At 35.0% G+C, this 72089-nt stretch overlaps 1 protein-coding gene and 1 pseudogene across 2 annotated transcripts; both read left to right on the top strand.

Moving 5' to 3' along the window:
- Nucleotides 1-22688: 22688 nt before the first annotated feature.
- Nucleotides 22689-23402, top strand: LOC100423863 (homeobox protein VENTX pseudogene; annotated as a pseudogene).
- A 24173-nt stretch (nucleotides 23403-47575) lies between these two features.
- SLITRK1 (SLIT and NTRK like family member 1) lies at nucleotides 47576-52391 on the top strand. 2 transcript variants are annotated; one of them, XM_015121196.3, is made up of 2 exons: nucleotides 47576-48075; nucleotides 48534-51846. In XM_015121196.3, exon 2 carries the CDS (start codon nucleotides 48587-48589, stop codon nucleotides 50675-50677), a length of 2091 nt encoding a protein of 696 aa, XP_014976682.1. In that variant the 5' UTR covers nucleotides 47576-48075; nucleotides 48534-48586; the 3' UTR covers nucleotides 50678-51846.
- The last annotated feature ends 19698 nt before the right edge of the window (nucleotides 52392-72089 follow it).

The following is a 72089-nucleotide window of genomic DNA, read 5'->3' as shown; positions in this document are numbered from 1 at the left end:
GATGATGGCTCCCTAAGGAATGCCAGTGTCTGCGAGTCCCTGACAGTGTTTTTGAAGGGGAAATGCCTCTTTTAGTGTGGTAGAAATATTATCAACACCTGAGCCAGCTCTGAACCACCTCTAAATATGTTCTTCTCTGACTTTCATTCCATCTGGTTGAGGAACAGTTGTCAGTTCTGTGAGATAAGTGTCGTTGCACATATTATTCATGGTGTGTTGTCAGTGACTCTGAGAGGTCCCATCACGTATTCATATTTTCCTCTTCACAGATGCATATTGTAAGTCATTTAATCATATGCTTAGTATGAACAGGTAAATGGTTGGTTTAAGTAGTAATAGTTTGTTTAGGTAGCAAACCAAAAATGCTTAGGGTTCACTTAGGTTACTTTTTCACCTTTGCCTAACCTAAAATTTAAAGGTTTCTTTTTTTTTTTTTTTAATTTCTAATGTACATTATATAATCATATATGAATTGATTATTTTACTTATTTGAATATATGTATTGAAATAATTTCTTGGTATATGTTTTTGAATTATGAGAAAATGTATATAATATTAGCTTTCTGTTAATTTATAACCCAACATGCCCTATGCTCTGTTTACCTTAACTATCTAGAAACCAGAAAAAGCCAAAGCACAATATAACACAACCCAACCAACACAAAAAATGCCCTACTATTTAATACTGGATTGCTGTCAATCTAGTGATTGACCTGAAAACTATAATAATAAATTAACTTGTGAATTAAATTCAAACTTCAAGTTCTTTAAATCAGCGTTGTCCCAGTCCTCACACATCCCTAATACGTTTTGAGTCCTATTTAACTCATATATATGGCCTGCCTGTCATATTGGCTTATGCTCTTAGGCATTACCTAATTAAGCAATAACCCTGTAATGGAGGTAATATCAGTGATCCCAATTTAACAAACAAAAATGAAAAACTTTCAGAAGTTCAGAAAATTGTTCAAGATCATACATTTTGTAAGTGAAGATTCAGGATTAGAATTTAGAAGTCATATTTCTAACTTCTTCTCAATATTGCCCCAGTTTTGATAATAGAATTTTAGATGCCTGTTTGAATAAATTTTTGCTGGCTTTAAAATACAAACAGGAAAATGTATTTTGTCACTGGAATTATAGTTTCCACTAAAAGCACAAGAAAAGTGTTTGGAATAAAAACAAAATGAGAAAAGTTTGATGTTTTAAAATTTCACTTCCCGGCCGGGCGCGGTGGCTTAAGCCTGTAATCCCAGCACTTTGGGAGGCCGAGACGGGCGGATCACAAGGTCAGGAGATCGAGACCACAGTGAAACCCCGTCTCTACTAAAAATACAAAAAATTAGCCGGGCGCGGTGGCGGGCGCCTGTAGTCCTAGCTACTCAGGAGGCTGAGGCAGGAGAATGGCGTGAACCCAGGAGGCGGAGCTTGCAGTGAGCCGAGATCGCGCCACTGCACTCCAGCCTGGGCAACAGCGTGAGACTCCGTCTCAAAAAAAAAAAAAAAAAAAAAAAATTTCACTTCCCTAGAATATTTTATTCATGAAAACTATGTTTTGTGCTCCAAGACAAGCCAAATAAATGCATTTTTAAATTTAGATTTCTTTATTCAGCATACCCCTTTGATATGCAATAATTTCCTTTATAATGCAATGAATGTTAATAATTACATACATAACAATCTGACCAGATGTTTACATTAGCTGCAAGGTAATAGAAAATAACAAAAATGTGGTAATAACACACTCATATGAAAATAACTTAAACTATGCTAGCTATTTTATGAATGAAAAAGATTTATTTATGAAGTTAAGAAAAGGGAGATTATCTTTCCCTACTAGTTTCTTAGAGGATGTAAATTTTGTAATCTAAATGACTTATAGAAATCCTGAAAAGAGCAAAGAATAAGTACTAAATGAATACTTAGCATGTGTACCTATGTGTGTCTATGTATGTATGTGAATCTCCACAACACATTATTTTCCTTCAAAGCTATTGCTGGCATATGATTAAAAAAATTAAAAGAACCAACAACAAATAACAAAAATTAAAAAGCTATCTTAGAAAAGTCAAAAGGGCATAACAAGGGAATATACAAGTTTAAGAGCTCTACTTTTAGAAATACCTACCTGGTTAAGCAGAGCACTTACATTAAAACTTCATTTTATAAGGAAATAGTACAATTTCCATTTTTGTACAGTCAATATTTAATGATGTGAACCATGTGCCAGGTTCTATGCTTGATCTTGAAGAGAAAATGCTGAATAAAATATGACACCCTCCCTCAGAGAGCCCACAATAAAATGAGAGGCAGGTGTGAACAAATTATTGTAAATAAAATATGGTGAGTAGAGGTATAAACCAAGTACTATGAAAACACTGAGTGAGGATATTCACAGAAAGATTCAATGAGGAATAAGCATTTGAGCTGACTTTTGAATGTGAGTAGGGGCTTATCATGTGGGTCAGGGAAGAGGGCAACTTCCAGGGAGAGAAAGCAGCATTGACTGAGGGAAACAGGAGGAAAAGAGTAAAAAATGACGAGCGGATTTCGTTAAGAAGAGCACATTGTGCTTAGAGGAGAAGAGGGTGGACACAGACAGATAAAACTAGACCAGGGGCAGAATAGGACTGGGAAGACCTTGAATATGAGCTTTACCTTTAGGCAATAAAAGGCCAATGAAGATTTTAAAACTGGAAGCAATATTACTATATTCGCTTAATTAGGAAGTATCTCTGGAAGCTGAAGTAAAATTTCTGCTTTTCTGCCTTCAAGGAAAAATTGCTTCTTAGCTCATACTTTGTATTTTTCACAGACACAGCTGGCTCAATTTCACCAATTCCAGATGTGGAAGTAGGAGGATAGAATAGAGTTTGCAATGGGTAATGGGTGGAGACAATAATGCAGATAGAGAACTCCTCAGTCCCCACCCTCTGAAGACCTCTGTTCACTTCCACATCCTTCACAATCATGGAGGCTTGTAGGCACCTCCATCTCAGTTTTTCTCTCCATCCTTAAGTAACTTCAGCATTCTGGCGTAATGTCAATATCCTCATGAATGACTATGTAGAAACATAGCCTAACAACTCTTGATGCATTAATAAAACTGTTAGCAGTGGCGAAACAGTACAGGTCTGTAGCAGATCGATTCTTGCCTCCTCCTCAAAGGAGAAAATCCATTTGAGGGCTATAAGAGTGAGAGACTGAGGCAAGTTTTTGAGAAGGAGTGAGAGTTTATTAAAAAGTTTTAGAGCAGGAATGAAAGGAAGTAAAGTACACTTGGGCCAGGCACGGTGGCTCACACCTGTAATCCCAACATTTTGGGAGGCCGAGGAGGGCGGATCACCTAAGTTCAGGAGTTTGAGACCAACCTGACCAACATAGAGAAATCCTCTCTCTACTAAAAATGCAAAAAATTAGTCGGGCGTGGTGCTGCATGCAATTGCAGCAGTCCTCTCACGAATATGGAATTTCTTTTTCATACTTAAGGAATAATCTCGCCATCTCCACTGATAATCATCACTTTGATATTTGCAAGGACATTACCCTCAACAGGATTAGTCTCATTGTAGTATAGTTATTTAAGCGATAATTATAATGCAATAAGAAATGTACATGATAGGATAATATGATATTGATGATAGACGTACATTTTCCTTTAACATTAGGGAAGTCTTTTTTAAGAAAACAACTGAAGTTTTAGGGATGAACATATATTTGCCAGATTCACAATTAGATAGCGACTATACAACACTGTCTTTGAAACACAAAAGTAGCCACAAAAATATGTAATGTTTGAGTATAGCTGTTTCTACTAAAACTTCACTTATAGATATTAAAATTTGATTTTCAAATGAGTTTTATGCCATGAAGTATTTTTCCTTTTTTTCCCCCAAAACATTTGATTTCACCCATATAAAAGAGGCGAAAGCCTGGATTCAGGACACACTCTGCCAATGTCTGAAATAAAGGGTAGTTTAGCTACATACCAGATAGAGAAAATATAGAATGGAAATAATTCCATCTTCAAAACTTATTTTGGATTTTCTTTTTCTTTTTTTTTTTTTTTTTTTTTTGGAGATGGAGTCTCTGGCTTGTTGCTCACGCTGGAGTGCAGGGGCACAATCTCAGCTCACTGCAACCTCCACCTCCTTGGCTTAAGTGATTCTCCTGCCTCAGTCTCCCAAGTAGCTGGGATTACAGGTGCCCACCACCATGCTCGACTAACTTTTGTATTTTAGTAGAGACAGGGTTTCACCATGTTGGCCAGGCTAGTCTTGAACTCCTGACCTCAAGTGAGCCACCCTTCTCGGCCTCCTAAAGTGCTGAAACTACAGGCGTGAGCCACTGCACCCAGCCTATTTTGCATTTTCATTGGTTAAAATTTTTTAAAAGACTAAATTTTTTCTTAGATTTTAGCTATCATCTTTTGTAGGAAAACAATAAATAGAAATGTTTAGGAAACAAAGACTTCTGAAAGATGAATAGAAATTGTTAGAAAACAAAGACTCTTGAAACCCTCGCCTGTTATGCTAACTGCATTTCTTTGTTAACATGATTATCTCCTCCCACTGCCTCTACCCACCTTGAAAATCATAATTCATATGCCATTTCCACATCCATGTCTTCTCTTATTGTCATACCTATAAAGAACATTGCAATCTTTAAAAGCTTATTGAAGTTCAAATACTATGGACATATTCAGTATTTTAATATTTTCTAATTCTTTCATTTTATATTAATTTAGTTCATGGGTTAAATTAGTTCCCCCAATAACTTTCACAATGTATTTGAAGTTACAGTGTGCTTTAAAACAATACCTTTTAAAAATTTAATCAATATAAGGAACAAAATTTGGAATCTCTGATCTTAGAACTTTTTAGAACTGGTCTAGTCTCCTTAGGTCACATAAAACTTTGCTATCCCAATATTTTTTTCATGACAAAACTGAAACTCAAAATAGTTTTTAAAGCTGTTTATATTATTATTTTTCAATCTAGAATGTAGCATAATTTAAGGTCAAACCAGTAAATGATAGATCTTTGTTTCACTAGCTTTCAGCTCTGACAAGGTGTGAGATTCTAAGTTTTTTTATTCTTAATGACTGTAATTAACATATTAAGATTCCTTGAAAATAAGATCTGAAGCCTTTTTTATTCTTTTGTAGGAAAGCTTTAGACAGGAAGTCTTTGAAAGAGAACTTTTATCTTTGACTCTTCTCAGCAAATGAGTCCTGCCTTTCTTTCCGATTGTTTCTCCTCATTAGCACGAAACAAAATAAAACAGTTACCAGTGTTTCCGGAATGTGGGAGATTCTTGAGTGAATAAGTAGACATACTTTTTTATTTTAAAACAATGATTTTAAAATCTCATCTATGCTATTCTTAATTGAATTTAAATTTAATTCTTATGTGAATTTTTAGATTTGCTTATATATTACTACTGATTTTATACTTTGCATAGCCGTGGCTTAAAATTGGTACAGGTGTTGTATGTCCAAGGAGTATAAATGGAAGCCTTGTCTAGGATTTTCTATGGATATTTAGGGTTGATTTCACTTTTGAAATATTCTTTTATTATATAACAGGCTTTTAATCCTATAAGCTGTTCTACACAGTTCTTGGAAAAGACAAATACAAATTCTTTTGAGTGTAGTTTGTCACAGCAGAGTGAACCCTATCTTTGATGACCCCAGTTCTTCCGCAGCTTTCTGCAGAAGCTGAGAACTGATCACCTTTCTACTGTGACTTATTTGGAGGCCTGGACTCAGTGAAACCTTTCAAAATGATAGAATTTGGACATCTCACTATGACTAAAATGTCTGATGATCTTTCCCACATAATAGCACAGTAAATCAAAAAAGCCACAACAATTTTTAAAAAGTCTACAGAAGTATTCTAGGAATCTATTGTAACATATATATTAAAATGTATAATCATTTATCTCTTAAACTAGATTATAAAATATCATAGTTTGGATATATACAAAAATGCTAAAATGTAGATCAAATATTCAAGTTCTAGGTAGAAATTCTCTTTGATTTCTCTTTAGTTTATCTCATCAAAATTTTATCTACTATGCCACCGAAAATATCATTATTCTTAATTTGTCTAACTGCTTTCAAGATTTTCCCTTGTCTTTGGTTTTCTGCAGTATGAATATGATAGGCCTGGGTGTATTTTTGTTTGTCTGTTTTAGTATTTAATGTTTATATGACTCAGTCCTCTTTGATCTTTCTGGATATGTACTTTGCCATCTGTTACTATTTTTGGAAAATTCTCAGCCATTGTCACTTCAAATATTTATTCTCTTTCGTTGTCTTTGTGTTTTCTTTCTAGTATGTCAGTTACGGGTATGTTACGCCTTTTGAAATTGTACCACAGTTCTTAGATGTTCTTTTCTCTATTTTTTTATTTGTACATCAATTTGTACATTTCTATTGACATATACATATTTTCAAGTTCACTGATTTTTTTGTCAGCTATGTCTAGCCTACTGATAATCAAAATAATCAAAAGGATTTTTTTTGTTACTTTTTTTATTTCTACCATTTCCTTTTATTTTCAATCTCTACCTTTATTTTTGCATAGTTTTATTTCTATACTCTATAGAGAAAAAATGCATTTGAAATGAATCACTAGCCACATGTTCTGTGTAGCTAGTACATCGAAGTGACTTTCATCAGAAATAAATACATTTTTATCATTAATCACATTAGTTGTGTTAAACCAGATATAGAGATGCCTTAAAAACTCCATTTGAAATTTGGCTGGGCACAAAATATCACCTAGAAATATAAAGGATTTGAGTAGCATCCAGTGTGTCTGTGAGTACTGCAGTTATTCAGGGGAAATTAAAAAGAAACTGAAAAAGTTTCATATTGTTTTATTTTCAAAGGCAAAATCTGCCAGTATAATAGCTGCAACATTATCTTTAGTCATCACTATATTCTGTGTTTGTTGGCAGCATGTACAAAGAAGTAGTGTCTGCAATCTATGAAATAGAAGCATAATATGAACAATGTTTTTTTGTCAGAGGCATGTGAACCACAGCAACTTCATCTTGAATAGTAGTTGGGTAAAATGAGGCTAAAACCTACTGGGCAACATTTCCAGATGGTTAAGGCATTCTAAGTCACAAGATGAGATACAAGGTCAGCACAAGATACAGGTCATAAAACAAGTTGCAGTAAAGACTGATAAAACAGGTTGCAGTAAAGAAGTCAGCTAAATCCCACCAAGACGAAAATGGCGATGAGAATAACCTCTGGCCATCCTCACTGCTACACTCTCACCAGTGCCATGACACTTTAGAAATGCCATGGCAATGTCAGGAAGTTACCCTAGATGGTCTAAAATGGGGACGCATGAATAAAACACCCCTTGTTTAGCATATTATCAAGAAATAATCATAAAAATAGGCAACCAGCAGTCCTCGGAGCTGCTCTGTCTATAAAGTAGCCATTCCTTTATTCCTTTACTTTCTTAATCAACTTGCTTTCACTTTACTCTATGGACTTGTTCTGAATCCTTTCTTGTGCGAGATCCAAGAACCTCTCCTGGGGTCTGGATCCGTACCCTTTCCTGTAACACTTTGAGAAAAATCTAAAGGGCTAAAACACTACTATTTCTCATTTTTGCAAGTTTGGTCAGATAAACCATACAGAAGGTTTCTTTGAATATTATTAAGACTTAACTTTGGCTCATTTAGAAGACCACAGTTTTCAAACAACCTTTGCAAAAATTGTATCAATGAAAAAATTATGACACTGAAAGAGATCTGACCTAACTCACCTCACCTTGCCTTTCCCTTAATTATTCCTGGGCTTTTGGGCAGAGCTAACTTGAGAGACATTTAGGCTATAGTTTAAATGATGATAGGCCTCTCTCCAAACTCAACAGCTTGTGTAAAACTAATGGGAGACCATCAGGCTAGGGGATGGGGGCTGGGAAGAGGACACTGAGTCCTGCCAAGGCTTAGACATAATCAATTATCAGGCATTATTCCAGAGGTTGTAAGATAGGCAACTTCCCCAGTTATTCCTGCTGATAGTATCACTATTGGTGACTGGCATTTGGAGACATATTTTCAGGGTTGTTTTGCTTTTTTTTTTTTGGATGTCTGACATCCATGGCTCCACCTGGACCCACCTGGACCTGCCAACTCCACTTCTATGGCCCCATCCAGAAGCAATTCAGCATGCAGAACAGTTTCTACCCCCTATGATTTCATCTCTGCCCTAGCCAATCAGCAGCAAATCTAGTCACCCCCACACCTTCCCCAAACTGGCTTTTCAAAACCCCTACATAAACCATGAGCTTTGGACAAGATGATTTGAGTACGAACTCCATCTCCTCGGTGTGACTGGCCTTGTGTCTATTAAATTCTTTCTCTACTACAATGCTGTGGTCTTTTTTTTTTAATGCAGTAGGCAGAAAGAACTTGGGTTGTTATGGTTTTCTTTGTTATGGTTTTCTTTGGGAATCAATAGTTTGGCAGATTTTATGAGTAGTTTTTGCTAGTAGAACTTTACGGTTCACTGTATTTTTCGTATTTCAACCTATATAATTTACTCCCTGAAAAGTGCATTGTTTTTAACACAAATTAAACTAGAAAATGGATGAACAAAAATCAAGGACACTGTTCAATATAATATAGAAACTGTAGGCCAATAGTTCAAATGTATGTGGCCATTATGATATATAGGTATTTAAGATTCTTAAGGAAATTTTTAAATAAATGTTCCTTAAAGGTTGAATATATTCTCATGTTGTAAATGTTTTCTTTAAATATACATGTTATGCAACCCAAATGCATAGAGAATATTTTTAAAGAGGTCTTTTACTGTAAAGGCTCACGGTGCAATGTCCAGGTTGATAAATAACAAAGGGTGGCTTAACTAGGTAGAATTTATACAGCAAAAAAGGAAAAGAAAAAGGGTTAAATATTAGAGAAATAGTCTAGATGAAAACTGGAAAATGTAAAAAACCTATGTGGTTTATGCTCTATAAAATACGTAATACATGAACAGGAAACAATTTATAACTTAATAATTAAGTTTATAGTCTTACCAGTGGCGAATCTGTATGGATCTGTAACAACCTCAGTTCTTGCCTCCTCAGAAGAAAGAGTTTAACGAGGGGCATAAGGCAGAAGCAGAGACTGAGGCCAGTATTAAAGCAGGAGTGAAAGTTTATTAAAAAGTTTTTGAGCAGGAATGAAGGAAGTACAGTACACTTGGAAGAGGACCAAGTGGGTGACTTGAGAGATCAAGTGCGCAATTGACGCTTTGAATTGGGGTTTTTACTTGTTGGCATGCTTCTGGGGTCTTGCAGTCCTTCTCCCCCTAATTCTTCCCTTGGGACAGGCTGTCTGCACATTCAGTGCCCTGCCAGCACTTGGAAGGGGCCACATGTGCAGTGTGTTTACTGGAGCTGTATGCATGCTCATTTGAGATTTTCTTCCCTTACCAGTCAAATGTCCCTACAAGGTCATATACCAGTTAAAGTCCACCATTTGCCTCTTAATGCACATGCTTGAGCCCACTCGCCCAATTCCTGAGATCCTGTCAGGAAGCTGCTGATCATCAGTTTCAGGTGTTTCTGGTTATTGGGAGACTGTCTTTCCCCGATGCTGACTGTAACCCATCATTATTTTAGAAAGACAGTTAACAACCATCTGACCACCACCCGATGGTCGCCTAACATTCCTGGTGTGTCTGTGGGTGGAGGCAGGCTGCCTTGCCCTGCTCATGTCTGACTAGCTACCTACTGCAACAATATGTGTGATTATCTAACAGAGTCTTTCTAAGAGAAATGCATCTTAAGTCAGATTTTGAAAGGAGCCGATCATAATACCAAAAACACAGTCCTAACCACCATAATCCTGAATGTTGAAATCCTAAAAGACTGAAATCCCTGTAGAAAAAGTAACTAAGAGTATTTAAAAATATATACTTTTTTAAAAGGAGATTTGATAAACATGTAAAACCATGACAAAACGCTTTATAGTCCACTTTACACAATAAAATAGACAATGATAACATAGTTGCACAGGTATAACAATTACAAGCAGATGAACCATATTCATAAAAAGGTCAAAAATAGACACTCATAAACATATATAACTACAGTCAACGTTGATAATTGTGTGTACTCAGCTTTAGACCTGCAGTCATCAACACCATGATGAACAATCTAAGTCTTTTGATGAGATTGATCAAAAACCATGATGGATTACCACCACATATATAGTAGCCCAAATAGCCAAGATCTTGAAAAAGTTTATCTTTCACAAATGCAGATGTACAAAAAGGCCATCTCTTTATTTACTGAGAAAGTTTCAGTGCTTAAGCACACGGCCAATGATTACCCAGAGTCAACCTTGTAATAATGCACTTTTGTGGAGTTTAATTTGCAAAACGAATTGCATAAAATGAACTCGAACGCTCTCAAATTCTCTATAAAAAATTATTCCAGTATTGGAAATAATGTGAAGATGAAATATGTAACATAGCAAATTATAACAATAATGCCAACAATTTAAAATAGTAAAAAAAAGCAAACACAAAACTAAAAAAAAAAAAAAACCTAAGAAAACTAAAAAGAAAATTTGACATATAAAAAGTATATTACAGGGATAGATTATAGGCAATCCATAAAAGTTTACTGATAATCATGATTATTAACTATATTTTGAAATCTTGTAGCACAAGAAATAACTATTTTAGTTTTTTCTTTTTCTTTTAGGACATGGCTGACCTTGGAGAATACAGTCACATTTATTTTCTACATGGCCCTGATCTTTTTGGAATTATTCTATAGGTTGATAGAGACCAACATAAGCATTCCCTGTTAAATGTTCCCATTGTCTATGCCATGCTCATATGTTGTTTTGGGTATGTGGAAATCCGTTCTGCATGCATTTATATACAAACTACAAACTTGGCAGAAACAGTATTGGTGATCAAACAGCAACACCATTTCATAAGCGTCTTCTTATCCTACTATGCCTATAATCCTATAATTATTTTTGAATCAGTCAGTGACTTCGCTGGTTTCTTCATGTAAAGGTAGCTTTAGTTCTTTAAAAACTTTTGAAATTTTATTAGCTAGAAGGAATATCAATGCAGGTAAATAACACATTTTTAAAATAAAGTTTTGTCATTGCAGTATCACATGTCCAATCCACTCATTTGAATGTTCTGCCAAATGTATTGGGCTGAATGGAAAAGCAAACTATGAGTAATACCTTTAAATTCACTTTTAGAAGTCTTGATTTCATCTAATTCCAAATATGTCATTATGGTTTGGGGATTCATTTAGAGGTAAAGGATTTCAGACTTTAGAGATTTTGATCTTTTGGGATTCCAACATTTGGGATGATGGCATTTGGAATTGTGTCTTTTGAAATTATGATCCAAGCTCATTTGGAAGATATAGTAATGACACTGAATTGGTAGATCTAGATATAGAAAGACTGGAAACAAATTTGAGTAAAGGAGGAATTACTTGAGAATAGCCACAGAAAATTAGGATCGACCAATTACATGTTGAAAAAGACTACTGAGCAACTCAAGTAGGATACAATATTATTAATAAAGAGAATTAATTTAGTGAGATTGGATTTATATGATAGAAAGGATGAATATTTAGATATTAGATGAGGTACTAAAAACAAAATTTTAACTATTAGGGAATAAAATACCATTACAAGTGAGTTAAGAAAAAACTGGTGCCATCTTTAATTTTTATGTATAATCAAAATAAATAGTTTACAAAAGGAATATTGAATATTTAATTCTAGTTAATTGTCTAATACCTTAGAATAAATATAATATGATTTTCAAATTCTAATTAATCTGTAACTCTTCAATACCACTGGAAAAAAAATATAGAGCTCAAAACATTCTCAAAGAAACACAGAAATTCAATATTGCAGTGCAATGGGAAAAGAATGAAAGAATGTATTATCAATCAGTAAGACTCTGTGGATGGGCTACATTTTTTAAGTATGAATTTTGTTTTCTCATTCCTTTGACAAAAACAATTTCAGATGATTTATAAATTTACATATGGAAAGTAAAATAATAAAGTTTATAAGGTAACATGTAAGAATATCTTCATAATTTGGCAGAAGGCAGAGATTTCTTAAAAGATATTCAAAATGAGTACTGAAAGGAGAGATAATAAGTTTTACTAATGGTAAGAACATCTTTTTATCAAAAGTTATCAGTAAGAATGTGAAAAGGCAACCCACGTTGTGGGAGAAGACACTGGCAGCACATACAGCTGACAAATATTTCTGATTATATAAAGAGCTCTTCTAAATAAATAATAAATAGCTCAACCAGGAAAATAGAAAAAAAAAAAAAAAAGGAAAAGACTTTAAAAAGCACTTTACAACAGAAGTTATCCAAGTGACCAATAAATATTAGAAGGTGTGTACAACTTCATTAATTATCAGGGAAAAGCAAATTAAAAACCTAAAATTAACATCCTGACATACTCAGTAGAATACATAAGCTAAGAAAGACAAAAATGTCAAGTATTGGTAGGTATGTGGAGCAAATCAAATTCTCTTATTCTGTTTGTGAGAGATTAAATTGGTGTAGGCATTTTGGCACACTGTTTGACAGAATCTATTAACACCAAGTTACTACTTCCTTGACCCAGTAATTCTGTTCATGAGCTGATAACATATGGAAATGCATCTCTATGTTCATCAAATACAAGTATAAGATATTTACAAAACTATAAACATTAGCCAAATATTGTGAACAACACAAGTATTTCTCAATATCGGAGTGGGTAATTATGCTGTAGCTTATCCATTCAATGAATGAATAAACTATAAAGCAGAGACAATGAACATGCTACAATTACAAGCCACAATAGAGAGGAGTTTCTAAAATAAAATGCTGAGTGAACTAAGGTAGTCACAAAAGAGCGTTATTGTAATAGTTCTATTATCTAAAGTAAAAGAAAATCACACATATTAATACATATGGTGGTGGAAGTTAAACCCGTGGTTATCTTTGGTTGAGTATATAGTCTTGGGAGGGGCAGGGCATTTTGGTTGCTGCCAATGTTACATTTCTTTATCTAGGCCCTGCATTCATGATTGTATTCACAAGCCCAAATTCATCAAACTCTGTAGTTTCATTTTGTTCACTTTTCATTACTGATATTAACTTAAATACAAATTTTTATTAAAACAAAAATTTTTATTGGGCAATGCCACAAACATAAGTCCCCAGGATTGCCAATATAAACTCTTGTTTAAAAAGTTCTAGAATCTATAATTTCTTTTCCAAAATTGAAGTCAAAGACAAATTATAACTGGTATTTTATTTATAATAAAAGAGTTTGATGACATTTCTGTCCAAGAGAATAGTATAAAAAAGAGGTACAGGGGATGTAAAGTTTAGGGAATATTTTCAGGGTAGTGAGTTGACTGGTGTGATTAACTCATTAATTTCAGAAAGAATTGATGCAAGTGATGATGTGGTAAAAATGGAAAGAGTATTTGCATCCAAATGTTGAAAAGGGAGAGGTAATTTAGATTCAAGTAATTGAGGTATTTGCATGCTATTCTAAAGAATTTGAACAGTATTTTGTAGATAGTGAGACTCCTCAGATGGTTTTTGTAAAGAAAAATGATGGAATTTTCTGTTGTTATGAAGATAACTTGGATGGCAGTGTGAAGAATGGATTAAAATGATTAGAGTCCAAACACCTGGAGTTGGATAGTTGGATAGATATTGCAACAAATAAAGCAGACTATGAAAACCCGAACCAGGATATTAACAAGAGGAAACTTTAGAAGGGAATGGCAGATAATTTTCAAGATGTAGTGGGAAGAGAATTGATAGAATTTAGCAGGTGATTAGATATGGAAAATGAGAAATAAATGCGTGGAGTAAAATGAACTTTAATATGTCTAACTTCTGAGATAAGCAAGTAAAGAGTTTCATTAACAGAAAAATAAAAAGAAAAGAAGCACCTTATAGAGAAATGAAGGAATTCGTTTTAGAATATTGGAGTTTTGTATAATGGAGTTGGTATAAAGCCAGCACGAACTGGCAATCAACAGCTGGAGTTTAGAAGGCAGGTTAAAATGGTAATGTATATTTCGTACTTTGCATACAAAGGTCCCCTTAGAAATCTTTGGAATGATTTCCTGGAATCTTCCTGTCAGATTTAATATTTATTATCATAACACCTCATTGTGTTGATGTGTAACCTTATGTGTGTATTTCTAAATTCTCTCTGCTGAAGTAACATTTCATATTTTTTGTATATTGCCTCATAGGACCCAGCATAAGGCTTGCCATAAAGTAATCATTTACTACTGATTTTGTTGTAATTTGAGCTCTTGGGTATCTTGATAAATAGCCTCATATGCTTTAATATGCATTGTGAATTTTATAATTTGTTAATACTAAGACTATAAAATACATCACTCAACTTTGTGAAATATAGGTTACCAGAACAACTCACACTATTTATTTCATTATTATATCAAATGTGTTTCAACATTGGTTTTGAAAAAACATTCATTAGATCCTGTAGCAAAATAAAATTTGGCTACCATCAATAGTAGCAATACTTAGAAAATATATGCCTTCATTATTCCCCATGTAGATTATTGTATTGCTTTCCAACTAGATATCCCTTTCTTTAATCTAATTCTTTTTTTTCTTTTTCTTTCTTTTTTTTTTTTCTGCTTTTTGTTTTGTTTGTTTGTTTTTTTTGTTCTGAGACAGGGTCTCACTCTGTCGCCCAGGCTGGAGTGCAGTGGTGAGCTCTTGGCTCACTGCAGCCTTCACCTCCCAAGCTCAAGAGGTTCTCCCACCTCAGCCTCCAGAGTAGGTGGGACTACAGGGGTATACCACCACACCCAGCTCATTCTTTGTAGTTTTAGTGGAGACAGGGTTTTGCCATGCTGGCCAGGCTGGTCTCAAAACTCCTGGGCTCAAGTGATTTGCCCACCTTGGCCTCCCAAAGTGCTAGGATTACGGACATGAGGCAACATGCCCGGCCTCTTCAGTCCAAATTTTCTTTTTCACCCTATAGTCAATAATCAGTCATCCTTTAGTCTATGATTTGTACTCCTGCTTCAGGATAGCTTTTAAAATTTTCTAGACATTTCCCTTGCAGTTATTCCATATCAGTGCAGCTTCTGTGAAGTCCTACTATCAGAATTTACTGAACCAAATGTACAATAAAAAATAAGACTTGAATGCAGGGAAAGTGGCTGTGTTTCAGGAGCTTATTGTTAGGGATATTAGTTTTTTGTGGGAGGGGTGAATTCTCCTCCTATGATTGTCATATTATGTGCTAATTCATGTAAGTGATTTCTCCCAGAATAGAAACCTACCCTTTAAAATTTAAAACATAATGTGACTTGTTTTTATCATTTTCATGGCAATATTTCCAAAATGGATAGCACATTCTCTTTCCTATCAAATAATAAGTACTGAACACAATTTAACCTTCAATAATGACTCAGGACCATTATCACCAGCATCACTTGGCTCTAACTTCAAAATTGTTGTATCCAGCTTTTTATATCACCCTTACTGCTACCCCTCAGGTCCACACAAACATCATATATCATCTGGCTTACTGTAATGCCTGCTAACTTGTCTCTCAGCCTCTCATGCTCACTGCAGCCTGTTCGCAGACAAGCCAGAATGTTTATTTTAAAGTTTAAGTCAGATCATGTCATTTCTCAGCTCAAAACACTCCAATAGCTCCCTGTTGACTCTTACAATAGCCTACAAAGTCTTATATGACTTGGTTCCCCATTACTGCTCTCATCTCATTTCCTACTACTCTCTTTGAAGACATGAGTCATGTTCCCTTTGCACTAGCTGTATTATCTACTTCTTCAGTTTCTTCTGCCCTTGACAAGGCTTCAATACATCTTGGCTTTGAAACACTCACAACCATATACATACAAATACACATGCACAGAGAGACTTCTAATTTGTGAATTTTAATAGCAACTAAAAACATCTTGTCCAAATGATGTCTAAAATTAGCAGGCACAAGCTCTGAAAGGCAGCCTGAAGGATTTTTCTTTAAGGAAATTGTATACTTTTAGAAAATGATTAAATGGCTCAATTCTATTGCGTTCATGTATTTAAATGTTCTAAATATTTGACATTATGGAAATAGTCATCTCAACAAAAGTGGGGTATTATTTTCTATGTCATATAAGTGGCACTGATGAAACTGTCAATATAATGGGTAGGAAAGAAAAAACCTTTATCTGTTGGTGATTTAATTTTCAATTATATTGTTTCTATTTTTATTTTAAAAAGAAATAAATGTGTTGAACCCCCGAAGAATGAATTTAAATTGCAATCCAAAGCATTTAGCACATACTCAATGATTTAAAAAAAATAAAACTGAGAAAACAATCAGTTACAAAGAAAACACAATGGGAAATGTTTATCTTTTGTCGATTTATCTGCATCAATCCTATTTAGAAAGATGAAAACTGAATTTTTAAGACACACAAAGCACATAAAAAAAGAATTATGAAAAAAATTGTTCTTCTCATGATAAAAATTTTCACTTCATTCTCATATTACAGTGTTAAATGCCAAAATTAAATTAGTTATCTCCTCTTCATTAAAACTCAAATGAAGTGTTAACAATGCCAAGAGTACCATGTAAATTTGTTGCATGGTTCAGTGTAAGCAACATATTATTATTTACTTAAAATATAACAATAACAATGATCCATTATATTTATAAGCTCCAACATTCAGGAAAAAAAATCTTAAACATAAGTAATATATGTATTTAGAAATTCCTTCAATAGCTATAGAAATAAAGACATAATAACTGAACATATTTTTGACTGAACAGAGTCTGACAACACTATGTGTTCCTTGCTTGAGTGGTTGACTTAAGTGGCTTCATTTACTGCAATCCCTTTAGATTGTTTTATAATAGGAAAACCCAGATGATAGCTGGTGAATTAAGCCAAACAAGCATTGTATCACATTGGATGCTAAGATGAAGATAAGCCTTAGAGTGAAAGATTATTTGGATAGTGAATGACCCAGTGACAAAGTACACCATGACTAAAAATCAGGTCTCTGCAGTAGCCACATGATATGAGTCCATTGAGCTATTTTACAGGAACCTTATTAATATATTACTCACTCTTGATAGTAATTTATAGTGAGATAAAATGAAATTCATCTTCAGCTCATCTGAAGAAATTCAGGAATAAAAGGACAAGAAAACCTCATCCTGTCAGAGTGTATCTATCTATACTAGGGCAGAATTCATCCCTGGAGATAGGCTCCACTATTTAGAGATCATGACCTGAGACAGTTCCAAACAGTATACAAATAAAATACTGTGGTTTGCTATTGTTTTCATACTAAAATATTAGTATAAATAAACAAACAGAAGCAAATGTTTCAGAGAAGATGATGGGGTTTCCAGAACAGAAATGACTACGCAACCTCCAATTGTTCCCCTTCACTCTTCCTATCAGTGTAACACTGAATCTAGAAACCCTATGGAATCTTCATGAATTAAGAACATGGTCAAAATCCCTTGTCTCTCCTGGATAGACCTTACAGGATGAAGGGAAATGTTTTGGTAGCCTGATAAGGCCAGGTGACAGAAAGATAATTAAGTATCTATGCTCAGTGCTAGTTAGATAGGGATTTCTTCCATTATGAATATTAAAAACAAGCAAACCAAAAAAGCCAAATTGTGATTCATTTCTATATCATCATCATCATCATCCTTCTCCTCTTCATAGTTAATATTTACTTTATGTGTGTGTCAGGTTCTGTTTCACATGCTTGACAACTTAACATGTATTAATGAATCTTAATAACAACATTATGAAATAAACACTGTTGTTATCCTCATTTATAATAAAGAACCCGAGGCACTGATTTCTCTTTGTGAACAATTACGAATGACTCCAGAACAATTATTTAATCAATCTACAAACATGTAGCTAACTCATTTTATGGTATATACAAATACTATGCCAACATTTTATAATAAGAATTTTTATTTTTCATTTTCATAGATTCAGGGGGTACATGTGCTGTTTGTTACATGGATATGTTGTGTAGTGGTGAAATCTGGGCTTTTAGTGCACCTAAATAGTGAATATTGTAACCAAAGTAATTTTTCAGCTCTCACTGCCCTTGCACACTCCCTGCTTTTGTAGTCTCTATTGTCTATTATTTCCCTCTGTATGTCCACGTGTACCCAATGTTAGGTTGCCACTTACAAGTGAGAACATGAAGTATTTGAATTTCTGTTTGAGTTATTTAACTTAGGATAATGGCATCCACCTCCATCCATGTTGCTGCAAAAGGCATGATTTCATTCTTCTTATGGCTGTGTAGTATTCCATGGTGTGTATAAGCCACATTTTCTTTATCCTATCATCTGTTAATGGATATTTAGGCTGAATTTCATGACTTTGCTATTGTGAATAATTCTGCAATAAACACATGTGCGTAGGTGTCTCTCTCTGGTTAAAGAGACATAATGTTGCCCTGTCTCTCAGACTAGATATATAGTGGTGTAATCATAGCTTACTATGGCCTCAAAACTCTGTGGCTCAAGTGATCTTCCCACCCTGGCCTCCCTGAGGGCTGGGCTTACAGGTCAGAGCAACTGTGCCCGGCCCTGCAGGTGTCTTTTTGCTAAAACAATTTCCTTTTTTGGGTAGATACCAGTAGTGGGATTGCTGGGTTGACTTATATACACACACACCCATATATATGTACACATATTACAAGATATTCCTTATTCTTTATTATATATAATAATCTTCTATTTAGTGATTAGACTTTATAACTTTATATAACCACAAACTCATATATTAAAAAGAGGGGTCATCACAATTGTACTTACCAACATTAAAAATACATATAGCATTATTTGACTGTCACTAACTCATTGTTAAGTATACAGTTACTGCCTAGGTTGTGCTAGGCGTTTCATGTAGGTACTGAGAATATTGCTCTCAATGAAAATGTGTGATCCATACCCTCATAAAACTGTAAAACATTATAGAAGAAATAAGTATTTACAATAGTCACAAAAATGACTATGCTATAGTTACAAAATATGAAAGTGCTTTGAAAGAAAACTAAGGCAAAATAAAAAAAAATTATAATGACCAGACATAATTAATATCTGGGGGAAAGAGAGGTGGTTAGAGAAGTTCTCCTGGAGTAAGTAATACTTCAATTAGATTTTTTTTTCCCCTGGCAAAAGGAACAGCATATGTAAATCTCTAAATCTAAGTGGACGTTAGTTACCTAAAGTAACTGAGATCAATGTAGCTGCTTCAGAATGATGACAAGCCTGATTAGATTACAGAGATAAATGGAGTGAGACTATCAGGCATTTTGAGTAGGAAATCATGAGAAGGTTTTGTTTTAGCCAGGATGCAATGGGAATTTGTCAAAGTGGTTATGAGTAGGGGATTAATGTGTTTTCATAGAGATTAAAAAGATCACTGCAAATCCTGGGTAAAAATTTCTGATCATTCAAAAAGTCCAAGAAGTGAAAAAAGCAAATACTCTTCAATGCCCACTGCAGCTTATCAATACATGCTGCATATCTATCTTCCTTCCCTCCAAAAACTTCCTTAAATTAGTGAAATTAAAATATCTCCAAAACCTCCAGCCTTTTATAACATGTGAAATGCCTTTACACAATGTCAGTGTCCCCAAGGTTGAGAAGCACTGCCTTAGAAAAAAGGTATTGATGAAGAGAACTTTAAAATAACTGTAATTGAATTAAATATTGCATTCACAATACAAGAAAGAATATAAAAAAAACAAGAAATAAGAAGCTCTTAAAATTAAAGATATTTCTAAAATTACACTTTAAAAATTGACAGCTTAGAAAAGTTAAGAAAATAAATTAAAAAAGGACAAAATGAGGAAAACAACATGAGATCCAATACACAATAAATAAAATCTTAATAAAGAGAGCAAAGAAAATAAAAGCTAATAAAAGAAAACTTCTCAGAAAGATGTGTCTAAGCTGCTTAGCCTTGGCCAATGCCCAAAAGAATAAGTGACAAAAATTCTGAAAGATAAAGAGTGGATCCTAAATTTTTCCCTAGAGAAAGAGTTCACAAACAATTAGTTGGATTTGAGTCACAATTATCATGAGCAAGGATGTAGATTGAGATCACATGTGTAAGGAAAATGATCTCAGAAGGAAGGACAGAGGTAAAAAAATGGAAGCAGAAAATTACATACATATAGGTAAATCAAAGAAACAAGACGAGGTCAAATAGAAAGCTTACTACGCTTATTAAAATCTTGTTAATTTTATCTTATTAAACTGAACTATAAAAGCATGTAAGATGTGGAGAATGATTGAAACTTAAGTGTTCTAAAGTTTTGCACTGTGAAAGATAAATATAATTATATACTTTAAATTTAGATTTTAACCTTATTGACTTAGGTATGTATAATAAAGTTTCAAGCACCACCACTAAAAGTATATAATTAGAGTGTGACTACCTAATTATTAAAATTGTGATGGAAATTTGGAATGAAAAATTTTTACTGCGTGAAAAAGAGGCAAATCAAAATAAGAAAAGATTAAAAAGTATATAAAAAGTTGGACAAATTGAATATGCAAAATATTTAGGTAGAAGTAAATTTAAATGTCAAGAATTATAATAAATGAAAACAAATTTTCTAGTTAATTAGAAAAATTGGCTACTTACTCTATTTCCAAGCCATAACTAATATGTAAGAACCCAGAGGAACCCAAATCTTTGGGTTTCTCATCTGTAGATTCAACCAACCACAAATAAAAAATATCAGAGAAAAAATAAATAAATAAATAAAGAACAATAAAAAATAATGCAAACAAAAGATGGTATAACAGCTATTTATATAACATTTACATTGTATTAGCTATTATAAATAATCTAGAGATAACTTTAAGTACATGGGAGAAAGTCCATAGATTTATATAAGGGACTTCAGTATCCTCTGATTTTGGTATACACAGAGACCCTATAATCAATCCCCCACAGATACACAGGGACAACTGTAAAGTTAATATGTTACAAGGGATTATGTATTAGATAATAAGGTAAGTTTAACACTTAAAGTATGATTGTGAAACTGGTCATATGTTTGAATCACAATGCAATTTAAGTTAGATGTCAGTATCAGATACAAAGTTACTCTCCTACCTGTGACATTTTTAAATTCACTTCCATGTATCTCCAAATGAACTTCTCCCATAACATAAAAACGGAAGTCAATGAAAATACCACATATTGAAACAAAGCAAAAGGATATGTAACTGCCTGAAGGGTTTTTTCCTGCTTGCCCTACAAACAAAATTACTTCACTGAGAAAACAAAGAGTTTAATTCACATGAAGACACCAAGGGGGCAGATGGACTTACTACTCAAAGTTGTTCAAGGACAGTTTGGTGGGCTGAGTACTAGGGAATAGGGAATGTTGATTGGTTGGGGATGAAATCAGACGGGTATGGAAAGCAGTAAAGCTGTGCTGAGTCAGCCTCTGGGTGGGGGCCACAGGACCAGTTAAGGTATGAGTTTCAGGGCTGGGTGGAGTCAACTGGTCATGAGAAATGCAAAAGTCTGAAGAGACTCTCAAAGGGCCAATCTTTGGTTCTACAATAGTGATGTTATCTATATGAGTGATTAAGGAAGTTACAAATCTTGTGACCATAACAATGGCAGGTTATTAGTGTACACTGCCTACATCTTAGCAGAATTCAGACCCCTCTCATAAACATAACCTTGTAGACTTTCATTAATTTTACAAAGGCAGTTTAGTTTTGGGAGGAGCTATTATCATCTTTGCTTTAAACTTAAACTATAAGTTCTTCTCCAAGTTAGCTTGGCGTATGCCCAGGAGTGACCAAGGACATCTTGGAGGTCAGAAGCAAGATGAAATCAACTGTGTCAAACTTCTCTTACTGTCAATAATTTTGCAAAGGTGGTGTCAGGTATATTTTTAAAATTATGGATATAATATTTACATTAGTAAAGGATAAAAGGATAAAAATCGTGAGCAAAATGTTCAGCTTGTCTGAAAAAGGAACACAAAATAAATGCAAGAAGAAATAACTAACATGAGAATATAAATTACTAAATTAGCGAATCAAGATTCAATAGAGAAGATGAACAAAGCCAAAGCTGTCAGTGGAAAAAAAAAATGAAAAGAATTAATAAAAGAGGCAGATTTTTCTCGAGTATTATAAAAAAGTACAGATGTACATACGCAATAAAATGGAGAATAAAATGAACACTAATATACCATTGAAACCGTCATTGCAAAATTATGACCGAGACAGTGAAAGAGATCTAACCTAACCAACTACATCTTGCTTCTAACCTCCAACCCGTTCTTGTTCATTCCTGGGCATAGGCTGAACTTTGAGAGGAACTTAGCCTTTCCCAAAACAAACCTCCTTCTTGCCTAAGAAGCAGACTCTCTTTGTAGGACTAAGAAATTAGCCACAAGATTAGAAACTACGGTTTAGGAGTCATGCAGCTGGAGGCTACAAGATTCTGACTCACCCTAAACTGCTTCTAAGATTAGTGCTTGAGAGGAGAGAGGAGCCACCCCGGCTGCAGTAAGGGACTGGGGTGGGGGCCCAGGACAGAGAGGCTGCATGACCCTGTTCTGTGAAGGGCTGAGTAAGGAGCCAAACTCCTGGCGGCCCCGTGTTCGCACAACTTTCAGCACAGAGCAGGTCCGCGCCTTGGAAGGCGACTTCTGGCACCACCAGTACCTGGGCCCTCTGGAGCGGAAGGGGCTGGCCAGGGAGATGCAGCTCTCAGAGGTCCAGATAAAAACCTGGTTTCAAAACTGCTGGATGAAACACGAACGGCAAATGCAGGACTCACAGCTCAACAGCCCCTTCTCGGGGTCGCTCCACGCGCCCCGGCTTTCCACTCACCGTCTTCCGGTCTTGCCAAGGGCCTGCAGCTGCTGTGCCCTTGGGCTACCCTGCCAGGGCCCCAGGCTCTGATGATGCCCCGTGGCTCCTGGGAGTCTCTGCCAAGTGGAATAAGAGCCCCTGGCCTCTGCGTGGCCTTCCTGCTGCGGGCAGCCTCTGGTGTAACACCCCCCAAACCCAGGAAGTGGCGTGGATACGCTGGGACCAGCCCTGTCCGCAGGGCCCTGGGGCCTGTGTGCTCTGCCAGAGACAGCGGCTGCATTTTCAGCAAGCGCGTCTGACTCCATGTCTCCCACACACGCGGCCTGTGCAGATGGCACCTGGCACCTACCCGGAGGACTCAGCTGTTCTGCTTACGTCCTGGCGGCACCTTTCACCCTGACCCACGCAAAGGTTCTGGAGATTTCTGGAGAATGTATTTGTTAAAGCCACCTCTTCAGTGAAAGTTACCAAAAGGGTTGGATTAGGAAGTAAATGAAAGGTCGGTGAACAGAGTCAAAGGCAGAAGTGGGCTTGTTATGGGTAGGGCTTTCAGCATATGATAAAAGGATAATTTGTTTTTAAAAATGTGTTGGAAAAACTGTTTTGCAGTTGGAAAAAGTAAAGGTTGTAAGCTTTGTGTGTAAAAAAGAAAACCATGAAGGATTGGAAGGGAATGCAGGTGTCGCGTTTATAAGCTTGTGGTTCGAGTTCCTCCTAACAAGGACTCCAAAGCTGGAAAGCAGGAGGGAACAAAGGTGAAAATTAAGGCGGGGCGCTGGGGCCCTGCAGAGCGGTCTAGGCCTTGCATGAGCCGGGAATGTGCCCGCAGCCTGCTGGGGGCTGCTCTTCTCGGGCCAGGGAAAGCAGGGCAGCCGGGACCTGTGACTGTGCCTGGACTGAAGCCTTCCCGCACGTCCCCACCCTCCAGCATGTGCTCACCTGTCCTCCTCCTCGCAGCAGCCTCGGGACAAAACAGAGTGACTCAAAGACAGCACTTCCTGCAGAAACTCCGGAAGTGCCCAGAATGGCAGTCACGGAAGCCCCTCCCGGGGAGGACTCTCCCTCATCGATGGACGGAACATTGTTGGTGCAGTCCTGACTGCACGCACCGAACCTTAGACAAGGGCGCATCCGTCCACGTCGCCCCAGAGTGTCCAGGAGGTAGGCAGCGCAGGGCGCCCAGATAGACGGGTTCAGCCTGCAGGACTGCGAGGCGACCTGTGAAACCGACCTAGGCATCCCAACAGGAACAAAAGCGTGGTCGTGTGGCCGTGTCCACAGCAAGTTCCACTTTCCCCTTGCTCATTTCTGCATTGTTGGAAGTGTTTTCAACCAGCACGTGCTTTTATAATACAACCTCAGGTAAGAGTGGAAGAGCTGCTGTGTGTCCTAGCGAGTGACGGTGTGAAGGAAGCCTGGGCAAGGCCCTGGGAGGACAGTGGTTGGACAGGGGCTCCTGGGTGTGGCCTGGACAGCACTAATTTGTGGATGTGGATGGGGGCACATTGTCCGTGATAAAAGTACAAGTGCGCCGCAAAAAAACTAACTAACTAACTAAATAAATAAATAAATAAATCAGTGCTTGAGATACTTTGCAGACCCTGCACTTGATGGTTTAGCTAGCATCACCCAAATCCATAAACTGGCTCATCTAATCTTGTGGCCCCCATCCAGGAACTGACTCAGCACAACAAGACAGCTTTGACTCCCTGTGATTTTGTCTCTGACCTGACCAGTCAGCACTCCTGGCTCACTGGCCTCCCCCTACCCATTAAGTTGTCTTTAAAAACTCTGCTCCGCGAATGCTCTGGGAGGCTGATATGAGTAATAATAAAACTCCAGTCTCCCACACAACCAGCCAGCTCTGTGTGTATCACTCTTTCTCTATTGCAATTCCCCTGTCTTGATAAATCAGCTCTGTCTAGGTGGCGGGCAGGGTAAACCCATTGGGCAGTTACACTATTACACAGAGTTTATGAAATGTAATATTCTTCAATCAGTTTTAATAGTTTACATATTTGCAGTTAATGTTTTAATTTTCTATAACTTTTCAAATTTCTGACTTAAAGCTGTTCATAATGCCTTTTCAATCTTGATCTTAAATTTATTACTGCCCAACAGAACATTTTTGAACAGATAGTAATTTCTATTGATTTCTAAAATAAGCTACAATTTGATTACAGTTACAAATAGAGCTTAGTGGTTTCAACTGCTAAGAAATATAAGCTAACTTTTATATATCTATGTTACCATATAAACTACATGCTATATGACAATATGACAGTATGGTTATATACCTTTATACTTATATATAAATATATACCTATAGAATATACATTGTATACAATACACATATATGTTGTTTATGTGTATGTGTATTCACAATGCAAGATAAGAAAAAGATTAGTGATATTAAAATGACATTTCAAATGATACAATCATGATGGAGTTGAAAAATATAAATTAAACCTTGTCATACTTACCAGTGACAGTGTTACATTTGATGCACCCCATAAACAGATTCTTTTTGTAAATTCAATATTAATTTTTACTTAAACTTTCAGTGTTTGTAGAATTCCATTTTGTCCCTATTTTTCTTTTATTGATGACCTAATTTCAGAATCTGCATTTGTGCTAATTAGTTTCACGAATTCACTATTCACTTACAACATGTGGCTATAATGTATATGTGTGTATGTGTGTATATCTTTATATATGTGAATATATATTCATTTATTTGTAACAAACTTTTTAGTAAGGGACTAATGATTTTATTATTCACCTTTTAATATCTAAGCAATGTGCAATTATATACCATCTGAAGTTCTACGAAGGGAAATCAGGGAATATCTCTGATTTCACTGATCTGTACTTATCAAACTATACCTGCAAGGGATTGGATAATAGCTAACATCCATTTCTTGTCAACATAAATACCTGAAGGTTTTTTTTTCCTTAAACAATTCTACAAGTAATAACAACTCAAAAATACAAATCTTTTTGTAACAATTTGACTATTCTAAATATTACATGGCTCAGAGAGAGTGTAATTTTAACACAAAAATAAGTGCAATGCAAGTAGGTAATTATTAAGGATCATTATTTTGAAAGACAACAAAACAAAGCAAGATGGAAATGGGCATTTTTGAGGAAGACCATGTAGGTAATGTACTGGTTGTCCCTAACTTAGGACGGTTTGACTTAAAATTTTTCAGACTTTTTGATGGATCGAAAGTCATGTGCATTCATACAGGTACTTTGAGTACCCATACAAACATTCTGTTTTTTACATTCAGTGGAGTATTTAATAAATTGCATGAGATATTCAACATTTTATTATGAAATAGGCTTTTTTTAGATGATTTTGCTCAAATGTAGGCTAATGTAAGTGTTCTGAGAATATTTAAAGTTGGTTAGGCTAAGCTATGATGTTTGGTAGGTTAGGTGTATTAAATGCATTTGACTTAAGGATATTTTCAACCTAAGATACACTTATTGGGACTTGACCCCATTGTAAGTCAAGAAGAATCTGTATTTCTCATTACATTTTTAAAAGACTGCACGGGGTGAAGTAACCGATAGATTCCTGTGACTATTTTAATTATTCTCTCTAGCTTTGATGATAAACCTACTTTCATAGCCAAATTAATATTTTTTCCACCAACAAATGAGTATTTTTCCACCTAACAAGAGGATTTTTTTTCCTGTATTTTTCCCTGTATATGTTTTATTTTATATAAACTACCAATGTATTTTTATCATGTTGCTGCTGAAATACATGTAAGTCCTATATTCTATAATTAAATTTTACATGATATGTTACTGTATTAGGCTGCACAAAATAGGGTTTTTTAAAAATCCCTATAATCAGAAAAATACTATAAAACATAGATTTCCTTTCTGAGCATGCTTTATTACTAGTAATTTCTGCTAATTTTTCACTTGGCTTTGTTTGACATTGCTGGTGCTTTAGTTTTAAAGTTAAAAACCAGATGTAGTGGCCACACACCTGTAATCCCAGCTGCTTGGGAGGCTGAGGTGCAAGGATTGCTTTGAGTCCAGGAGAAAAAGACCAGACTGGGCAACATACTGATATACCCCTCTCAAAAAAGGAAGAAAATTTAAAAAGTTAGATACATGAATTATTGAGTGAGTATTAGATGTGTAACAAGGCTTCTAGTATAAATTTATATTCACATGTATTAAAGGATATACATATTTCTAGATAAATATTCAAATTTTTTCACAATGAAATTGAGAGTTGCATATGCTGTGGTGCCCTGGTGAGGGCAGCAAAATATTCAGCCTGATTTCATTTGAATTAAAAAAAAAATTTAATTGACAGTAATTGTATATATAGAATACAATGTGGTGTCTTGATATGTGTATACATTGTGGAATAATTAAATCAAGCTACATATCCATCACTTCATATACTTACCATTTTTTATGGTGAGAATATTTCAAATGTACTAAAGCAGTTTTGAAATATGCAATACATTATTTTTAACAATAGTCACCATACTGTTACAGATCTCAAACACTTATTTCTGCTATCTATGTGAATCTATGTACCATTTACCATCAGCTCTGTATTTCATCCCTGCTACCCTACCCTAGCTTTTGGTAAGCATCATTCTAATTTCTGCGTCTATGAGATCAACATTTTTAAGATTCTATATACAAGCGAAATAATGGAATATTTGCCTTTCTGTACCTGGCTTCTTTCACCTGGAATAATGTCCTACAGACTCATCCATGTTGTCACAAATGACAGAATTCTCCTTTTGTAAGGCTGAGTAGTATTCCATTGTGTATGTACCTCAGATATTCTTTGTTCATTCATCCCTTGATAGACACTCTAGTCAATTCAAAATTTTGCCATTGTAAATAATGCTTCAGTGAATAAGAGAGTACAGATGTCTCTTCAACATACTGATTTCTATTTATTTGGATATACACCTAGAACTGTGATTGCTGGATCATATGGCAGTTTTACTTTTAGTTTTTGAGGAACCTAATTACATTTTGATTTTAAAAGGCAGATACTCTTCTGTACAAACTACAGGCTATTGGAAAATCTGAACTGTAGCTCTTTAGTCCAAAAGAAAGCATTCCCAGAAAAACAACTGTATTTCATATCAGAACAATTACTGTATCATTATTGTTTTCTAAATCAGAGTAGCTGTATTCTCGAATTCAGTCATTCATTCTTCACCAGCATTAATATATCACAGTTACAGACCTACCAGAAACCTTAGGAATCACCTAATATAAACTCAAAAGATGTGAATATATCTGTAGTTGGTATCTAGAAAAAATGTACACTGTTAGTAGTTCTGGAAAAAAATGCAGTAGTTCATATGTTGCGTGCATGCTTTCTAATCTTTTTCCTTTTTATTTTATTATTATTTTTTTTTTGTGAGACAGAGTCTTGCTCTGTCACCAAGGCTGCATGAAGAAACTTAAGTTCAAACTCACATTATTGGAGTTTCCACTGTGACAAAATTGAAGTGGCTTTAGAAATCTGAAATGAAAACTTAACATTTCAGTCTTTTTAGTGATGTGCTCTATGTTTCTAGTTACATCAATAGTATAATAATTTGTGGAAAGCACCCCCCACCCAGTGAAAATATTTCAAGGAGCTCAGGGCATGTCTCTTGCTATCTTCCTATTTGCTGTTTTAAGAAGTGATTTTCATATATGTTTAACTGATACCATAATTTTGAACATCAATAAGTCAGCTGTCCATAGTTGTGGCTCCCATATCAGTTAAACCAACTTTGAATGGAGAAATATTTTGAAAAGTAAAAATAAACAATAATACAACAATAAGTACTAACAAAAATTTAAAAATACTTTTAGTATAGCAACTATTTCCACTGCATTAGTTATTACAAGAAATTTAGAAGTGATTTAAAGAACATGGGAGGATGTGCATAGGTTATATGCAAAAACTATGGCATTTTATATGAGGTACTTGAGCATAGGTGGATTTTGGTATCTTCGGGGGACCACTCTTCCACAGATAAGGAGGGACAGCTGCATATACTTCTAGTTGATAAAGCTCAGAAATTACAAATTCATCCTATTCTCTGAGCCACTAAACAAAAAAGGAATTAGTGGTGTCGTATCTTATTTGACACATAGAATTACAAATTTGATATTGGTGATATATTTTATTTTGGAGACTCAAAGAATAAATATATACTGTGAACCTACTAAAAGTGAGTGCAAAACATAATTCAATTTTAAAGTACATACAGCCTAAGCAAGAAAATCAGTTAATGGTATGTTATAAATTAAGAAAACTATATGTTGAAATGTTTGGTATTTGGGAATTTATAATTTGTAGACAAATGAGAAGCAAAGACATACAGCAAAAAAGAAGTTCAAATAAGTTAATTTCATGTTGTAATTATCATCCATTTATTCATTTGAAAATTTATTTATTTTATTTTTTACTTTTATTTTTTTTTCGAGATGGAGTCTCGCTCTGTCACCCAGGCTGGAGTGCAGTGGCACAGTATCTGCTCACTACAACCTCCGCAGTGATTCAAGTGATTCTCCCAGGTTCAAACGATTCTCCTGCCTCAGTCTTTGGAGTAACTCAGACTACAGGCACCTGCCACGACGCCCAGCTAATTTTTGTATTTGTAGTAGAGACGGGGTTTTGCCAAATTTGCCAGGTTGGTCTCGATCTCCTGGCCTCAGGTGATCCGCCCGCCTCTGCCTCCCGAAGTGCTGGGATTACAGGCGTCCGGCCTTATTTGAAAATTTATTTTGGTTATCTACTTTGTTTAAGTTATGTATTCTCATTCCCTGTAGGCAATGTCTGGGGAAGATATATAGTGGTTAGAAGGTAAATTGATGTGAGTAAAATCAGAATTAAAGAACTTACGTAGATGTACTTTCCAGGGCTTTACTCTTCTCCTTAAAGTTATTAGACAGCCTTTGTCTCTGACTTTCCTCCTGTTTTGCTCCATTTCTAATGCTTTTCTCTCGTTTTTAAGTTTTCAGCTGTGATACTACTCAAATGGTATCAGTTTTATTTACCCAAAGAGCTAGTATTTAGTGTGAGTAGCACATATATAAGGTGATGTATCACATACTAATTTGAAAGTATAACTTCCAATCTATAGTCAGTAAATGAATCTTGTTATTGTGCTTCATACAATGTACCAACTACATTATTATTTTTAACACTGGTGTGTGTATGTATGTGTGTATGTGTGTGTGTGTGTATATATATATATTCATACATACACATAAATTCAAAGTTTACAATGTGTAATGTGAGATGGTACCTACATATAATAGAAGCTTGACTATGATGAGACTGGTAGGGAAATGTGCCATATGAATTCTACTAAGTTTACACTTAGGTTTATTAGAGAACAAGCATTAAAAAGGGGCCATCCTTTTGCAGAATTTTCTATGGGTCTAATGTTTGGTTTTTACACTCCTCTAACATGTTTCCATCATAATCTTAACAACTATCAGACCTTTTGATAAAAATACTGTTTGGAGAATCAGATGAAGATTCTAGGTATACATTTGGGTTTTGCTCAGCCGACTTCCTATAGTTTTTCCTTTTAAATTATTTTACAAACAGCCAAAAGCAAGTAAAATAATGGTGCACTTAGATAGCTAAGATACAGTGATTTATAGTTGATAAAGCTTCATTATGTACATCAATTCTCTAATCCTCATAACATACACAGGAGTTAGGTAGGGCATGATTAAAGTGAGTTGTGCATCTTTTATTTTTCGAGCTACAAAGAGTGATTGTATTTATTTTTAAGCATTAATTAGTATCCTTTGGAATCTAAGTTCCTCCACCTATTTCAATTATGTTTGGCATATTTTCTACCTCAAGTTTTTACTAAGTTTAGAGAATTGTTAACCTTAATTTTTGTAATTTTTAAATCTTGTAGCTCAATAGTTGGCTAACATTGAAAACCTCTCTTTCCTTCTTTTCTTCATATTTTTCTCTGTTTTTCTTTTTGTTTTAAAATTTATTTTAATTGAGACATAAAATTATATATATTTATTGTGTCTAATATGTTATTTTGAAATATGTAGACATTGTAAAATGATTAAATGTAGCTAATTGACAAATGCATTACTTCACCTACTCATTATTTTTGGACAGTGGATGAGAAAACTTAAAATTTACTCCCTTAACAATATTTAAGAATACAATACATTGTTATGAACTATAGTCACCATTCTGTGCAATATATCTTTTGTACTTATCTTTCCTATCTATCTGAAGTTTTGTATCCTTTGACTAACATCTCAAACTTCCTTCCACCAATTAATAATAAATAAATAAGGAAGCCTGGCCAACATGGTGAAATCTCATCTCAAATGAAAAATACAAAAATTAGCCTGGAGTGGTGATGCACGCCTGTAATCCCAGCTACTCAGGAGGCTGAGGCAGGGGAATCACTTGAACCCTGGAGGCGGAGGTTGCGGTGAGCTGAGACTGCGCCACTGCACTCCAATCTGGGTGACAGACTGAGACTCTGTCTCTAAATAAATAAATAATATATTTTAAAAGAAATAACAAGAGCCCAATCTAAGCACTGTTTTGCATAGAATATAAATATTTCCTCTAGAGTATTATCTTTGAAGACCTGGACGTGTATTTCACCTTGTTCTACATGTGAAATAGTTCAAATTTACCATCATTCATTGTACAATTATGAGCATTTTTAAGCTTCTTAACCTTTTATTTAAAAGATAGAGTAATAGATATATAATACTATTTGAAGAAAGTTCCTAAAGCATATGGGGTCCATTTATATTTCTGGACGATGAACATTGTGAACATGGATTACATCAGATAATTAAAGAGTTCTATGCAGATTATTGGATCTTGGCAACCTATACATTCTTTGAGCACAGTGGTGCTAATTGACTGAAAAAATACTACGAAAACAGTCTTACAAACTCATGTGGGCCAGGCGCGATGGCTCATGCCTGTAATCCCAGCACTTTGAGAGGCTGAGGCAGACAGATCATGAGGTCAGGAGTTCAAGACCAGCCTGGCCAATATAGTGAAACCCCATCTCTACTAAAAGTACAAAAAAATTAGCCAGGCATGGTGGTGGGCACCCATAATCCCAGCTCCTTGGGAGGCTGAGGCAAGGAGAATCACTTGAACCTGGGAGGCAGAGGTTGCAATGAGCCAAAATCACACCACTGCACTTCAGCCTGGGCGTGACAGTCTAAGACTCTGTCTCATAAAAACAAAACAAAACAAAAAAAACTCATGTGTTTGCTCTATGGAGATAATATAGCTTCCATAATATTGACATATCTCAGTGTCTTTTATATGAAAGCCTACATTGAAGACATCTTTCTAAATTCAGTGCCTTTAAAAACATTTTGTTTTCCTAAGAAAACTACAGGTTTCCTCCTAATATTATGAAGCAACTCCCAATGTAGCATTTTATTTTCAGAATTTGGCCACTTTCCAAAGGATATTTAAAAATGTCCTGCACCCCATGTACATTTTATAAATGGAGATACACTATTTTGAAAGGTAAAATGTGTTTGGTTAAAAAGGAGGGGGCATGAGCTGGGGTGATTAATAACTTACAAGCACTTTTTTAAAATTATGCCATCCTTACTGGCAGAGTGTGAAAAAAGAAAATACCATAATTCTATGAATTTGGCATCTTGTGAGTAGAAATATGGAATACAACTTACATATAAGCATGCCCTTTTAAAGTAGCAAAAGTGCAAAAGTGGTATTTCCCATTTTTACTTCAGACACCATAATACTCAGGTGTAAACCTGTAGCCACATTAAAATGGCTCTAAGGACCTTATGGTCTGCAGGTTGGGTGCTGATAGCCTTTTCCAATTTGTAGTTTCCCTAAGAATGTGGTTAGACTATACTTATATTTTGTTACCTTATTGTATGCACTTCCTATAAACTACCTCAAATCCTTTGTGGAACTAGACATGCTCTTAATTAATTGCCTAATTCTGTGCAGCTGCACTGTGCCATGCCCTCTGCCAGATGCTGGAAATACAAAGATAAACATGACATAATCCCTTTTTTCAAGTTGAAAATCCAGCCAATGTAACTCCCATTTTTGTGACACTTTGGAATAGCAAACTCTTCCACATTATCATATTTGGTATACACACATGGGAAATTTACAAAGTGCTTTAGGAGTATGTTTACTCTTTCTGGGCACTGAACTGAAACAATTATTTTTTTCAAAAATAGATCCACTGGGAAGATCTAGCTAATGTGTGAATACTCAAATCTGAATAGATTCTGTGACAATAACTATAATTTTGGTGATGTTGCTGTTTTTTTGCTTCTAAAGTGTCATTGGCTTTTCATTTTCATGAAGCAAAATGCATGCATCGTGATGAAAATCTGAGACTCTGATATGTGTGTGTGTGTGTGTGTGTATATATATATAAATGCCGATTAGGCACTAGTTCTTCATAGCTTTGAGAAGGAAGTGGCATGACCTCATGTGGAATAAAATGCCAAGAACCTAGAGGCAATGATCGGAGTATAACTTGATAGCATATTAAGAAAAATCTCAATGAATTTATATTGTTGAATCTTTAAGAACTTAAATATTGTAAATATCAAAAGCAAAATTTAATGTCCACTTACAAAATAATAGTGAGATATGTGTGCATATATATAAATAATTGTTTAATTTTTTATACAAAATAGAAGTAGAATATGACTATGTATCTGAGTGCTCTCTGTGGTTTATTTGGTTTTAATTTGAAATTTTATTTTAAAACAAAGCTATTCACTCTACCACTCTTTTGGCTTCACTCCCTTTTACCTCGTTGGTGAAGGAGGGATTCCTGTTCTTGGCTTCCAGGGATGGCCAAACACATGAGACCTAACTGGAAAAATAACATTGACAGTAGTTTGTTAGCCACATACACACACATCCTGGAGGAGGACACCGCTTGCTATGCAGAAACACAGGGAGGTTGCACTCGAGAACAGAATGAACAAGCAAGCAGAAGCTGGGGGAAGTGCATTTGTAGTAGTAATAGAGGATGTGCTGACCCCAGGTTTCCTCATAAGAATGTTAGTTGCTTGTTTGAATAATTTCAGACTGGCAGGGAAAGGAAACATATTAGGTTTTGGATGACATGGAGTGCAACTAGTCTGGCTGATAGGGGATCTAGTGGTGAGCCTTTCCCACTGGGTGGTGAGCCTTTCCCACTGGGTAAGGGACATACCTAGAAACAGCCAGAGATCTCACAGTTAGACCTTTGAGACTCTGTGAAGTCAAGAATGTCAAGTCAGCACAAAAACTTTGAAGCCTTATATTACATTTATAACACCAGGTCTATTTTTGAAAGCCTTCTATTATGAAGAATTGCTCAAGAGATATCCCAAATAGTTATAAAGCAGATTCTGAAAAGGAGCAGTCCCTTTCTTTCCACAGAAACCATGGACATTAATATAGGTATAGAAATTTAAAAAAAAATAGTGTAGAAATAATGGAAAGGTGATTAGGGTGCCAGTCTAAATGTGTTTCTGTCATACCCATAATCATAATAAATTAGTTATGGGTATTCATTATGGGTTGCTGCTAATCTTAAAAAACATGTCAAAAATATAGACAAACAACCATGATTTATTAAAATTCCTAGTGTTAATTTTAAAATACAAATGAGTTGAAAATGCATTGCCAACAGAAAAAAGGTAGCATAATAATTTGCCATTCTTTAAGTATGCTAACATATCTAATATTCTCTGATTTTTAAATTTAAGGTAAATTAGAAAGTAAAAAATGCTTTGGCCTTTTAAACATTCTTTTGCAGTGAAGCTTAATGAGTATCTAGGTAATCTAAATCAAATATATAATATAAGAAATGCAACATGTTAGTTAAGGCTTATGAGGGTAGTTACGAATAAAATCAAGGTGTTATTTCATAGTCATATAATATGTATGAAAGTTAACTGAAATTACTTTAATATTTTATAGTTTCCTTCTCATTTAAGTATGATTTTTATAAATTTATAAAATATTTCTATATTAAATAAATCAAGTCTTCTGATTTAAATAACAGATATGATATTGGATTTTTTACATCTGAAATGTTTTTTGTTTTTTTTTCCTATAGATTCAGATTTCAAAGTGGTAAAATCAGGTACCACTTTTTGTACTCACTCTTTTTTATTTGACATTGAATCCCCACTTTGTTTTTCTTGATTAAATGATGTTATACAATAAACCTAGAGTGTGTATAATAGCACTATTTGTGAACAGGCCCAAAATGATCTATATATGTTTTTATTATTCATAACAGTGCTATTCTACAGAGTTATTTTAGCTTCCTTAAATTATCAAGTGAAACTCATTATTTAATATAGTATATTTATCCTAGGGAAACATTTTAAAGTATTTCTCAAAAAGTAATACCATTGAAAATTAATATTTGCCACCACCAACTCACATTTTAACAGTCAATTTTTGTCAAATATTGGATAGATATCCACATAAAATTATCTCCAATAAATGGGCAAGTGATAACAATTATAGATACTTTAAAGTCATTTGTTTCTTCAAAATGTTATTAACACACTGTTACATAAAAGCCTGTTGCTGGACAAGTCTTCCATTTTGGGCTGTCAGGCTCATTTACAAGCTTCTGCTGTTGTTTTGCCAATAATGCAATAATGCTGTCTTGCCCTAAGAAGACTTTCACCTAGCAGCATATTAACACAGGATTTAAGAAGAAGGGACCAGAGGAGATTGCAGTGCAGCAAACTGTTTGCCAGAGGTATGTGTGCTGATGTTAGTTGTAATAGGCCAAAGTGGAATTAAAGAAAAAACAAAATTAAAGAAAAAGTCTCCTTTTAACAAAGATTAGGGGAGCTGTTTCAACATCTTTTGACTGACATTTTTGCAGATGTTTAAGTCCTATGAGCTGAACTACAATTTATGGAAACAAAAGTTAGCACCTGGTGATTTTTCTTTGAGACATCTCGTTGAGATAAGACATTTGATTTTGAGTTTTCAAGACCACCTCAGAGACAAAGTGCCATTCAGTATCTCCTAATGCTATTAACATATTTTGTGGCTGGTAATATTTCAGCAAGTCTTCCTTCAACAATATCATGAATAGTAAATAAGTGACTAAACTGTGGTAAAATCTGTAGGAATAAACCATACATTCTCAATGGGGATTATATCACCCACAAGGGGAACAGTTTGAGTGGTGGCATCTTAGCTATTACAATGGTTTGTGGTCCTCCAAAGCACCATATAGTACATAAACAGTTATCTCTGGTGTGAAAGTTTCCCTTGGGAAGTTAGGAAAAAAAATTGCTAAAAGGGCTGCTGGGGTGAAGGAATGAAGATAGAATAAAGTTTTTGAGAGATAATGGTATGAAACCCATTCATTTAAGATTTGAAGCCATATACTTTGTTTACTTAGAATTAACACATCCAGTAAAAGGCAAAACTTGGCTGAATTGGTAAATTTGCAAATGAAATAGTAATCCTAATGTGGCAGTAAATAATCTTCTTCTGAATAGTTGCCTAATGATGTTGTAACATTAAAAAAACTGAAAACAATTATACTTTATAAAAGTTAAATATGTTATTATCACTGATTATTTTTATATTACTTTGGTCAAAGTAAATAAACGATAAAACTTACAAGCAAAGTTACAGGTTTTTTGTGTTTTATGTTTTAATTAATGTATTCATTTTCAATTTCAGAAGGAGTAAAACGTGGGGGAATTATTATCAAAATATTTTAAAATTCAGCTTGATAAAAAAAAGTGTAGAAGAGTATATTAAAACATCCCTTCAAATGAACATGAGAATTAAAATAAACAGATTTATTTTGTATTAATTTAATTATTGTTTTATACTTAATTTTTTTATTATACTTTAAGTTCTAGGGTACATGTGCACAATGTGCAGGTTTGTTACATATGTATACACGTGCCATGTTAGTTTGCTGCACCCATTAACTCGTCATTTACATTAGGTATCTCTCCTAATGCTATCTCTCCCCCCGCCCACCCCATGGCCGATCCCAGTGTGTGATGTTCCCCGCCCTGTGTCCAAATGTTCTCATTGTTCAATTCCCACCTATGAGTGAGAACATGTGGTGTTTGGTTTTCTGTCCTTGTGATAGCTCTCTCATAATGATGGTTTCCAGCTTCATCCATGTCCCTACAAAGGACATGAACTCATCCTTTTTTATGGCTGCATAGTATTCCACGGTGGTTTTATACTTAATTTTTAAATCATAGAGACAATATTTGCAATTTCTGGTAGTGATGTTCTTCAATAACAATTATTTTTATGCAGGTTGTATGCTAATAAACAAGCAATTTAAGGTAGCAAAAGTCACAAATGTTACAAATAACCAATTTAACTAAACGCAGCTAGAATAAAATAATATGCGGTCAGTCTAATGATATGTAAAAATCAATGGCTATGTACAATAAGCCCAAAGTCCTTTTAGAAACCTACTGAAAAATAACACTTTGCTAAATTTGTTCTCTTCAAGTAAAACTATTATACCAAAAACTTCATGTAAGAAAACATTAAGTTACACTATGAGTTTTAGAATGTAAATGTAGTATCTGTTTTATACAATTACTTTTAACGTAACTATTCAACTAGTAAACTTACTTTAAAGATGTTATGCATATTTTCACTATATTTGCAATTTATATGCTGATATATTTTCCATGCTAGTGAATGGATTTTTTTTTAGAGTGATAATTTCAAGCTATGCCATATTGGAAAACGGATTGAAGGGAGTAAAAAAAAAAAATAGGGAGGCAGAGAATGTTACATAGACAATGACAAAGAATAGAAGTCATCCATTATTATATATAGAAGCTTATTTCTCAAAAATGAGTTACTATGTCAATTTTATTGAAAAAACAAATGAATCTAAAGATTTAGTTACCTTTAAAAATCATTCTAATAAGAAGCAAGTTGAAACAGAAAACCACATTTCAGAAAACACACACATATGTGCATTTACATATATGTATGTGTGCATACTTATATTGTGCAAATCAGCTACTAGATAAAAGCTGACATCCTAGGTTTCACTGTAGCTATGTTGAAGGGAAAGGCTTTGGGCAATGCAAAATATTCTAGGAAAAGTATACCTTACTGTGATTTAGTTATGAACTTCAGCTTGAAATAACTGGAAACTGAGTATGTGTTGTACTTTTAAGATAAACCCATGTACCAAGCTATATTTAAAAATAGAAATAAATGACTACGATAGAGATGATTGTCCAAGAGGAAATAGGAACCTAGCTAGCTAGTCCAGCTGCAGGGACACAGATACAGGCTGAATGGCATTAAACTTAAAACTGAACTTGACTTCTGGTCATGAATCTCAATGCCACCCTCAAAGTGATGCTCTGAGTTTTCAAATATGATTACAAAATTTAAATTTGTTTTCTCCTGTGTATTCACAATAATATTATAAAACTCTGAAACATCATGGTCTCAGATTTAGCCCTAGTTACCCACTTTTTGGTATGTCTTTAATAAGCTAGCATTTGAAAAAGGATTGACGGAATTTGCTGGGGACAGTGGCAATTTTTACATGAGAAGAGGTTCTAGTGGGTACATTAGTTATCAATACTTTCCTTCAGAGCGTCCCATGCAGAGTTTCCTCTTGAAATGTGATTTCAACCTCGAAGATAAACCCTGTGTTGAGAGAGATGTTGAATTACGAATTATTCTCAGCACAATAATTCCCAACTCTAAAATTCAGCCTAAGATAAAACTTAATTTATGAAGTTTCCATTTATAAAAGGTTAGTTTGGGTCATCTTACATTCCAATGGGGAGGATAGAAAATAAATTCTCAGACTATGTAGAGCTTTAGCACATTTTTAAATAAAAAGTCATTGAATAATATGCTATTTGCACTACTTCGGGTTTTCATACATTCTTAAATCTCTTACAACTTTCTGTAAAACGAGTCCTTACCTTAATATATACATAAATCTGTCTGGATTTCCCCATTCTCTTTTCATTTCTTGGCTTCCAGCAGCTCTTCTTAAAATATGAATAAATTAATTACTTTTCTAATATTCGTTGAAGGTTATGAACACATATTTCAACAACAACCACAAATAGAGGTAAAATATGCTGTGTTCTTTAATTCTTATCATAGACATAAATGCTGCCCAACTTATACTTACTTTGAGGCAAGAAATCTGTTAATTATATAGCTTCAAACATGAATGATTCATGTCCAAATATGTTCTAGAAACAGGCATGATCAGAATCTGAATTTACAATTTAGGTTTTTTAATCCTATTTTTAAATTACCTAGAATATACTAGCTAGTACACTATTTATATCATCTTCATTTACATGTTACAAAAGGGAGAGATGTCCTCATTGTTAGGTATACAATATAATTAATTTATTGTATGAATGTGGAAACTTTATAAAGAAAAATTTTGTGTTATCAATATTTACTACTACAACAACCAGCATGAACCAAAACTTTTCTGGGAAAACAGGCATGCAGGGTCACCCTAGTCACATTTTAAGTCAGCCAGATTTTCTGATTTATTCAATCAGAAAAGACATTTTGTAAAAGGAAACTGGATGGCTCAAAGAATCTCTGGAAAGACCGGAGAAAACTAAGTTGGGTAGATGGACAGGAAAAAAAAATGGTACTCTAATCAGAATTGGCTGAAATTATGCCATAGGATGGTGCTGCTAATGCTCAAACCTGTGGGAAACCAGAATGCAACATCGCCCCCCTCTGTCCTGGACCCTGAGAACAAGTATGCTGGAAACCATTGCCACTACTATGCTGGGAACTCCACCTTCCTGCCATTGCTACTTCTAGTAGAGGTATCCTTCTATTCCTCTTCCCTGGTGTCACTAGTTCTCATTTCAAAATCCAGGTATGTGAGTCCAGTTGGCCAAGCCAAGTCATGATTTACTCTGGCCACCATGAGACCTGGAAAAATGACTAATATTTTCATCTTTTATAATAGTTTATATGGTTTAGCTTTAAACAAGACTTAAAAGGTGAGAAATTGATCAATATTAGGAATAAGATAATATTTCCCCATATGAAAAGTGTACATATGAAAAGTGTACATCAAAGTATGATTTCTTAAGTTTCACGCCAACGCCTATTGTATTTTCACTGTTCCAGGAAACTGCTCATGTGTAATAATGCTTCCTCACAACCTAATGATTGCCGTAAGGGTAAGAACAGCTAATTTTTAACTAATTAGAAAATATGTAGTTTATACTTTAATAATATTTATTAGGCATACAATACAATTAATTCATTGCACGAATGTGGAAACTTTATAAACTAAAATTGTGTGTTATCAATATTTACTACTATAACAGCAAGCATAAACTAAAATTTTCTGAGAAAACAGGCATGCATGGTCACCCTACTCACATTAGCCTTTGTCCTTGGACAATTCAAAATGTCCACAGGATTCCCCTTTTTTTATATTGTTATCAAAATTAATTACTAGTATACAGTGCTTTATAGAAATCTTTAAAAGGATGGTGTTGACCTTTTTATTAGCCAATTAGACACATGTAACTTACATGATGTGATTTAACTGCCATTACTAAAAGGTATCCACCTCTGTTAAATGTATCTCTCTACCTAATCTGCAATAGTGCATGTGATTATATCTTTAGAGATTTATTCTGGTTTTGCATTTTACATTTTTTGCACACAGTAGGCATTATATGATATATTTGTATCTTGTCTGTATGTGTGTGCCTTTGTCTGTGTAATAGATAAATAAATAAATGATTTTTAACATTATTCCTTTCCTGGAAACTGACAAAACAGTGTATGGGTATAATACTTGCTTTTTTTTTTTTTTTTTTTGACAGAGCAAAGGGTCTTGCTCTGTCACCCAGGCTGGAGTGCAGTAGCTCAATCTCAGCTCACTGCAACCTTTGCCTCCCGAGTTTGAGCGATTCTTCTGCCTCAGCCTCCTGAGCAGCTGGGACTACAGGTGTGCACCTTCACGCCCTGCTAAATTTTTGGTAGAGCCGGGGTTTCACCATATTGACCAGGCTGGTCTTGAACTCCTGACATCATGATCCACCTGCCTCAGACTCCCAAAGTGTTGGGATTACAGGCATAAGTTACCACTCCCGGCCCAGAACATGGGTATAATACGTTTTTCCATCGTATGAAACCTCTCAAAGAAACACATCAAATTTTGGTTTGAAATAAGTCCCAAGAAAAATACAATAATAAATACAACAAATATAATAATGTAACCAATGGGATAGAAAGAGAAATAAAGAGAGTAAAGTCTTTAATGGGAGAAAAATAAGATAATTTAGCCCCTTTGAGATTGTGTCATGGCTCTGAAAGGATTAACAGAATAGCAAATAATATTTTTATTTTTATACATTTTATAAATCCAATCAATAACCTAGACTTAACCTCACTGGGTCTTTAGATTAATGGTTTTTAATAATTTATATTCACAAGAGTTAATTTTATATTTACTTCCTTTTTCAAAAACAGGAATACATTCCTATCATTAGCATCATCATAAATTATTGGTTGTTGACCAGGTGCATTGTACTGTAATAACTCTTTGGGATATACAAAATGTATATCTCATTTTCTAGATAAAAAATTATAAATATATGCATAATAATACATAATAAAATATATCAAGGGCTACCGAAATAATTCATAGATTGCATCACTTTCCCAAATCCCTGGTTTGTGAATATACCTTGCCTCTGAGCCTTTTTACCCTTGTGATCTGTTCCACAAAGTTTATCACTATCTCACATACTGCCTTATTTCTGCTGGAGTGTACATCATACCATCTTTTGTGCCTGGTACACTGCTGGGTGTTAGATATTAAAAGATAAAAAATCTTATCCCTCTCTTCAAGAATGTTATACTTTATTGAAAACTCAGTCTTTTAAATAACTTATTTTTTTGAAGAAAAAAAGGAATGCAAAATTTAATAGTTGTTCTGCTGAATACCTTAAGGTGAAATGCAGTGAAATGTATAGGTGGCTTTGTCTGGAAATGATCCACAGAAGTGATATTAAACAAAAACATGTCTTAAAAGTTGAAGAAAAATAACAAAGACAATGTACTCAATAAATAATCAGAAATTGAACTGTGTTTGCTCAAGTAAGTGGATAAGCATTGGCTTCACTTTAATGGTACGGAATGATTTGAAAATATGTTAGTGGGGTGTGGTGGCAAGCTTGTAGTCCCAATACTTTGGGAGGCTGAGGCAGACGGATCAGCTGAGGTCAGGAATTCAAGACCAGCCTGGCCAACATGGTGAAAACCCGTCTCTACAACAATACAAAAATTATCCAGGCATGATGGTGGGTGTCTGTAATCCCAGCTACTTGGGAGGCTGAGGCAGGAGAATCGCTTGAACCCAGGAGGTGGAGGTTGCAGTGAGCTGAAATCATGCCTTTGCATGAATGAATAAATCCATTCCTGGATTAATGGATTCAGGGATTATCTCAGGAGTAGGACTAGTAGCTTAATAATAAGATGACTTGACTTGAGATAGCACATCAGTTCCCTGGACATGTGATACCTACATTGCCTCAGAAGTCTTCAGAGTTCCTGCCAGCAAGAAGGCCCTCACTAGATGCATCCTCTTTGACCATGAACTCCTCAGCCTTCATAACAGTAGAAAATAAATTTATTTTATTTATATATTACTCCGTTTTAGGTATTCTGTTATACACAACACAAAACAGATTAAGAATTCTAATTCCAGGAACCTATAATAAGAAAATAAATAATGATGTAAACATTGATTTATGTTTAAGTTGGTTCTTTGCTGCATTATTTATGAGAGTAAAATTCTAGAAAGAACTAAATATCCTATGGTAAAATTAGTCCTATGAATTATTTTGTGTCATACAAGGAATTAAGTCTCTAATAGTAGAACATGTTTAATAACATTAAAACTTTTCACAAATAAATGTTAAGTACAAAAAGCATGTTAAAAGTATATGTATATTTTTACAGCAGTAATCTCTGTGGATTTCAACTTTTTTTGTTGTTTTCTGTGTTTCCTAAAACCTATATAAGTAACATGTATTTCATTATCTTACAATATAATATATACTTTATAGGAAACACAGACTTTTTCTACTCTGTGTGATTATCTGCAAGGTCTTGTGAATATATAGAAAAGAGTAAAACAAGTGCTCAACAAATATATACTTAAGCATCAATTAATATAATAAACAATTGTGGAAATATAGATCCTTCTTATACTTGTAGTGTATGTAGTACAGTGTGATATATAGCTAAGAGTATTACCCTTACTGGGCAAAACTTTGGTTGCCTTATTCATGTTAAATAACAAAAATAATAAATTAGAATTTCTGAATATATAAAATTATATTTTGATCAATATTCTTTCCGATAAGCCCAATATAAGATTTATTACAAAAATAAGACTATATGAGAAACTCAGTTTTACTCCAAATAGCCAAACTTATGGCCCAAAGTAATAAAAAACATAAAGTGATGTGAACATAGGACAGTGATACTTTAAGCCACAAAAGAAAACGGTACGTGCATTTTGACATGTTTTACTGAGATTGCTATTTCTTTGATGAGAAATAAAAGTTGCTAAGTTATAAAAAGTGATATACTATTAAAGAAATATTGTAAAAATATTGTATTAACTTCACCTTCAGTAATTGTGTAATATTTTCATTATCTTAGCACCCAATTCCTAGAATGTTACAATCTACAAAAATAAAATATGAAAATATGTGTGAGAATCTTACATTCTAAGCATATTTGTTTATAGGTACAATTGATTTGTAACCCTCTTGTAGTTTACAATTATTATCTCAAGATGAAAAAATTCACAATGACCCCTTTATCTTATGACAGTAGTAGATTAAACTCAGGACCAATGAATTCTCTCCCCCAGTGGTTATACTGTTTATTACTGGTTTCAAATCATAGCAAATATTAAATATGGTAACAATTATCCTGAGTTCAAATGTGAAAAGTCTAAGGAAAGCAAGAGACACTAGGTCTGTTGTAAAATCATTTTTAAAATGTTTTGGATTCAGAAAAAAAGAATGTGAAGGGATCAAAAAAATCAGAAACTATAATATATACTAGTATATGTTAAATATACTAGTAAGGAAACTGATCCACAGAAAGCTTAACCAGAGTCATAAATGGCATTGTATTATATATTAAGAACAAAGAGAGACTTAGTAGAGTGAAAGCTTAGCTCAGGAGTCTGTAGCTTTGTTACCATAACAAAATCAACTGATGTTTTTTAATCTTGGTAAATTACTCAGTGTTACTCAGCCTCAGTTTCCACATCCATAAAATAGGATCAATTTGACTATTAACCAACAAGTTATCTATAGTTCTCTGCAATAAAAAGTGTTGTGGATGGGGGAAGAGTAAAGATAGACTTCCTATATGTAATTTTGTATTTGTTTAAAAAGTATCACTTTTACAGTTAAAAATTAGAACAGTAATTTTTAAAGTTATTGTGAAGATTAAATAAACTGAACAAAAAATGTTTGTTATAAATTCTACTTTTTCATTTTAAAAATGTAGTACATATGTGGAAATATCTATAAATTTGATGCCATTTGGGAAAAAATGGATAATTAACTGACAAATTTCTTCTTAATCTGAAAACATTCTTTATTGAACAATCAACATGCAACTTTTCTTGTTTGCGAGGAGAACTTGTTTGATGAAGAATAGAAATGTGTGAACATTTAATGACACAACTGAAATCTTTCTGGCCACAGCCAGGAAATTAAACTATAGCCCTGAACAAATATTATCAATCATCATCATCATCTGGAATATCCTTTATCTCCAGCTACTGAGATTATCTGTTGAGAGGCAAGGCAACTGAAGGAGTTCACTTGAGCTCAAATAGATAGTGTGGAACCCTTTTAAGAAGAATTCATGCCTAAGAAATATTCCCCTAAGGTATTAGAAATGTTTAGATCACATATAAATCCCTTATATTTTTATTCTCCACCAATACATTTATTGTTTAACTTGAATAGTTAGGCTTTGAAGTTGTAGACATGGTTTTCTAGACTGTTTTATGTCTCTAAAATGTATTTATTATGAAAATACTTTAAAATTATGATAGCTACTATAGAGGGTGCATTTCAATAGACTTGCATGTGTACCTCTATATTTTGCTTGCAAGTTTGTACTGGAGATCTTCATATAGGAGGTATAATCTCAATCTTTTCTTCTCAGGTTTAGTTGCTCATCTGGGAACTACCACACTTTTTTCTTAGAGAGCAGAGATAAGAAATTATTTGAAGAGGATATAATTTTTAAAATGTTGTAAGGTACGAAGAGAATATAATTTAAAAGATGCTGTAAGGTACCTGAATGGGAGAATCCTAATTGTAAATTTTCTATTGTGATTGGTGTGGTAAGAGGAAAGAAGAAATAAGGGATTAGAGAAAGAGAGAGTTTAAAGGGTGAAGAGGAGAATGAAATCTGAATACAAACTGTAGGTTATCTAAATTCATTTAAACCAACTTAAATATGTTTTTGGAGTCTCTTCACATAAAGATAATATTCTGCAAGTTGAAAAAAGCAGGTAACCTTTTAAGCTTAAAAATGTGGATTTTAGATGATTGTTCTTTCTAAACAGCCAGCATTTTTCTCTTTTTCTTGAATCTTGCCTATCCCTATCAATCACCAACACCATAAGGCTGGTTTCCTTTATCAGAGTGGTTTCTTGGGCCAAGATATTTTAGACCTGAGTCCTATTTAAGAAGAGACAGAAAAATTATTTCCTTCAGTTGAACTCCTTCACATCTGCAGTTCTCAACTGCATAGCATTTCTTTAGCATAATGGTTTCAGATTGATTAAGGTCTTTTTTTTCACTCTCTATATGTGGTAATGGGTCAAATTAAATGAGAACAGAGTTATTTCAGAAGTGTATCATGATGTCTAAAAAAGATCTCTCTAGTGTACACACATGCACACACACACAAACACACTCATGCATGCACATACACACACACACTGAGATGTCTTCATCCCCCACCTCCCTTCACTGAATTTCACCAGAGGAATATAACAAAAATATTTTGTCATATGAAAACATTATGTATAGATATTTTCCCCACCCACCTAGAAATTAGCTTCTGACCCAGAAAAAAAAAAAAAAAAAATCTTGTAAGTAAACATCTTTAAGACCTTCCTTAGCGTTGGGAATTTTCCCAACCCCGATCCTTTCCCCTAAATTTTTACTCCCCATCTTTCTCAAAATACACACTTCGTAGAACATTTGCTCTTTTGCACAAATTATTAACAGGCTTGTAGCAGCTGTCCAACTTGCAAAAGACCTAGTTAAAAAGGCAAGTGGTGTAAACATATCCTCTCTGCATAGAATGAAGAAAGGGCCAAACAGTAACTCTATTTAAAAGACATAAAAATTTCAAATCTTAGAATTATCTATAAATATTTTGGGACGTATTGATGGAAAAGGTGTCGACTCTGAAAGGAAAAGTCAGCAAAACAGGCTTCACGGAAGCAGCACGTTCACGTTTCCTTGCCTCCTGGAAGGTGATATTACTGGATTTTTATAAGCTCTGAGTTTGGAATCTGGTGTTTCCTTCACTGGAAAAAGCCTGAGCTTCGTGTTTCCCCAGCATCAGTGACCCAACAAGCATCTGCGCGAGGAGGAGCTGCCGGCTACCTGCAGATAGCGTTCGCGCTGAGCTTTAGAGTCCAGAGATTTCTGTCTCCTCCTCTCAAAATGCAACTGGTTATTTACTTGTAAATATTTAAATTAGTTCAAACTGATGTGGAAACTTTGTCAATGGGGTGTGTGTGTGTGCGTGCGTGTAGTGTGCGCGCCCCTGCCTGCCAGTGGGTTTTTAACAGCACTCACAAATCATCTTGGGATTTTGCCCTGCCCCCTCCCTTCTTTTCCGGTTCTCAGTTAAAGCTTTCGGGACTGGAATCAAGGACTTAAGCGTGCATTGTGTTTCACCCTCCAGAGTTAAATAACATTCAAGAAATATCATCAAAGAACCTAACTCTCAATGATCAACTTGACTAAATTTCTGCAAGTTTTAAAAACTATATGCCTAATTTATATACCTTGCAACAAAAAATTCATACTCAATTAGATATTATGTAACATATATGTTCCGAAAGCCACTTTCAACATACCAAAAAAAAAATGTTTCAAAGACATCAAATAGCATAAAACACTGTGCCGCAGAGAAGGAAGAAATGCATTTAAAGCACTGATGAAAATGGCGTGCAGTATAATTACCTCAAATTGCTGTTCGCTTGACACCCTGACACTAATTTTATTCAAGCCATTGGGAAATAAATGTTTTAAAAGCACTCCTTTCCGAATGGTGGAGCTGGTGGGGGCTGTGAGCTCGTTAAGGAAAGGAAAGGGTAAAGTTTCCAGCACGCAAAAAGAATCAAATAATCCATTTAAAATAAGCGTCTATGTAGATCGTCAGCCTTTTATGCCCACATTTTTAACGCTTGCCCTGTACGTGGATTGATTTTTTTTTTCTTTCAGCATTCCTTAGCCAGATGGATTTTTGCTACTGCAGATCAGCAGAGGGTGTCAGATCTTTCAGAGTGCACCAGGCTGGAACGAGCAGAGCTTCTTAGCAACTCTCTTCTCCGCCCCCCTCCCCTCATTCTCGCGCTCTCTTCCTCCCTCAGACAACTCGCCCCCCGCCCTCCGCCCCCCTCCACGTAATTCCGAAAGAGCAGAAGAAAGAGAAGGAGAACAGGAAAAGAAGAGCTAGTAAGCTAGAGCGAGAGCACAGAAAAAAAAAAGAAAAAAGAAAAAAGAAAAGCCTTAAGAGGACCGAAGGGGAGGAAAGGAAAAGGATGGACAACCACAAAACGCAGCGATTGCGGAAATTTTCCAGCGCCATTGGCTGGGCAGCGTGAGTCCTTCGGTCGGGCGTGATTTCAGCACCGGGGGGACTGGACAGCACCTCGGGGGGACTTCTGGGCAACCCGCAACCACTGCAAGAACTCCACCAGCATCCTCAACAACAGAAGCCGCGGAAAACCCTGCTTTGTATCAGAGAGGCAAGGTCAGTCCGACGCACAGCCATGCACAGGCAGTGCGCCTGTACTACGCTGCAAACCCTCTGCTTGTTTCTCTAACATGCACTTGCTTCTAATTACTAGCATTGTTTCATTTCTGATCAGTGAGGATCAGTAGATGAGATTCTGTAAGGGTGTACTTTTAATTTATATGTATATATTTAACTTCTTTTGCTGTTATTTTTAAAGGGTTGTGGGGGAGTGGGGTTTTTTCCCTACTTTTTTTTTTTTTTTTTTTTTTTTTTTTTTTTTTTTTTTGCTTGCCTTGCACTACGTGCCTGGATAGTTTGTGGATATAATTATTGACTGGCGTCTGGGCTATTGCAGTGCGGGGGGGTTAGGGAGGAAGGAATCCACCCCCACCCCCCCAAACCCTTTTCTTCTCCTTTCCTGGGTTCGGACATTGGAGCACTAAATGAACTTGAATTGTGTCTGTGGCGAGCAGGATGGTCGCTGTTACTTTGTGATGAGATCGGGGATGAATTGCTCGCTTTAAAAATGCTGCTTTGGATTCTGTTGCTGGAGACGTCTCTTTGTTTTGCCGCTGGAAACGTTACAGGGGACGTTTGCAAAGAGAAGATCTGTTCCTGCAATGAGATAGAAGGGGACCTACACGTAGACTGTGAAAAAAAAGGCTTCACAAGTCTGCAGCGTTTCACTGCCCCGACTTCCCAGTTTTACCATTTATTTCTGCATGGCAATTCCCTCACTCGACTTTTCCCTAATGAGTTCGCTAACTTTTATAATGCGGTTAGTTTGCACATGGAAAACAATGGCTTGCATGAAATCGTTCCGGGGGCTTTTCTGGGGCTGCAGCTGGTGAAAAGGCTGCACATCAACAACAACAAGATCAAGTCTTTTCGAAAGCAGACTTTTCTGGGGCTGGATGATCTGGAATATCTCCAGGCTGATTTTAATTTATTACGAGATATAGACCCGGGGGCCTTCCAGGACTTGAACAAGCTGGAGGTGCTCATTTTAAATGACAATCTCATCAGCACCCTACCTGCCAATGTGTTCCAGTATGTGCCCATCACTCACCTCGACCTCCGGGGTAACAGGCTGAAAACGCTGCCCTATGAGGAGGTCTTGGAGCAAATCCCTGGTATTGCGGAGATCCTCCTAGAGGATAACCCTTGGGACTGCACCTGTGATCTGCTCTCCCTGAAAGAATGGCTGGAAAACATTCCCAAGAATGCCCTGATCGGCCGAGTGGTCTGCGAAGCCCCCACCAGACTGCAGGGTAAAGACCTCAATGAAACCACCGAACAGGACTTGTGTCCTTTGAAAAACCGAGTGGATTCTAGTCTCCCGGCACCCCCTGCCCAAGAAGAGACCTTTGCTCCTGGCCCCCTGCCAACCCCTTTCAAGACAAATGGGCAAGAAGATCATGCCACCCCAGGGTCTGCTCCAAACGGAGGTACAAAGATCCCAGGCAACTGGCAGATCAAAATCAGACCGACAGCAGCGATAGCGACGGGTAGCGCCAGAAACAAACCCTTAGCTAACAGTTTGCCCTGCCCTGGGGGCTGCAGCTGCGACCACATCCCAGGGTCGGGTTTAAAGATGAACTGCAACAACCGGAACGTGAGCAGCTTGGCTGATTTGAAGCCCAAGCTCTCTAACGTGCAGGAGCTTTTCCTACGAGATAACAAGATCCACAGCATCCGAAAATCGCACTTTGTGGATTACAAGAACCTCATTCTGTTGGATCTGGGCAACAATAACATCGCTACTGTAGAGAACAACACTTTCAAGAACCTTTTGGACCTCAGGTGGCTATATATGGATAGCAATTACCTGGACACGCTGTCCCGGGAGAAATTCGCGGGGCTGCAAAACCTAGAGTACCTGAACGTGGAGTACAACGCGATCCAGCTCATCTTCCCGGGCACTTTCAATGCCATGCCCAAACTGAGGATCCTCATTCTCAACAACAACCTGCTGAGATCCCTGCCTGTGGACGTGTTCGCTGGGGTCTCGCTCTCTAAACTCAGCCTGCACAACAATTACTTCATGTACCTCCCGGTGGCAGGGGTGCTGGACCAGTTAACCTCCATCATCCAGATAGACCTCCACGGAAACCCCTGGGAGTGCTCCTGCACCATTGTGCCTTTCAAGCAATGGGCAGAACGCTTGGGTTCCGAAGTGCTGATGAGCGACCTCAAGTGTGAGACGCCGGTGAACTTCTTTAGAAAGGATTTCATGCTCCTCTCCAATGACGAGATCTGCCCCCAGCTGTACGCTAGGATCTCGCCCACGTTAACTTCGCACAGTAAAAACAGCACTGGGTTGGCGGAGACCGGGACGCACTCCAACTCCTACCTAGACACCAGCAGGGTGTCCATCTCGGTGTTGGTCCCAGGACTGCTGCTGGTGTTTGTCACCTCCGCCTTCACCGTGGTGGGCATGCTCGTGTTTATCCTGAGGAACCGAAAGCGGTCCAAGAGACGAGATGCCAACTCCTCCGCGTCCGAGATTAATTCCCTACAGACAGTCTGTGACTCTTCCTACTGGCACAATGGGCCTTACAACGCAGATGGGGCCCACAGAGTGTATGACTGTGGCTCTCACTCGCTCTCAGACTAAGACCCCAACCCCGATAGGGGAGGGCAGAGGGAAGGCGATACGTCCTCCCCCGCCGCAGGCACCCCCCCAGGGGGCTGGAGGGGCGTATACCCAAATCCATCAGCCTGAATGGGCATAAGTAGATAAATAACTGTGAGTTCGCACAACCGAAAGGGGCTGACCCCTTACTTAGCTCCCTCCTGGAAACAAAGAGCAGACTGTGGCGAGCTGGGAGAGCGCAGCCAGCTCGCTCTTTGCTGATAGCCCTTTTTGACAGAAAGCCCAGCACGACCCTGCTGGAAGAACTGACAGTGCCCTCGCCCTCGGCCCCAGGGCCTGTGGGGTTGGATGCCACGGTTCTATACATATATACATATATCTACATCTATATAGAGAGATAGATATCTATTTTTCCCCTGTGGATTAGCCCCGTGATGGCTCCCTGTTGGCTACGCAGGGATGGGCAGTTGCACGAAGGCATGAATGTATTGTAAATAAGTAACTCTGACTTCTGACAAAAATCAAAAAGTGCTGCATGGCTCGCATGGAATCCACGCGCTCCAGGGACTCTGCCCGCCCCCGCGACTGGAGACGGCATCTCCTTCACAGCACCCACCCTCTTACCTGATAAGTTCCATCGTATCAAACTTTCTATAAACAAAATACAGTATAATCAGAAAGTGCCATTTCGCCATTATTTGTGATCGGTAGGCAGTTCAGAGCATACGTTAACTGAAAAAAAAATGTAAAGGTTTTATTTAAGACATTTGCATGGCTAGTCATCGTCCATTTTATGAGTTAACAATGTATTTTGTTGAGGGAAGTTTTTAGGGGTTGTTTTGGGTTCTTTTATTTTGATGGTGATGTTTTATTTTATTTTATTTTTTTCAGGGGGATTTTTTTAATACATATCCAATAATGCCTTCCATCTGAATGTAAAATAAGTACCCATGATTTCTATTATAGTATCAGTGTAATTATTTAAAAAATGATTTTGAGGCAGTTAAGCATGACCAATTAATGTCACTCTAGTGCTTAGGCTGCGATCCTATGGTAGCAATTCTGTGCTGGTATAAATCTTACTTATAAAGTAGGAAAAAAGAACCGAGGAAGCACGTGAAACTTACTAATTTTATTCGAGGATTTTATAATGGCATATTTTTTCAGTATTAAAGTGAAAATGTTTTCAACTCTGGGTCCTTACCTTTTTCCAGCTTCATATTTGCAAGTGGTAAATTGGATTTGCGGTGGAAGAGACAGGGGAGGGAAACGGTTGGGGGTAGATCCCTTCCTGAGCTCCATTAAGGCTCTTTCTCTAATCGCCTTACTTAGCTTTTTACCCTTTAAGTAGCTCCTCTTCCCTCGCCACCACCCTCCACCCCACCCCCACCTTCGCTCAGACTTTACCGGCTTTCCCCAGTCCATAAAGGTCTTGCCCCAACATACACGCCTTCGTTTTGTCCCCTCTCCAAATGCAGCAGTGAATCCCTTTATTAATACTGGAAATCCCTCACTGCTGCTTTTGTTGGTGCTGCCCACACTGCAGATATTAAGGATGTTAGGAGAGATTTGATTTAATTGACTCTGCCTAGATCGGTCTCATTAAACAGAGTGAAGATTTCATTGGTCAGCACTCCTCAATGAAAGACAGACCTAATGACTGGCATTTGAGATGCTGCTGGCATTTTGAATTCAACATCTGCTGAAAACGGTAAAACTAATTAGTGCCCACCCACCCTCCCCGCCCCAGCAACTGCATATTGAAATTTGTTAAAGCACTCATCTTTATGGAAATTAATCATTATCTTAAAGAAGTGTTTCTGTCCCATCATCCGGATTTCTGGTTGTGGCCCAGCAATTAACAAAAACAGCATTCAACTGTTTGAATTTTTTGAACCAATGTAACTCTGGCCTCAATCATATTCCTCTGGGATTTCTAAACAACAGTTAAGCTACAAAAACCAAACAAAATCACACATATTGATGGAGTCTGCATTCCACCACATATCCACCCTTGAGAAGTATGTCAAGAGACTGCAGACTATAGATTTTTTTTAAATATAGGATTATAAATCAGCTACTGAAAGACCCCAGAGCAGTTGTAAGTAGATCTGCCATCTAGAACTCATATTCTAAAGGGAAGTGATTTCCCAGAACAGTAATGTTCTGGAATATGTATTATTTATTTTAACACTTTTTTAATAAAATCTTTATTATAAACCATGACTATTCCTAAGGACATTCATCATTTTCTCTCTTGATTCTTTTGTTTGTGGACTGCATTTCATGACAGTAAACCTGCAACCTACTCCCCTCTGACAGATATTATGGGTTGTTTTCTATTTATTAATTTCTCACAGGATGGCTTTATTCTTTTTACAGAAAGTACAACGGGGTTCTCGGTAAGCAATCAACAGATTTACCTGTGATGGAAAAATTAGGGGAGAAGAGGCATACATTCGACAATGTTATGACCTTTAGAAAGAAAAGAAAAAATGACAGGTGTAGAAACAATATCTCTGGTGGAAGGTGACATTTAATGACAGATATCTAGTGAGGTATATTAGTAATTTTGAAACTGATACGTGACTAATCTAGGTCAGGAAACTAGAATTTCTCATAGAAGGTGTGCACAGAGGCAAGAACTTTTCTTCATTTTCATTGAAAATAAATTACAATATAGAAACCAAGGTTAAAGGGGTAAAAGTATTTTTAAATAGTAGCTTCAATGGTTTTGGAGTATTCATTGTGCGCCACGCATGTGCTCAGCGATTTATGTAATTATTTAATCTCCACAACCACAGGGCAGTTTAGTAAGATACTATTTCCATTATACAGATGAGAAAACTGAGGCTTAAGAAAAGTCAGCAGTAACTCTGGTCATACATGGTAAATAGCAGAGTGGAATTTAAATTCAATTTTCCTTGTACTCAAAGACCTTATATTTTGAGTGAGTAATCATATACATTTACCTGATCAAGTTCTTAAGGCAATCTTAAAAAAAATAAGCATTTATGAAAATACTGTATAACTAATTATGGACTCAGTTTGTATGTTCATACCCAAATATGTATTGGTGGCCCTTTATATTTCCGGTATTTCTTGCAGCAACAGAAATTTGCCCTTCATTCAGTGGCGATAACTTCAGTGTGTTCTCCAAGAGTAGTATATAAGAAGACATAGCACATAAGAGAAAAGATGAGTCTGCTAAATGAGTTCAAAATTACAGATATTCAGATGATTGAAACTAAATCATCTATATATTGACTCTAAGAATATTTTAATAAATAATATTAATGTTAAAAATCTATGTACAAAAGATATCCAATAATTTCATGTATAAGAACATTTTTTATTTAATCTGGCAGGGTTTTATTCATTTTGATAAAATATCTCTGTAACAATTATGTAATTAATATACATTAGTTTTATACACATATATGTTAGTTTATAGGATACATAATGCATTTGGTCACACCATGTAACTTTCATTTTAAAATACTTAGTATCTTCTCTTTGTTTTGTCTTTGCATCAAATGCTCATGTAACTATAGTTATCATGTGCATTAGTTGAGATATCTTGTTTCTAGTTAAATCATTCTTTAGTTCATTAAAGTAAAAGAGATTTTAGTTGTGCCCAATGTAAAAGGAGAAAAGAAGGATCTTGTTTAGTTACATTACCTTAGAGAAATTAGTAGCTTCTGTGGCTGCTGCTATAACTAAGAATATGCTAGAATTTAAGTTGTTGCCATAGAAATTTATTGTTTAACCATTTTTACATGCTTACCCAAGAGGAGACTGAAATAGCTAATATAACATTAACATAACAAGATTCTTTGTCTTAACAGTATTTATATCATATGTACTTAGAACTGTCGGAAATTTTGATAAGTGTTAAAGTTATATTGGTGATTATAAAGACAGTTTGTTAATTTAGCTTTTTCATATTTCTAATGTTATTTAGTAGGTAGAAAGAGGTAGATGAATTTGCAAGGGTGAACAAGGAAGTTCTGTTTATAATGTGTTAGTGTAATATTGAAAATAGTGGTTTTTAATTCAGCAGTCCTGCTAACTAATTTATAAATCTTATTTTTATTTGTATGCTTATTTAAAGAAAAATGGAAATATAAAATGTGCTAAATATTTAATTTTAGCATGTATTAACTTTTGATTCATTTTCTCTATTATTGAAATCTAGTCATTTAATCTAAGAGATGAACTCTGCACGATATCAACAGATATAGCACATGCATACTCAAGATTTTTAAGTTATATGATTTGCTTTGACATGGCCCTGAACTATAAAGAGGGCTAAATTAAATACCTTTCTTATAATCCCCTGTCATTTTCTTTTATCTGTAGTGTTACTAAGATGTTATTATAACATGAAGACGTACAAGATTATCTTCTTGGCATTGAAAAGAAATGCTACTAAGTGGTTTCATGAAGTCATCTATTAATAACAAATTTTGAAACGTGAGCTAAATTTGTTGTGACCTATTACAATTTGTTATAACCTACCAAATTTCAATCCGATTTCAGAAAAAAATTGAATAGTTAAGATAATAACAAATTAAGTGTTTAAAAACTACAGTTTTAAAATGAAATAAACCACTGAAGATATCGTCTTTGATGATCAAGCCCAGTATAACCCTTTCCCTCAACTGACTAGCAATTTAACTTTATTGGCTTAGACCTCAATAGCCAATTAATTACTCTTTTTCCACTTACCTGCTAAATATATATTATATTACACTTGAAATATAATTATATTTTATACTTGAACTTCACACAAAGGTTATTGGAGAATTACCTAATAGTTTGAAGACTTTTGAATGTGTTAGACATAAATATTCAATTGGCAACATTAATTGGGCACTTGCCACATAAAAAATATTATAGAAGCTCTCTTGGGAAAATAAAATAAGGCAATTCAAACCTCAAGTAGTTTATGCCCTACAAAGGTGAGATATATACATCATTGGAATTATAGAACAGCGCATAACTGGCAGTGTTTAAAGAATGCCGCTAGAACATTTTGTGTTTCTTTCAAGTAAATTAGGTTTTAAATCATTTGAAATATGTAATCATTACATCAGCTTTATTAGTTAGTATAAATAGATGAAAACCTTAAAACAATGTTTTAAATGATGGAAGTAATTTAATTACTTTACTAGTCTTATTTTCATTTCTTTTTCTGTGAAATGGGAATAATTCCTGTTATTTTATGACTTCATGAAGAGTTTTCTAACAAGCATTCTAAAAAGAAATAATCAAACCAGTTTTTATCAGGACAAGTGAATGACTGACAATTTTTCAATTTACTTATCTGGGAAATCAAACATGACATTAGAAAATTCAATAAAATTTTTTCTGTTATAAGAAGATTAGAAATAGTCTCTGGGCACTTAGGTTTGATTTTTGTTGTTTATATATGTGTAATAGATTTTGATTATAGAAGCTTTAATATAATATTGTATACAATTTTACAATTTTACTGTAAAGCTAATAATCCTCTTGCTATTTTTTTGTTTAGTAAAACTTAATATTCAATTACTTAGTAGTAATGTCCAGATGCACAAGTCCAAAGGTTTAACAAGCAGGAAGGAGTAAGCTAAGCCATGCATTTACTGACTTATATGTCTTTTTCTCTTTGCTTCCAACTCCATTTCTTGGCAGAAGCATACAGGAAGGAAACATGCTCAGCTGTAGCATATCGATAGAAAAAGTCAATATATAGTGAAAAATGAAAGTGCCTCAAATATAGATGATAAATGGCCACTCCACAGCATTATCAAAGAAGCAGTCTTTGCTTCCCAGGAAAGGAGGATAAGTGGAAAAGGGTCACTAGCCCCATAAACAATAATGGCTGTTACCAGATTCTGTGACATTGATTGTGCACTTTTCCATTTTAAATCAATATCTTGTTTAACATTTCCAAGCTGCATATGAAAGAAAAAAAGAAATGCACATCATTATGATAGTAATAGGATTTGGATAATATTCTCTGCTTATATAGAATTTACTGCCTCTTCCATAAAATAATAAGATTACAAAGTAGCTAAGGAATTTAATACTATGCATTGCCTCTATACTGTAGTAGAATCCATACATTTTAGTCCAGGTCTTATTATTTATTTAAAAACCTGTCATACCTGTGATATAATTAAAGTAATTCTACATGACTAAATTATTATATCTGAAATATTTTGTTCTGTTAAATATGAAATGGTATCATACAATAATTATGTTCTAATTGATGTCCAATTAGATGAATTTTGTAGTGAATCTGATTCAGTTGTGAATCCAGTTAACTTCATTGGTCATATTTACCATCAGTGTGTTTTTTGGTAGCTTATACAGTAAATTGTTGGATATGGCTTTGTCATAACTAAGTTGATATTAACGTCAGTGAACGTCTCAATGTTTTCAAATCATGGATGTCAACTGACTTAACTAATTATCAGACGAATCTAAAGAGATTGAAATGACTAAATTACTTAAGTAGATAATTTAATGCTGTTAATCCCTCTGTTTCCTGAATGACTAAATGTTTTCCTATATCTCAGCACATGCTTTAATGAGAGAGAGAACCCTCAATTTTTTTTCTTGATCAGAAAATGTTACTTTTAAAATTTTCAGCAAAACTTTGATTGGATGACATTTGTATTTTTCACAATACCAGTCAGCTCTCCAACAATCAGATTTCATGATACAGATGGTATTTGAAATAATTAGACAAAATACATAAAAAGTAGAGTATTCCAGGAGGGTATTTTATTTTGCGCTGTAATATTATGAGGACCACAACTTGAAGCCAAGAAAGTAACAGCTGGAAATAGCAGTAATCTCCAAGAATTGAATTACATGGAACGTCATGTTACTATTTTAACTCAAAATTTATAACATCAAATTAAGAAGAAAGTAAGATGAGAGCACATTTGAACATTATTTGCATGAGCATGACATTACTAATAGTTGAAAGATATTTATGCCATAATTTTTTACAAAATAGAGCCTTTTCTTTTCAGTATTCTTTTCATGGATAGCTAATATTTTGCCTATTAAATTTCCATCCCTGCAAGCCCAATTTACATACTTGATGAGTAATTAAATACATATGTCGGCGAAAAGAGTCAAATTCTGTAAAATATTTTAAGAGATTTATTCTGAGCCAAATATGAGTGACCATGGCCTATGACACAACCCTCAGGAGGTCCTGAGAACATGTACCCAAGATGGTTGGGTACAGCTTGGTTTTATATATTTTATGGAGGCATGAGACATCAATCAGATACATTTAAGAAATACATCTTTTTTGGTTCAGAGAGGTGGGACAATTCAAAGCGGGGGCTTCCAGGTTACTGGTAAATTTAAACATTTTCTGGTTGACGGTTGAGTTTATCTGAAGACCTGGGATCAATGGAAAGGAATGTTCAGGTTAAGATAAAAGATTATGGAGACCAAGTTTTATTGTGCAGAGGATTCTCTCAGATAGCAGACTTCAGAGAGAGAGCAGGTTGTAAAATGTTTCTCATCAGACCTAAAAGGGTGCCTGGCTGTTAGTTGATTATTCCTTGGATCTGGAAAGAAAGGAAGGAAAATAAAATGTTAAAGGGATTCTCCATAGGATGTGGATTTTTCCCACAGGAGATTTTTACAGGGCGATTTCAAGGTATGGCAATGAAATATATTTTGGGGCTAAAATTTTTTTCCTTGTCTTGTAATGTTATGCCGGAGTCAGACTGAAAAGTAAGTCATGATATATAGGGTCAGATAAAACCTATCTGATGAGAATTTATGGTTTAGGGCATGACTCCCTAGACCCCTTAGGTAGGAATTTGGGCAAGATAAAAAATTCAGCGCTTAGTCCTCACATAGACTGGAAACAGGGTTATTCTGTTTTATAAATTCGGGATTTTTAGTTCATAATATATGAAACTAGTACAACATACTACCAGATGATAAATTTCAACCTGCATTTATGTTGTCTTTTAAACAATGAATGAGAAATATTTTCACTACAGCCTTTAAAATAAAGTGAGTTCTTTAGAATACAAGCGTCAGTAGTAAATGTATCATATAGCCCAAGGTGGTTTGAGGAGCCAACGTAGCATTATGTCAGGCAGCTACATCTTAATTATACCAAATTCAAAATATGAAAAGGAACAGGAAAACAAGTGGGATGATAACAATTTTACTTTGATTGATAGAACAACCATATATGATGCAAAAAATCCCACTGCTAAGTATATACCCAGAAAAAAAAATCAGTTTATTGAAAAGATATCTGCTGTTCCATCTGCAGCATTTACAATAGCCAAGATTGAGTCAATATATATTTATTGATCATTTACTATATACAGGACACTCATGCAGAGGTTTTAAAGCTATACAGAACAGACTATGCTTCTATTTACCTGAATTTACATTCTATAGAGGATTACAGAAGAACAAAAAACAATAAGTAATACATAACATAAACTTGAATACTGAAGAGCTATGAATGAAAAAAAAAGATCTCCTTTCTTTTATGGTCATCGGAGAATTCCTCTTTGAGGAGATAAGACTCAAATTGCGTGAAAAATGGTAAGAAAGGAACACACATTTTAATATTTGGGGCAACAGAGATTTTGGAAAATAAATCACCAAGTACAATATATTGTAATTTAAAAATGTTTGAAAACTAAAAAGAAAAAGTGGCTGGAGTCTGGCCCACATAGGGAGGCAAAGATAAGCCAGATAATGCTTTATAGGTTATAGGAAGTAATTTAGATTATATTTCAAGTATAACAGAAAGTTTTAAACTCGCAAGTGATACGATCAAAGTAGTATATTTAGATGATCTTTTAGGCTTTTTAAAAAGTGGGATGAATTATGGGGTCAAAGTACAAGACAAACAGCTGCTGTTGTAGAGTCTGGTAAGAGATGATGCTGTCTTTGGACAATAGTGATGGCAGTGAAGATGGACAGAAGTGCAAAGCTGGAGGAATATTGTTGGTGTGGGGACAAAGAAAAGGGAAATAATTTTGTGAGTTTTTTTTTTTTTTTAATCAACTGACTTGACTATGCCTTTTATTGAGAGGAAAAGGCTGGAGGAAGCAGGATTTATTGTAGAGTTAACTTTAGTATTTACATTTGAGATTGCCTATTTACATATTCTGGGTAGGCTGCTAACGGGAATATGGAACTCAAGGAGCGTTCAGGAAGTAAAATATGGACTTAGAATTTAGCATTGCTCTTTTATTGATGGCTACATTTTACAGATTAAAAACTAAAACTTTGGTTGCATTTAACTAGTGAACTTTATCTTCAGGGCAGAGTTATTGAAAATTAAATGTAAACTTGTTTTTAGACACCAGGAATATAGAAAAGGTATGAAACATATACAATATCTGTAATATCTGTATATTTTTCCCCAAACCAGAAGTTAGTAAACTATTATTTTCTGAAAATCAAGTAAAAACAGCTAAAATAGTGTGGGAAAGTATAAAAACAGATTGTGACATAAAGGTACAATGTAAAACTTAAGTTGAAACGCTCAAGTTCTGCTTTAATAGGCATATTTCAGAATGAGAATAAAGTAACTAACCTTATCCATTACCACATCCATTACTACTGACTAAAGACTTAGACTTTTATTTCTAAGAGGAAAGATTTCTGACAAAGAAAGCTTATCTTTAGTAGTCAACCCAAGAATGAGAATCAGATTATATTTATTTGGTAGTTTAGTTAAATGTTGGTCTCTGTTTTGGAAGGTTTTATTTTACCTTTGCTTGTATGCAACTCTGTGGTTTGATAAGCTCTTAAAAAAAAAACATATACAACATTTGGTATTTAGCCCAACCTTTGAGTAGGCAGCACAACTTTTGTTAAAAAATAATGTTTTCTTTATAAAACCATTTAGGTGCACATACCATTCAGCTCATTATCATTAACTGTCTCTAATCCCTAACAACCTAAGTATAATTGAACTTAATCTTCTAAGTACATTGTGATTACTATGTTTTTTTTGTTTTACTTTTAGTACTGCTGTAATTCAAATAATAGTTTTGAATAAGAACAGCTTTTCCCTTCCTAAGGCTCTGAGTAGCTTTAGTTATTTCTGTATAGATTTGATACCATGTTGTAACTACCCTGCTTATTTTTAAAAAGAAAGTTAAAAGCTGGATGAAAGTTCTGATTAGTTTCTCGTAATACAGCCTCATGTTACTACAGAGTTCAAAGCCCTTGGAATCATTTGGGGGACCACAAAAATGAACCTACAGGCAGAGGGTCTTGATTCTGGATTATGTTTTCCTCTAACCAGTTCTGTTAGGCAAGGCTCTTAATTTTAATAAACCTCTCTTTTCATATTTGCAGTGAGACTGTTGGACTAGAATAAAATTGTCAGAAAACATTTTTTGTAAGGGGCCAAATAATAAGTATTTTGGGTGTTATGGGCTAAGATGCAAAATCAAGGATATTATGTTGGTATTATGTACATAAGTATATTATGTAGATATTATGTGTAAAATAAGAGAGAAAACAAATTCCCAAACATTTTTATTGGCAAAATTTAAACTTTATTTGTGAGCACAAAAATTTGAATTTTATATAAATTTTATCTGTCACAAAATATTATTTTTAATTTTTTTTCAAGCACTTAAAAATATAAAAGGTATTCTTTGCTCACAGGGAGCTTAAAATTGGGTCTAGTATCAGAACTGATCCGGTAATTTGCCAATCCCTAGGCTGGACTAACCATAAGATACCTAATAAAACTCAAATTGGATTTTTATTATATGTTCTTTAAAATGTCTTCAAAATATTTTACTTTATACAAATTGCATAGAATTTTCAAAATTATATAGAATATTTGTACATATATTTTCCTACTCAATTTATAGTTTTTAAAAATAATCCCAGTTAATTCATCAAAATATTATTACAAATGTCGTATAAAAGTAGGCCTGGAATAAAACCATGGTTGAAGAGGATTGATAGTAAATTAATCATATTTAATCAATTGGATGTTCCTAGGAGGTCATATATCACTTAAACTCAGCTATTTTGCCTCTTAGTGTACATGCTTGAGCCCACTCGCCAGACTCCTCGGATGTTATTATTTGGAAGCTGCTGATTACCAGCTTCAAGCTTTTCTGTCTATTGGGAGACTGCTTGTCCCTGTGACCAGCTGCAACCAATTATTTTAGAGAGACAGAGAATAACGGTCTGACCATCACATGATGGTCCCCTGACATTACTGGTGTAGGGTTGGGAGGGGCAAGTCTCTCCCCTGCCCTGCTCCTCTCTGACTAGCTACCTGCTTAGTAACCTATAACTGTATCATTTCTAATACTAGCTCTTGGAACTATCAACTGTGTGAATTTAACCAAGTTACTAACCTTATAGCATGTCTATTTTCTTACCTATAATACATGAATGATAACAACAGGACCTACCTCAAGAAATATAGTGAATATACCAATGTGAATATGAATGTGAAAATGCCATGAAAGAGAATATAGTAATCCTTAAAAAAGGTTTTGAGACATGAAGTTTCAGAAAGCATTAGCTATTTATTAATAGGAGAGAACAATTGTATAATTTTTAAAAATCCTCAAAATAATCCTATCTAGTAGGCAATTTTTTAAACCACTATTTTATAAATAAAGAACCAGGATGAGAAAGCAACTGGCTCGAGAGTACACTGCAAAGTGTCAGAGCCAAAATTTAAATCCAGGTCTGAGGGACTTAAATGCATTTTAACTTGATGAAAGATTGTCAGTGTCTATCCACCTAAATCTTCTGTGACACTTTTCTGACACCCACATGCTTGTTGTTTTTCCTGGGATGATAGGTACACAACGCTATCTTGTAGTATTTCACCATTCCATAGCTACAATGAAGTAAATACGTGATTTTTAGAATTTAATACAGTTAAATTCACATCCTCCCTCACTTGTTCTACTTATTGGGCAGTAATTGATATTCTAAAATGTCATTTCTCTTCCTTCTGTGCCTCTACCAACTAAGCCTCATCTAAATCTCTTCATGGTAGCTGATTTTAGCTAGTCTGTAGAAAGAAACAAAAACAGCTCAAACTATATAGCACTAGGATGTGATGAAATGGTTTAATAATTTTTTTTTTTTTTTTTTGCAAGAGGTGTGATGTTTTAAAAAATTTAATAGCAGTGTGGTAGCTTAAACAAGTGCATGTTTAATCCTAGCATTTCAGTGGGAATGTTTGGCAGAAATAATGCTTTCTAGTGCTTCTTATTACATGTAAATAAAATATGCTAAGGAGCCAAGTCACCTTTTTAAAAATCATTCAGAGATTTTTAAATTTATCTTTCTCAATATTTATCTTTAAAAAAATTTTATTTATTTATCTGACACGTAGTATTGTATATATATTTATGGGATACAATGGGATGTTTTGATATATATACACATTGCTTAAAGATTAAAGCAAGCTAATTAACATATTCATCCCCTCACGTAGTTATCTTTTTTTGTACGTGGTGAGAACGTGTAAGGTCTACTTTTCTCCATCGCCTCAGCAAATGAGACTAGAGGATTTTGCCTTTTTACCACTTTCCAGTTGTCCTATAGTACTGGAAGGGAAATTCTGACTCCTGGTTTTTCAACAAAAATTCTTCCCCTACCAAATCAAACATATAATCGAAGCAACTATTGTATTTGATTTGGAAAACTCTGTATTAGTTGTCTTTAAGGGTCTTTGGTTTATTTTGCTTGACACAGCATTTATCAATGGATGTACCTATAATATTATTTCTGAAATAATACTAATAGTCCATGCTATCAGAAATTCATTTTGCCTTCCAATACTGAACATGAAGTGAGCTGAGATGTCAGAATATACTTGCTTTTAAGATGAAAAACATGCTTTCCTCTCATGACTTCTAATATAATCTATGTTAACTCTGTTATTTACAGAACTGTGGTCTGTGATTCCAAAGGTCCAAGTAATAACACAACTCGTGACCTCCAAAAAGGATTTCTTGATTTTAAAATTTAGAGAAATACCGCATTAAATAACTTAATAGTTCTTATAAGATTTCAGATTATAAGAGTATGTATTCACAAAATCCAATACGATATTCTGTTTCTATGAGAAACATATGATATATTTCCCACACTTATTGGCCTCACAACCCATTACTCTCCTGTCTTTCATATCACCTTTGTTTGTTTTTCCAGAACACTTACTAGAATTGCAGCCCAGAAAAAGTAATTGTTTTACTAAACCTAGGATGGGGGGAAAAGGGGGGAAAAACAAGAAAACAGACTCAAACCTTAGAAAACTGAATTCATAGTGGTCTAAAATAATAGACTCACAGGCAATTTCTTCTGAAAGAAAACTAATAATCCAGGGAACAATAACAACAAAACAAAAAGGGAAGCCATTGCATTTGTTTTCTGAGGCTCTTAGGCATCCCTGAGTCCAGTTGTGGCCATTTACCATAAAGAGCTTGGCCTTTCTTCAATTGTGCCATCTCCTGAAGCACAGAATCACATCACTACTTTATGACCTAGTGGTTCAAAATAGCTTTTGTTTCAAGAAATAGAGGACATGCCAAGGACAGACTTTATTAATCCAGCCCTGGAAGACTGATCAGTTTAGCAACTTCACGGAAATAAGATTAATTGGTCATACTAGTGTGTATTTTAAAACTGCACAATTCCAAGTTCCCCTTGTCTTTAATGAATTTGTTTTTTCCATACATAGATTTTGTAAGACTAACAAATAAAATTCTATAAATAGTAAACTGATAGCCTACAAGTGATTAATATGGAAGTTCTTAAATCTGTAAATGGGTGACTTTCTTACTCAGCTTTATAAGCAAGTTTATTTCCTCTCATTTAGTGTGTTAAAAAGCTAATTGATTTTCCACCTTAACTTATCACTTAGGACTATACTTAATAAAACAAAGGTCAGTTTATTCTTGTCACTGTTTTGTTAGATCAGTAAGCAAATGCTATGTGTTAAATAATTTACTTCCTATCTACTTTTAAAATAATTTATACCTATGTTCAGAATAATAAATAGGTATTTTTGAGCATTAGAATATCCATACATTTTAAAGTCAATTGACATTATAAGTTTTCCCTGAATAGGTTTCATGTCTTACGTATTTTTTATTCTCCCTGATATATGGGGAATAGTAGATAATTAATGTTAGTCGATTTAATTAACATGTATGAGGATATTTATCTTTTAGCTTTGAAATATGGTAGCAGAGTGACAAGGCAAAATCTTTACTTTCAGAGAAATTTCAGACCACACTCTTCCCAAATCCCCAATACTTTGCACCACAAAGTGTAATATTTGTAAGCAAGTATTTCCATTCCTAGGTCTATTATAAAGATAAACACAGTTAGATTTCAAAGGGGGTGTATAACTTCATCTTTTGATAAACTAATTATACATATTTGATAGAGATAGAAATAGATTTATATAAAGTTAGATTTACATTAAATGGTACATTAAAAGCAAATGAGTCACAGTGCCATAATTCACCAAAGATGTGGCTACAAAAAGATTTTTATAAAATTCTACTGAAGTGTTTCTGGAAAACTTTTCTTCATCCAGCCCCACACATATCCCATAATCTAAGAAAAAGCACAGTAGTATACCATGACCATGACCTCTGGGATACTGACTGATGAAGGATAAATAGGACAGATCACCAATAAATAGAGGTCTATGCTGAAAAATAGGGAAATATCATCTGTTTCTTTTAATTTGCAAGTCAAATAGAATTATGAGAAGAAGAATTGTGTGTTTGCATAGTTTGTTAAACAAATGAAGAAAGTCCTTATTATAGATTTATTAAAACTACTTGTTAAAATTTAGGACTGGTGCAAATGTTTTACGCATTTAAAATTTGCCAAATGTTGCCTCATACACGGCTGAAATAAGGGTCAAATATGTTTGCAAATAAAGCTTGAGTTTCTTTTTTTTTTTTTTTTTTTTTTTTTTGAGACCGAGTCTCGCTCTGTCGCCCAGGCTGGAGTGCAGTGGCCGGATCTCAGCTCACTGCAAGCTCCGCCTCCCGGGTTTACGCCATTCTCCCGCCTCAGCCTCCCAAGTAGCTGGGACTACAGGCGCTCGCCACCTCGCCCGGCTAGTTTTTTGTACTTTTTAGTAGAGACGGGGTTTCACCGTGTTAGCCAGGATGGTCTCGATCTCCTGACCTCGTGATCCGCCCGTCTCGGCCTCCCAAAGTGCTGGGATTACAGGCGTGAGCCACCGCGCCCAGCAAGCTTGAGTTTCTTACATAATTTTGAAACTTAAGCTTTCTTAATAATAGTTACTGGGAATTATTAGTTCCTATTAAATGCAATCAATCATAATTTGTTCCAAATTACAATAGGTGAGGGAATATTAGTTATTCAACATTGACTGGCTTTTATTGATAATATTTTATAGTTCTTGTAATCCTTTTTATATTGAAAAATAACCATAGTCTTATTCATAGGCAATTATTAATTATCATCTTTAAGGTATTACACAGTTGTTTTTAAAAAATCAGTTTTTAAAAAAGGATATAAAACTTTTTCTATTTTTGTAAATCAATCAGCTTGTATCTTTGAGTTGCATTTTCTAAATTTAGGATCTTAAAACTAATGACTGTGTCTGTAAATGTTAGAATGGCAACAATTGTGTTCTAAAGTTTGATAACATTGTACCAAAATCTGAAATTCCTATGAATTCTTCATGAAATCCTGTTTTACTTTATTTTATTTTATTGCATTAAAACATTTTGATAGAGTCACATCAGCATTAACATTAAGGTTGGATTTATTTTTCACGATGATTGGGTGGAAGGTTTTTCTTTTTTTGACAGAAAAATAAAGTTTTATGACTCATTCACAGTTTTTTTTTTAATTAAAGCAGATACACAATAAGAGTGTTTAATATATTTTGCTAAGACTATCAATCTGTGTTTAGAGACACCAAAAATATGTAAATTCTCTACCAGAGTGCTCCTACATAATTCATGAATGCTTTGGGGAAAACAAAAAAATAATTCAAGTTTGAGGGAGGAATCCACCCTTTGTTGCTCACTGGGGCTCTGGAAAAGAGGTGGAGAATTCTCCAATGTGTGCTGTATGGATTAAAGGAATGTATGAAAATAAATAAGGGATCTCCATTGCCTTTGGGTTGGAAACAGAGCTTGAATCTTTCCAGTCCTCTGTTACAATATGGCTGACAGCACTTGGAGACAAAATTACATGTAATTCTGACCCTAGCTGTGCAGCTTGAATGCTACTGCAGAGATCATTTCTTTCTTTCCAAAAGTATCCTCTGAGAGCAGGGCAAAAATGACAAGAGAGTATCATTCTTTTGGCCCATTGGACTACGGAGGCTTGATACAATTATTATGCTTGTTATGGAGACAAGAAATGAATCTCTGTTATTTCAATACAAGAAGATATTTTATAAATTGAACTATTTGATTCTATCAGGCTATAGATGATTATGAATCACATTATTTCAGCAGCCTAACACCAGGGTATGAATATGTAATCATTAGATTTTTTTTTAATATTAATGAAAGGGCAACTCTTTTGCAAAGATTATTTGTTCCATTGGTTTAGTTTAACCAGTAAGATATATGTTTGAGCTGTGTTTCACTTATATTAAGCACAATTTAGTTTTGTATTATATTTTTGTATTACAAATTTTCATACTTAATATTTCTTATGATTCTCACACTTACCTGTTATACACAATAAACCTGAGACCTAGAAGATTGTTTTAGAATATATATTCTTACTAATTTTATAATTAAATACAATTCCTCCTTTAAGCCAACCCTAAAACTGTGCCTTCAAACTTGTGTAAAGAGGTAAAAAAGACCCAATATGTCAATATTTTAGCTAATGTTGAAAACTAACTGAGAGAATGAAGAAGTTATTGCTTAAAGGGAGAAAATGTCAAGTTTAAGACACTTATTATGGTACTCTAAAACTGTACCCAGGGTTAAAATATATTATTACCCTGAAACATTAGTCAGGGAACCTGCACAGTTAACGGAAACCCTCAGTTTGACTAATTGTTGGCATTAAGACAGGAATTTCAAGGTCTATTAAGAAGGAAAACGAAAACTCATATGCATATGTGGTTTAGAGTGTATAGTGGAGTTTGGCAAGGGCATGGACAAAATGTTAGGAATAAAAATAATAGAAAAAGTTACCGAGAGGTCTTATGAAAGTCAGGTGCTGTAAGAGGGACAGAAAATAGTCAAGGATGTCCCAAAGAGAGCTTTTCCTCAGGTTAAAGAATGAGTATTCCTCAGAATGACATATGTCTCTTTCATATGTGTCTTTTAACTCAAGCTGATAACTTAGAAACAAATTATTAATGTTTGGTAGATTTCTATAAATTAGCTATATATCAAGAATAGAAAAGCTGAGCATCTTTTCTCTGAGCAGGAAATAGCATTAATGCATATCAATTTATTTTTACATTTTATTTCATTAAAGGCATTTCCATAGACAACAATTATATGGACTTACATGTATTTAAATTGTTTTAAAAAATTATAAACTCCTAGACCTTTGAGTTGTAAACTTAAACACATTTTTCATGTGATACCTACTAAATTAGACCAATGAGATGAATATCCAAGGTGTTAGGGAATACAAAATCTGGAAGTTAAAATAGCCATTTACCATTTTCTCAATTTAAATCTCTGTCAACTCAGAATATGTTCCATTACTAAGCTGGAAAACATAAGAGTTTTACATTTTGGATCTCAATATGAAATAAATCATAGAAATTATTTTGTAAATAACATGTAGAGTTGGTCAATAGAATTACTTAGTGGTCAATATGTACAATATTTTATTGACATTCATAGATATATCTATATCTATACAACTATATTATCTATCTATCTATCTATCTATCTATCTATCTATCTATCTATCAATCATCTATCTATCTATCTCACTCATTCAGCATCCCTGGGCTGTAACACATCATCCTGGCTCAAGGTGTCTAGGCAGTAGGGGAATTGATCAATCAATGGGACAACAGTGTTGTCATTGATAAATGTCTATATCTATGAATATCTGTGAATGTCAATAAAAGACTGCACATATTGGCCATTAAGTAATTATAGGCACAAATTATAAGCACACAAATACTACCTTTGAATGAATAAGCGCATTTGTACTGCTGTGCTAGATAAGCTTTATGAATAGTTAGAAACACAGATAAACCACTAAACACTCACATGTTTGCTTACAATCCTAGCTAACACCTGTACTGACAGTTTGCCAGACTGAGCCAAGGTATAGAGAAGATGCCATGAAGCTCTGTATGCTGTAGCTATGTTTTATTAAATTGACCTTGTGACCTGAAATGATTTCTGCTTCTCCAAGTGCTGAGAGATACTTCCGTTAACAAGCATTTATTGAGCAAAAGGCAATGTGCCAGGCGTTGAGTATAATATGATAAAAAAGTCAACCCAGACCCTCTCAAGTCTCTCAGGGAGCTCATATTCTAAGACATTTCCTGTCAAAATATCATTGGTGGATCACCTGCATTGAAATAATCAGTGGGTAGCCAGGCATGATTACACCTGCCTGTAGTCTCAACTATTCTGGAGGCTGAGGCGAGTGGATCATTTGAGCCCAGGAGTTTGAGACTGCATTGAGCTATGATTGCACCACTGCACTTCAGCCTGGGCAAAAGAGCAAGACCCTATAAAGAAAGAAGGAAAGAAGAAAGAAGGAAGGAAGGAAGGAAGGAAGGAAGGAAGGAAGGAAGGAAGGAAGGAAGGAAGGAAGGAGGGAAGGAAGGAAGCGGGGGGAGAGGGAGAGAGAGAGGGAGAGAGAGAGAGAAGGAAAGAAAGGAAGGAGAAGAGAGAAAGAAGGAAGGAAAGAAAGGAAGGGAAGGAAGGAAGGAAGGAAGGAAGGAAGGAAGGAAGGAAGGAAAAAAGAAAAAAGAAAGAAAGAAAGGGAAGGGAGGAAGGAAAGAAAGAAAGGAAAGAAAGAAAGAAAGAAAGAAAGAAAGAAAGAAAGAAAGAAAGAAAGAAAGAAAGAAAGAAAGGAAGGAAGGAAGGAAGGAAGGAAGGAAGGAAGGAAGGAAGGAAGGAAGGAAGGAAGGAAGGAGAAAAAGAAAGAAAGAAAGAAAGAAAGAAAGAAAGAGAAAGAAAGAAAGAAAAGAAAGAAAGAGAAAGAAAAAGAAAGAAGGAAGGAAGGAAAGAGAGAGAAAGAAAGAAAGAAAGAGAAAGGAAGGAAGGAAGGAAGGAAGAAAGGGAAAGAGAGAAAGAAGAAAGGAAAGGAAGGAAGGAAGGGAAAGGAAAGAAAGAAAGAATCATTGGGGTGATTAAAGTACAGATTCTTGGACAATGTCTTAAACTTACTGATTCACAATTTTCAAATTTCTGGCAGTGGCCATTTAAAAAAATAGCACCCTGCATATTTCTTAGGCATTCTAAACTTTACTCAGAATATTATTGAGTAATTATTTTTAAAATAATGTGTTAATATGCTCAGAGAATTACAAGCATGGAGAAAGGACTTGTAACACAACCTGAAGGGGTGAGAAGGCCTCCTTTAAGAAGAAACCTGTAAGGGTGACCTTCACAGAAGGCTACCTACTGGCACATGTGCTGTTTGGAATGAGGAACATTATAGAGGTCTTCTAGGTAGCAGCTAATGCATAAAACAAGGAAGAGAGATTAGAAAGAGACTGGTATGTGTAAAGAAATGCAAGGAATTTCTTTAGATACATAATAAAATCTTAAAAAGGAGTATAAAGGAGATAATTAGGCATAAAGTTATCAAGATCCTTGAATGTTACATTAAGGAAATTGGATAGTATCTGGTGTTTCATATCCAAATGCAAATAACATTAATTATTAAAAAACAAGTCCAGAGAGGGAGACAATGTAGTATTTTTAACGCTGATGCTACTCTGTGCCAGCCAGTCGTTGCCATGGGGAAGTGTGGCATAGAATTGCCAGATTGTCAAGTCTTTCAAAAATACCCCAAAATCTGGTGTATTCATTAGAATTAGGTTCAGCTGCAAATAATAATATATTCTAAAATAATAGTGTTTAAGCAAGAATGAAATTGTTTATTGCTCACAAATTAGTCTGGAAGAATGCAGTCCTAGGCTGGAATGTCAGCTCTGTTCCACCAAAACTACAGGAAGCCAGATTCTGTCTAGCTCACGCTTTCAGCATCCCTGGGCTGTAACACATCATCCTGGCTGAAGGTGTCCAGGCAGTAGAGGAACTGGTCAATAAAATGGGGAATAAGGGGTTGTCATTCAGATAAGGTTACTGGACACTGCTATATGATTCTACTCTACATCTATATGCCAAGATCCAAGGAAGGCTATAAAATGGATTTTGCATTCCAGGTGGCCATTGCTTATCAAAAATTTTATTATTAAAGATACAGTGCAGAGTAGATATTGGGGGACCAGAAGCATTCTGTATTATCATATATCAATTCGTTCTGCATATAATTTATATATGCAGGATTAAGTATTTATATATTTATACATCTATATAATCCATCTATTACTGTGCATGATTAATATTACTATTATTTGAAAACAAAAATAACTGAGTTGTATATAGTCTCTAAGCCACCAATTTGTTTGTGGGAGTCTTTGATATTAGAAGTTATTGTTTAGAAAGAGAGTAAATCATTACATTCATAGAGAAGGGATGTCTTTGTAAACTATTTAGGTTGTCAAAGTGCCTGAATTTGATAACTGAATTCTAGAATAAGGGAGACGGGGAATTAAAGACTCACTCCCAGATTTCAAGTTTGATTTATTTGACAGATTGAGATGCCAGCAATTTGGACAATAAATATCAAATGGATCACTGGTTTGTGGGTGAAGATGAGTCCATTTTTATGCATGCTAAGTGATAAATCTTCTTGGAATACTATCGACATTTTGATATTAAGATTGAAGGCAGGGGAGAGTCTTGAATTAAAAATATAGATTTAGGAATTACAGAATATTGTGAATAAAATTATTGTTATAGAAGAAATCATCCAGATGACACAGAAGCAATTGTAGATTGAAAAAAGCAGTGACAATAAAACAGAACACTGGCAAAGATGTTTATTCAGGGGTTGATCAAAAGTATAATACTCATCATTAAAATAAATAGATGAGAGTTGAAGAAAGTTTGAGTATTAGTGCAGCATATGTGCTATAAGATAAAGGCCCACTGTGTTTGTTAATTAGCAGTATGCCAACTCAGTGGAAGGAGTTTTCTCGTGAAGGAAGCCAGATGCTTGTATGTTGATGAGTGAATGGAAGGTGTGGAAATGGATATATGTGATTACTGTAAATATAACTTTTGCAAAAATTGGATAAGGAGATATTAAACATAGATGGAGAGTAAATCAGTTTCAAAGAAAAATTATTCATTGTTTTGGA

This window comes from Macaca mulatta, chromosome 17 (genome assembly GCF_049350105.2).
Source record: "Macaca mulatta isolate MMU2019108-1 chromosome 17, T2T-MMU8v2.0, whole genome shotgun sequence".
NCBI lineage: Eukaryota > Metazoa > Chordata > Mammalia > Primates > Cercopithecidae > Macaca > Macaca mulatta.
This window is presented reverse-complemented; position numbering and strand designations above follow the sequence as displayed.

What these genes read in the sequence shown, in the direction of transcription:
- SLITRK1 (XM_015121196.3), top strand. Translation starts at nt 48,587, where the DNA reads ATGCTGCTTTGGATTCTGTTGCTGGAGACGTCTCTTTGTTTTGCCGCT.